At 39.3% G+C, this 72,089-nt stretch overlaps 1 protein-coding gene across 1 annotated transcript; it reads right to left on the minus strand.

Moving 5' to 3' along the window:
* Window positions 1-5,757: 5,757 nt before the first annotated feature.
* Window positions 5,758-22,937, minus strand: LOC143597078 (carotenoid cleavage dioxygenase 7, chloroplastic-like). The gene is made up of 6 exons (XM_077075679.1): window positions 22,100-22,937; window positions 10,316-10,444; window positions 6,910-7,041; window positions 6,502-6,771; window positions 5,991-6,391; window positions 5,758-5,920 (listed from the first exon to the last, which is right to left on the minus strand). The coding sequence occupies exons 1-6, from the start codon at window positions 22,836-22,838 to the stop codon at window positions 5,765-5,767; spliced, it is 1,827 nt and encodes a 608-aa protein (XP_076931794.1). The 5' UTR covers window positions 22,839-22,937; the 3' UTR covers window positions 5,758-5,764.
* Between the last annotated feature and the right edge of the window lie 49,152 nt (window positions 22,938-72,089).

Below are 72,089 nucleotides of genomic sequence, written 5' to 3' on the forward strand. Positions count from 1 at the left end.
AAATGTTTATTGAGTTTATAAAATGTTTGGTTATAAGCAAAATCATGTGCTGCAATCATGAAGTTATTTTGGGGGATATATTTGTTGGACTTGGTATTTCACAGTGTTGTTAAATAGATGATTTTAAAGCGAGTTGATGGTTGTTCGAATGCTATAGACTTTGCATGTTTTGTTATGATATGTATATATGCCTTTTGTATTATAATTAAAGAGATGCCAATTATAATTGTATCAGATGAACTTTATATGGTTGAATGAATTGTATATGGTATGCTCTTGATGTTTTTTTTGGAAATAACATTGTTTGATCCGAACCTATTATGATGACAACTTATTTTCACTTGTATCTATTTTGTGCACAACCCGTTTTGAAGTGTACCTATTTTTGAGCATATGTATGTTTGTTTGTATGTAAGTGTGTATTATGTATTAATTGTAATGTTTCACAAATTTTAGGTCCAAGATGTTTGATTCGAATTACAAAAACTGTGGGATGCTTGAGACAATTTGTCAACCGTTTTAACAAACGTAAAGAAATGGGGAGACGAAAGCGAGAACAAGAACGGTTCGAACGGGATTGAGAGCGGGTCTAACAAGACACAAGAGCAAAAGTTACAAAAACAACTTTAAGAAAATCTGAAAATTAGCATATTAGTTAATTATTAAAATATGCGTTTGGTTGTAAATTGTGATTTATATATTAATACACATTTTTGGTAATTTTTCTGCAATTTTTTCATGCTATTTTTCTGCAAATTTTATTAGTATTTACTTGAATAAATTCAAGTTGTCGGAAAGTTGGCATGTAATATAAAATATAAAATATAAAAATAAAAGTTTCAGAATTGTCGGAAAATTGTTGGTTTTGTAAAAATAAAAAATAAAAGAAAAAATTCAAAATTGTCGGAAAATTGTCAGTGTCATAAAAATAAAAAAATAAATATAAAATACTAATTTATCTAATTTAATAATAATTGAACTTATTATTAATAAATGAAAAAATATATTAATTTATAAAAATACCAGTTCGTAGGAAACTTGTGACAAATTTGTCTGAGCGTGTTAAAAATAATTGTCGAAATATTGTCGGAAATTATCGACAAAAGTTATAGGTCGGTAATTTGTAGGAAAATTGGTGAGTACTTTGTCGGAAACAAGTTTTCCTACGAGGGTTTTTTTCGACAAACAGTTTTTGTCGGAACGTTGTCGCTAATGGCCAGTTCCAACAAATTTCCCACTAAATCTGCTGTCGCAAAATTTTCTGTTTTTTTGGCAGTGACAAGAAGCCTACACACACACAAAACCTACACAAACCACAAGAAGCCTAGACACAAAAAAAAGGCTACACATACCACAAGCACATGCAACAAGCCTACAGAAAAAACAATTTACCCATTACCTAAATAAGCGTACGCAATAACCAAATTGCATACACCAGAAGCTTAGTAAGCCTACATAGTAAACAAATTGCATACACAATAACCACTGTCACTCCTACATAGGAAACAAATTACTTACAAGACATGCTTATTAACCCTCCACAGAAAATGTTAAACACATTAACTACTTAAGCATACATAGTGTCTAGTCAACAACCTACACAAATAATAAACTACATAATAACTAAGTAAGCGTACACCGAATATCCCATATTGTTTATAATTTTATATCCAACACCTAAATATATAATCTCTCCATATATACATTTATTAACTCCTACACTAATATGTTGTTAAATTCAATAACAACAAATGAAGTGACCCTAGACGCAAACAACAATATTATCAAATATATACATCCTTGTATAAACATGACATTATAATTAACAAAGGCCATCAAAGATGCACCCTACACATGCTCCATGTTTTATATATGGCGACTTCCAAAAAAATATATATATTAACATAATAATAGTTCTAAAGTATAATTTACTATCCACAACATTGTGTAGGGTACGCTAGTAATCTACGAAACACTACGAAATAATAGTTCTAAATTGATTGAACTATAAAAAACCTGATTTAAGTTCAACAATTCATACCTTGATGACAAATAAAAACAGAAAATTACGAATGTAGGCATGGAAGTATAATATCAGAGATGATGAGAGGGGTTGATTGAAAAAATAAACCAGAAAGAAAGCAAATAACAGTAACCTCGAAAAAGGCCCAATTAATCTGGACGAGAACTCAAAGATTATCAGCTATGAACGAATCCTTCCATATACCCTAGCTAACTGAATATCTCGTAATGATTGAAGATTTTGTGAATCATTGCTGCTTTGAAGATGATTTTGGCATATGCGATTTGGTGATTTGAATATCTCGTAATATCTCGGTCTTTGCAACGAGCAGCCATCAAACAACCTTTTTCTACTTCCAAATTAAACAAATTATGATGCCCGGATTCGAACCACTAGCTGCTCATTTGCATGTTTTTTATCTATCTATTGTTTTTAATTTTGGTGGGATGTGACATCATATTTATTTAAGATATTTGAATTTAGGTTATTTTTATCTATCTATTGTTTTAATTTTGGTGGGTTGTGGCATCATATTATTTTTTAAAGGTATTTGAATTTAGATTTTTTTTTAAAGTTTTTTTTTAAGTATAATAATAATTTGAGAATTAAGTTTTAATTTTAGTTTTGGTATCATAACCTAAGTGATGCCGCAACGCCTCGTTTTAATAAGAAATGAGAGCTTATAAAATTGGTGCACTAAAAGTATAATGATGATTAAGAGTTTGAAGCCAACGAGTAATCTTCCGTTGAAACTCAACAAAGTGACAAAAGAGCCTCATATTGGCCCTTTGTACCATCTAAAAGAGGAGGAATAATTATTGTTATCAACATTATAAACTGAACAATTGAGACAAAACCTGAATTAAGAAAATAAAATAAAACATTCACATGTTTTTGCAGTCATTTAGTCACTTATTATTTTAAGGGAAATGCTATATTCCGTTTAAATTTAACAAAAAAATAATATATCTAGTGTTTGGATTTGGATGGTTGGTTATCTATTTATATTTGATTTGGATTTTTTTAAAGTCTAAATAAAAAGCCTGGTTACCTGGGTAACTCAATGATAAAAGGTGACTTCATACGTTCGCAATAGCAGACAGTCCTAGATAGCCCAAGCCTACAATCTCCTGTTCGATGGAAAATCTGCTACTCAAAGAATCGCTACGGTAAAACCCGGTTGGGATTGGATTCCAACTTGAATCTTGTGTATCTAGCCCCCCTAATATTTACTTCTCATTCAATAGCTGAACTAAAGCTCGTTGGATTTTATTTTGTAACCTATCTTATTTTGTACTTGAATACATATGATATTTTACTATGTGCTAAAAGTTAGAGGATCCATCCTCGATAAAGAATACAACGATTATGATTAAGGGATCACCAATCTCAAGGCACATGATCAATCAAATAATTTATTAATGCAAGAGAAAGCTGACTCAAAAATCCGTTATAATAATTCTTTATTGATCTCACATCTAAAGCCTATAACCAAACCTTATATTTATAATTTATCCTTAACTTGATGACCAAGACGTTACCATAATAATTATATTACAATTAGGAAACTTGACCAACTTGTCAACTTAGGTCCTTCCATATTCACCAACTTGTGAACACGGTCTGGAATTATAACAATCACCTCCGTAATTTCGGAACCGTAACTGTAACATGATTTTTCTTGTTCTTTAGCCATTGATCGCCTTCGGTTCTTGATCCAGTCCTCCGGGTCACGGTTCAGACCTGATTTCCAGCTTGAAATCGAACTTTGAATCGATTAACCAAGAAAATCAAACAACGGTCTTCTTGTCACTAACTGGGGCAGCAAATATGACTCGGTTTTGGTTCCGCGGTTCCTGGAATTAATAAACAAGATCTGACACGACATCTTGAAGAAATCTGTCGGCGGTCACTAGATCTTCCTCGGCGTCTCTGATCGGTTGACCTTAGATCTCACTCTGTAGATCTCTCCTTGTCAAAAACGATATGCCCTAGATCTCTTCACGATGACGACAAGCTTCCATGTGGCTGCTGGATCTTGATAATAATCCCGGGTACCTCGAGCTTTGGCCACGATTACACCAAGCTCTGATACCACTTAAGGCACATGATCGATCGAATACTTTATTAATGCAAGAGAAAACTGACTCAAAAACTCGTTACAGTAATTCTCTATTGATCTCACATCTAAAGCCTCTAATCAGACTCTATACCTATAACTTAACCCTAACTTGATGACTAAGACATTACCATAATAATCATATTACAATTAGGAAACTAAACCAAATTGACCAACTTGTCAACATAGGTCATTCTATTTTCATCAACTTGTGAACACGATCCAGAATTACCAACAAAAACAAACGTGGCATAGGCACAAAAGGAATGAAGAAAATCCTCGCCGATAAGGGAGGAGAAGTCACTATTGGAACGTTAGAGAGATCCCCATTAGAATATTTCTTTCTTCTAGTATAAATATCCTATGACTTGTATAGAATAGGGGATGAATTGTACTCATTTCGAGATCTTTACTTTCCATAATTAGTCGCCTTTACCATAATATCTATATTCGGCTTGATGAGTTCTGAGGAATTTGTTAGTACCCTATATTTTATATTTGTTCCAAACGTATTAATTTTATATTGATTATTTTGACCATCCACATTACATGCGTTTCAACATGCATGTACGGGTTAGGATTAAGTTCTTTTTTTTTTCAATTATATCCGCTGTTGACCAGTGTTTACAGAATAGGATTAACCGGCAGCTTTACTGATTCATTGATCAAACCTTATTTATGAACCAGCTTATCTATGATATATATAAACGAAAGCTCTAAAATCCTACTTGTCGCACTCTGGTCGCTCCCCACCCTCTATGAAGCCACCAGATTGCATGATTTTTAAATGGTGAATTTAACCCGGTTGTGACCCGATTAGCTTTCACGGGTCATAACACCTCCTTATCCGGTTCCCTTCTCCTCAAACCTGCCATCATCGGCCTTCTTCTCAAACAGACCTAGGGTTAGTTTCTCAAATAAATTCACCATTTTCTTCACAATCCAACGGTTTCACTCACCCAATTCTTCAAATTGTCGCTTGCTGACACCGTATGGACTTAGATCGACATCACAGGAACACGTATGACTACTAGTATCTCTTCAATCTCGATTTATATGTATGTATTGTTTGTTCAATTACTAAATGTGTTTAATCATACATAATATACTACGTTTATGCATTCATATATTATGAGCGCGTATCTCAGCTATTCAGTTTGAACAATTAGGGATTTTATAATATGTGAAACATCTAAATACAATTATTTGTCCTATGAATCTATTGAATCTGTTTCTATTTTTTGTAATGCTTAATAATGGAGAGGATTTCATATGTTATAGCAATGGTTGATCGTCGCGCTTAATTCTGCATGTTTCCCCTTCTCGGTGTTATTCTAGGTGTTGCTTGATGGAGATGAAATAACGATGACAAATGACTAGAGATGAAATAGGAGATAAAGACGTTAAGTTATTTTTTTAATTTAGCTAGATTAAATCAAAACTACGTGATTTAGATAGGTTTTGATATGTAGAATCGTCATTCCAAGTTCCACAAAATAAAATTATATATATATAAATGCAATCTACATTCTATATCGATAATCGATAAGAAGTATAAATATTATTCGGCATGTCTTCAATTATACAAATAAAATATAAATATACAATAGCATTATGTTTTCCTACTTTTTAAATTCCTTTGGAGCCCAAAATCCATGAAATCCAAGAGGAAAATTCAAGTATTTAGGCACTTCCAGTCTTGCCACAACTGCATTTGTCTCCCCAACCTTCTTGGCATCCAATATCACTAGATAACACAATTGTGTTGTAACTGCATACTGCAAACAATTTTCACTAGTTTAGTTTTTCGTTTAAAATAATATTTTCGCAAACAAGTTAATTGCGTACCTCAACCACTAGAAGATATCCATCATCTTCGTCACGCCCCTTTGAGACGAAAATGGGTTCACCAATGAACCGTCGAGTGCCAACCGACCACGTTTGTGTGGAGTTGTTCACGGTGTTGAACTTCACCACTGTATCAAACGGAAAATGTGGCAACTCCTGACGAGAACCTAAAGAAGTTGCTGCGTAAACATACTTGTTGTTTTGTCCACCAAAATCATTATTTATAACTGGGAAATCAGTTGCCTTGTTCCATTGATCGTTAAGAGGATTCACATGACAGTCTTCACAATTTCCGCTTGCATCCAAGTTGATAGAAACTTGGATGAGATGAGGCAACAATTTATCTCCTCCTTTAACATTCATCATCGATGGGTCTAACTTACCACTTTGCCAGTCATATCCTGTTAAACAATTCATTATTGTAAATCATAAAGCTTTTTTTTTTTAAGTTGGTCTTTGGATGTTAATAAATATCATAAAAATTCATGCTTACATCTTAAAAGAAACATACCAAACATCTTTTGAAAATTGAACCACTTATAAGAACAACCGCTAGCTTGTATTTGAATCTTCGTATTCCCATTATGATCGGTTTCTTGGAATGCATTCCCGACATGAAGTACCCACATCTGAGAAGGAGCTTCAATTGGCACTTTCCAATCTCTCCCTCTTTCATGTTCAGGGAAACGAGGCAGTAAATATATAGGAGATGTCGACTTACTAGGATTCACTGACAATGCTGTAATCATCGGAGTAAATCCGCATACTGCTGTCATTGATCCTGCATTAATATTTTCTTTCTTAATTAAAAACCAGATTAACAAATAACAAACAGCTTCTTGTTGACAAATATGTAGTAAACATTTGTATGTGTTTAGTTTTATATATATAAATGAATATATAAGTAAAAGAAAATTACCAGGAATGTCAAGTTTGATTCTATTCCCAAACAATATGTAATGGGAATCTGTAAAAGCCCAATCATGGATCATCAGATGTTCAGGGATTGTGAATTCTTGTTTTTGTAGCATCTTGAAATTATGATCAAATTCTGCAAAATATATAAACTATTTCCTTAAAAGTAGATTAAAACAAAAAAAATATACATATGAAGTATATAAAAGTCTATAATGGAGAATCTAACTGTAGAAACATGTAGTAAAATTTTTTTTAGAGAATTTTAAGTGTTTGTGAGTTGAGTACAGAGAAAATTTAAAGAGATGTTTAAATTTTGAGTAAATTTGAAGGAACACTGTTCATCCTGTATTTATTTTTCAATATATTTAAAAGTGGTTGTGAGTAAAGGAGAAAGAAAAGATAATGCTAAAGATATTAAAAAGTATTATTTAATTATATATGAGAGATAAAATATAGTGTTTTTAATGTAATTATAGAGATAGAGAAGTTGTTAAGGCATGCAACCTAACTTTAACTAATTGTCTAATCACACATGAAATACAAATGAAAATTTGGGTGACAACTTCGCTAACTAAATAATTAGTTATAAAAAAATGTCGACACTAAATTCTAAATAATTAAAAAGACCACCAAATTTAGTTTAACTATAAACCAAAATTTCACATAAATTATCAGTCCAAATATTGCTTAAGCACAAACCAAAATTTAGCCCAAACTTAGAGATAATCAAGTATTCACTTCTAATTTAGCTTAAGCACAAACTCAATTTTCATTCCGATTATAGGGATACCAAAATTTGTTTACAAATTTAGCAAAAGTTGAACTAAATTTAGCTCATTTAAGTTAGACCAAATTTTCATTTATAGTTTAGCTCACGTATAAGCCTAATACTAATCTAGCTAGCTCACGTGAGAACAAATTTTCTACGAATTTAGCTAAGGTGGAATCCTAATTTTCATTCCCAACTTAGCTCAATTTAAGACCAAATTTTCATTTAAAACAGTGTTTTAAAAACCGGCTATCTCGGGCAAGTGGCCGGTATGTTTTAGCCTGTATGTTGGGTGAACAAATTGTAACTTGAACTGTAAATATTGCTGGCAAAACCATTTTATATCACCATACCGGCTTAAGCGCAAGAAAAATTTTATTGTTAAGACTTTAGATCAAAGACTTTTAGTAGCCCATATTTATCTGATATTAAAATTTTTAAACTAGCGGCATTTCCTAAATTGTCGAATCAATTAGCTTTAACCTAGCGGTCTTTCCTATATCATGGAATCATGTACTTTTGCATTATATTTTAAGTTGAAGTTGTATTTTTTATGAAATTATAGGGTTAGCTAGTCATCACAGTTGAACCACTTAGTACAATCGGTTGTACAATTTCTGAACTCGATACTTAAACCTAAGTTTTACTCTAAATTTAGCTCTAGTAAGACTAAGTTTTTTCCAAATATAGCTCAAACATAAATCCAGTTTTCATTCCAAGCTGAGCTTATGTATAAAACAAATTGTCACACCAAATTGAGTTTTAACCAAACTTACACTCTTAATTTATCTTAAGCATAGAAGTCATGGTTAAGGATAATCCAAGTTTCCAAACCAATTTTCACCCAAAATTAGCTCAAGTATCAACCCAATATACTCCAAATTTAGTTCAAGTATAAGCCAAATATAGCTCAGTTGTAAGCCAAATTTTAAATCCAAATTTACTAATATAGCTAAACTATAAGGCTGAGGGTAGTGGGGGGTGGATAGGGGGGGGGGGGGTCCATGTGGCAGCCTAGGTGGCTCGCGCACACCACTACACCACCCAAGTGAACAGGGGCGCGGACGGCCCCCGTGGTCCGGACCACGGGGCTGGTCAAGCTTTTGAGCAAGGGTTGAATCAGTAAATTGGGGGTGGGCAATCAAGCCCCACTACATCCTATGGGGCTTGGTTGAGAGGCTTGATCCAGTGTCATGTCATCGCCTACGTGTCGGGTTTTGATTGGATCATTTGGGGGTCAACTAAGCCCCATTACCCTTAGCCTAAAGGGTGAAGCATGAACCAAAATTTCAATCCAAATGTAGCTTAAAAACCCAAATTTTTACTCCAAATTTAACTTAAGGTTAATAAAAGTTTAACCCTCTATTTAGCTTAAGTTATACCAAATTTTCTCGAAATTTAGTTCTAAGTATAAACCCGATTTTCACTATATATATTTTTTTTGAATAAATGAAATTCACTCTGAATTTTGCTCAAGTATAAACCATTTTTTTACTCTATTTAGTCTAAGGATTAACCAAATTTTTACTTCTAATTTAGCTTAAAAGCATAAATCCAATTTTTATTTGGAGTTTAGCTTAATCATATAAATTTTCATTCTGAATTTTGCTAATGCTAAATTTAAATCAAATTTTCTCTGAACGAAGCTCAAGTACATATAAACACAATTTTCTTACAAAATTACAATTGACTATAAACCAAATTTTCACCCCAAGTTTACTATTTCATTTTCACTTCTAATTTAGGTTAAGTATAATCCAATTTTCACTCTATATCTAGCGAAAGTTGAATCAAATTTTCATTCCAAGTTTTCTAGCAAACAGTTATTGTTGAATATCTAAAACTAGTCTATCATAATTTTATAGATAGTTACATATTTGAAAGATAAAACTCATCATAAAACTTCAATAAATAACAAACATACGCTAATTATCATATCTATAATAATACATATAAACGAAACATTAAAAAACTCTCTGGTTGCTCCCTAGTTTTTCTCAAGCCATTAGATTGCTTTATTTGTAAGTGAAGACTTCTCATACACTTGACCCGAATTCACGGGCATGAGTATCACCAAACCCAGATAGCCTTAAACGGGTTACAACATCTCATTAAATAAAAAATTCATCTCATCAAATATTTGACATGAAAATTCTTTTAAAATAGAGTTATACTAAAAATTAATATCCTATTTTATAAAAAAAAATATTATTCATAATTAAGAAACAATTTTATATTAAAAAAAATAAACGAGTCATGAGTTTCACCAAACCTAGATAGCTTTTAAAACGGGTTATAATATCTAATTTATTTGTGAAAGTCTTTAATCATCAAATCTTAATTACATTATTAACTTGCTTATAATAAATAAAATTAAAAAATCCAAAAGAATCAATATATATATATATATATATATATATATTAGAAACGAATAATGTAAAACAACTTTGTAGTACATGGATAAAAGCTAGTATATATATATATATATATATTCATTTCGGTTAAACTCACTAATTAGAGTTTATTTTAGATAATATATTATGTGTAAAATAATTTTAAAGTATAAAATCGATTCTTTAACAAATATGCGAATTTAAAAATACATATATAGTGGAAATTTAATTACACACAAACATACCGTAGAAGGTGAAATTACTGCGTGGGAGGAGCATATCCTCTGCATTGCATGACATCATAAGAAGTCTATTCCTTGAAGCATCAATCTTATAATGAGACAACAGCCGCTTTGGTGGCATCTTGAAAACCCCTGCGTATAAGCATCCATGACAATATTAAATTGGATTTGATTTGTGAAGAAACACTAAGTGACCCCGGGCAGATTACGGATAATCTGGGGGTTAAGTAATGTTTCCCACGAGGATGAGGTCCAGCAAAGAAAGTTGTTCTTCAGGTGACCTGCAAAACAGACACCGTAAGCTCGTCACTGAGAAGGGGGGGGGGTTCCTCCTTGTGACCACCCTCCGGCGTGAGAATCAGACTAGATTGCTCTGAATATAAGTGTATATTAAGAGATTGCTAGAGAAGATAAGATAATGAGATATCAGATGATGTCCTTACCATTCCAAGGTGTTGGAGTATTTATAGCCGAAGGTAGGTTTCCTAGAAGGTACAGCCGGCTGAATAGTATTCCTGTTCTACCAACAGTGGGCTACGCACAAGCCATGCTGGTTGGTGGATAGGCTGCGGCCGACAGTGACAAGGTCGGCTGTATACTGTTCCTTTACTGCCGGCTATGCACTGTTCCACCAACTGTAGGCTGCGCACGTCCCATACTAAGGGTTGGTGAGTAGGCAGCGGCTAATAGTGACAAACAATACTAGAGGGTGCTCCTCCTCGTACTGTTGTCGGTGAGCTGTCACCCTGTGATTGGTTCATGGGCTGCTCTGGTCAGATCGTCTGTTTTGCCCATACCTTGGTAGGTATAGTACAAAAGATCTTCCAGAAGCATACGGACTGGCTCATTTGGGCGGGAGTATTCCCGCCTTGCTTATTCCTTCAGGTGACTACTGAAGTAGCAAGAGTTAATGCCTTGTGCGTGTAGCCTTGCTATCAGTGCGGGTAGCCTTCCCTGATGGCTTGTATCCGCAACTGCGGGAACAAGTGGGGTACTTCACCATTGGGAGGCTTTCCCTGCGGGTACAGCTGGCGTACTGCGCGTAAGGTCTTATCTGAGCATGGTGGGTCATGCGGAAGCAGTTGGTCGTTGCGCAGACGTCCCTGTTCAAGGTGAGTCTTGCGGGTCCAACTGGGCTCTGCTGGGACCTACCTCTTCAAGTCCCCCCAGTCCAATGTTCTTCTCATGAATTATTAATAAGTGAGGTGAACTTTTGGACTAGCAAGGGGTTTTGAAAAGGGTTTTTAGTTTTAAGGTTTTCCGTGGGGATTCTTCCCGCGATTTTCCTAATGTCACGCAGAAATTCCCGACTTTTCTGCTTGATCTTTGGGTATGAAGCGGGTAGGTCTGTAACCTCCTCGCAAGTCAGGAGCGTTGAGTCCCACTTGTGTGGATTCTCCATGGGGTTTTGGTAGTTTTCAACATAGTGATCAATTATGTTAAAACCACCAATTCCATCTTGGAGTTTCAAACAATATAGTTCTCGACGTTCCCGCCATGCGGGGATGTTATTCCCGTTTCCGCAAGCATGGCCCAGAAGATCCTTCTTGGTTTGAATTCCCTGCGGAGTGCTAAGTATGTGAAGGGTTTTGCCTTGACACTGTACCCGCACTCGTCTTACGGTTACTTTACTTCCAAGGTATTCCTGGCGTCAATTTCCTGCGGGTGCTAAGTATGTGAAGGGTTTTGCCTTAACACTTTACTCGCACCTGTCTTATAGTTACTTGGTTGCCAAGGTAAGGGGTATTTTCCCGCTTTTGAATCTTTTTGAAATTTTGAAATTCGAAGAGTTGATGAAAGGATAAGAACAGTCCAAACTATTGAAACGTCGTCCGACGGTTTCTTCTGACAGTGTCAGGACGTGCAGGAAGTTATGACGACGTGACAGTATATGGTCATTCCAGGCGCTTTTTCAGGCGCGTGGGCGCGAATTTTCGGGCACGTGGCCGCGAAATTACTGGCACGCGTCCTTTCAACAGCTGTTGCCAGCTTGCTTTTTGCCACGTGTCATAGTTTCGTTGCACCTGCGATTTCTCTCTCTTCCGCATTAAATTCATCGCATTAATTGTGATTAGTATATAAAGGGGGAGAGGGTCCTTTGTAATCCACACTTTCACTTTTCTCTTCATCTTCAAAACGATTTCCGGCGAATACTCACCTTTTCAGCCGAGCATTCTCTTGAAATCGTTCTCTTTTTCATACCTGCAAGATGTCTTCTCACGATCTTGAGGCTACAGCCCAGGAGGCTGGGGTGTACGCCGATGACAAGAGTACTGCTGGCGAGTGCCAGTGTGCTCTGCCTGTCGATCTATATCAGTACATCGTCAGGAAGTTCATGCTCGAGTCTCTCGAGCCTGAGTTTCCTGAACCTCATCAGACGGTGTATGATGCCCCCAGAGGCAAGATCACGGTATATGCTGCATTCTTTGTCTATGGGAATCTTAGGTTCCCGTTGATAAAGTTTGTGTACCGTGTCCTAGAGAGGCACGGTGTACACCTGACCGAGGTGCACCCGATGGCGATCGCGAAGATTCGCCACTTCGAGTGGGTGTGCCGGATTCTGGGCGTTGAGCCCTTCGTCGACCGCCTGATGACCTTCTACTCTTGGAGGTGCATCCAGGGGTGGTATACTCTGATAACCCGGATCAAGGGTTTGAAGATTTGCGCAACCGAGCGCAGTCTTCGTTCATGGAAGCGGGAGTTCTTTTTTATCTCCGCTCGCGCCATCCCCCTTGCCATGAAGTTCAAGAATGGGCAAGCACTCCCCAGCCTTCACGCCTCCAACTATCAGGAGGCGGAATGGTTCTCGAAGATATCCCGAGTCCAATCTCCGGTTTACCGCTTTGCGGAGTCCGGGATGGTGATGCTCGGGATGAGCCGGGTGTGGAAGGATGCGGATGCGCAAAAGATCCCGATCGTCCTTGAATACGGTTTGAACTCTGTCCCTTACGGTATGCTCTGTCTTCTTTGTTTATATATGTTTGTCTTCTAACTGTTTTTCTTTTATTTCAGAGGGGAACGACTTGCAGTCGCTCCTGTATCCGCGGGAGGCTGATAGTCCCGCCCGGATGGGTACTCGTGCTCTAGATGAGAATGAGTTGCCCATCCTTGAACAGACGGCGGATCGGTTCGTGGAGGTCTACCCGCCAGGCCACGAGATCCTGAGCGCCAGGCGGCCAGGTAAGGCGTTATTCAACCCTCGACCCCTCAATGCTGAAACCTCTGCTGGAATTCCTCTAATCTTGTGTTCTGATGAGGAATCCGCAGATAGTCCTTCGTTGGTGCGGAAGAAGAAGGCTGCTGGCGGGAAGGGGAAGGCGAAGGTGGCCTCCACTGCCGATCCGGTGCCTCGGTCTGATTCAGAGACCGAGAGCGAGGAGGTGGCGGGGAACCCCGGTGGTGATAAGACCACTGCTCCGGAGGCTGCGACGACTGTCACCTCCGGAGAGCCCAGGATGACAACGGTGAGCGGCGTGAAGAGGCCGGCTCCATCGGGTTCATCCCCGCCTGTCAGCACTTTTAGGCTCAAGAAAACCCGTAAGTACAAACTTTATTTTTAACTTCATAATGTCTTTACGCTTTTCTTTGTAAATAGAAAAGGTTTTGATACTTGTATTTTTTCTTTTTTGTAGGTTGTGCATCGGGTCTTCACGGAAACGTCTTATGACGATGCCATGAGCACAGCCCTCAACGCTTCTCATGAGGATGGGGAAAAGGCCGGCTTCCTGCTTGGTCTAGGGTTTGTTGAGAAAGGCATCCCGCCTTCCAACTTCCCTTTGTATGATGTGGATACTGAAGCTGTTTATGACCAAGCAGTGAATCAGTATGCCGCCTTCCCGCATCCAGTGGTGGAGAAGGTGAACGAAGTCGCTGCTGCTGATGATGGGCTAGCTATCCTTAAAGCTTTCCTTGAACCACCACGCTCTACTGATGGAGCGGGTCCAAGTGGAAGTGGTCCCGAAGCTTGATCCTGAAGATCCCTTTCCACCATTAGCGTAGATTTTTGTTTGTATAGCTTCTTTTGTATGCGGGTATGCAGCCAGCAATCTTTGTAATATTTGAATTTTGATGAAATAAAGATTGTGTTAATTCCTTGCCTTGTTTATTTTACGCATGTTTTGATTTAACTTAGCAATTTCTTTAGTACTTAGATAAGTTAACTTTTTAACGTGGCAAATTATAAGTTCGTTTCGCTTCCTCTTTCATGATTGTGCGGGTATGACCGTCACTTACACTTAGTAGGATGGCTTAACTTTACTTATATCTGACCTGCGTGGAAGTTTTCCTCATCTTTTCCTTTGAAATTTTCTAAGTGTTTAGAATAAGTTAACCTTTGAACGTGGTAGATAATAGGTTGAAGTTTTGCCTCCTTGTTCGTGATTGTGCGGGTAAGACCGTCACTTGCACTTAGGATGGCTAAACTTGGCCTACATCTGACCTGCGTGTAGGTTTTCCTTAAAACTTTTGAAATTTTTACCGTTTTGTGTTTATGCGGGTTTTGCCGCCTTCCACACGTAACAACTTCTTCCCATATTTATGCGGTGAATACCGGCACATCAGTGTGGGAAGTTCATAAGTATAAAGGTAAGGCTATCAACACATTGTGAAAGGAGAATCATTTCCATTAGAAGTGGCTCTAAGACTTTTCTTTACAAGTTTGGAATTGATCTACATATAACATTTGCGTAATTGAGCTCCATTCCATGTTCTTGGGATGGGAGTGCCATCGAGCCTTTCGAGCCGGTATGCGCCCTTTCCAAGAACTTCTTTGATAGTGTATGGCCCTTCCCAGACCGGGGCCAGTTTTCCTGGGCGTTGTTGGTTCGAAGCCTCGTTGTTACGCATATGTAGTCTCCTACATTGAAGTTGCAGAGTTTTACCCGCGTGTTGTAGTACTTTTGCATTTGTCGCTTGTAGTTCTCTTCACGCACTACGGCTAAGTCTCTGCGTTCTTCGGTTAGCATAAGGTCTAACCGTCTTTCCGCATCATTGTCTTCTGGCTGAATCAAGACCCTTGGTGAGGGTAAACCAATTTCGACCGGGACCATGGCTTCAGTGCCATAAGTGAGACTGAACGGGGTTTCTCCCGTACTGGCCTTTTTCAGCGTTCTGTTTGCCCAAAGGACGTGCGGAAGCTCGTCCACCCAGCCGGATCTGTGTTCCAAGAGTCTTTTCTTTATGCCTTCGGCGATGCTCTTATTTGCTCTTTCTACCTCACCATTACCCTGCGGGTGCGCCACTGAGGTAAAAGTGTGGGTGATTTGAAGTTCTTCCAGCCACTTTTGTAGCTTCTTGTCAGCAAAGTTGGTGCCGTTATCGCTCACCAAATTCTGTGGAAGTCCAAAACGACAAATAATAAATTCCCAAATAAAGTTTTTGATATGTTTCGCGGTTGTTTGGGCTAAGGGTTTTGCTTCTATCCACTTGGTGAAGTAGTCGATGGCTACCACTAGGAACTGAACGTTTCCTGCTGCTGTAGGAAATGGGCCTGTCACATCGATGGCCCACTTCTGAAATGGCCATGAAGAGGTGACTGGAACAAGTTCATTCTTCGGGCGGTGCGTGTTGGGTGCGTAGAGCTGACAAGACCTGCATTTTCTGATGTATGCCAGCGCATCCGTATGCATCCCCGGCCAAAAGTATCCCGCGTTGTTTAGCTTAGCTACAACAGCGCGTGGACCTGCGTGTACTCCACAGATGCCTTCGTGTACTTCCCTTAGGAGGTAGTCAGCATCTTGGTTGTCCACACATCTTAAGAGTGGGCCAAGAAAGTTACGTCTGTAAAGGATGTCATCGATGAGTTGATAATTCAGTGCTTTACAGCGTAGTTTTCTTGCCTATGTTTTTTACTCTGGTAGTGTACCTGCCGCAAGGTATTTTATTATTGGTGTCATCCACGTTTCTGTGCCGGTTTGGATGACACAAATTTCCTTGTGTGGGACCGAAGGTGCCTCGAGGAGTTCAATGCGGATGTCCTTTCCCAACTGGGTGAAGGCTAATGATGCAAGCTTGCTTAACGCATCCGCAGATTTGTTTTCACTACGCTTGACGTGTATGACTTTGCAATCGTTAAAATCGCGCATAAGGGTTTTTGCTTGTGCGAGGTACAGGGCCATTGTGTCGTTCACGGCCGTGTACGTCCCGTTGATTTGATTGGCTACTAACATGGAATCCACGTGGGCTTCCAAGTGTTTCACTCCCATCTTACGCGCAATTCTCAGCCCGGCCAAGAATGCTTCATACTCGGCTTCGTTATTCGTACTTGGAAAATCCAGTCGAATAGCGTAAGTGTATTCTTGGCCTGCCGGGTTGGTTAGTTTCAGCCCTGCGCCTGAACCCTCGTTACTGGCTGCTCCATCAGTGTAGAGTCGCCAGACATCATTGATGTCCTGTGCTGGAGAGGGTTGAGCCTCTTCCTGGCACTCTTTTTCCCGCGATGCAGGCACTTCCGCAATAAAGTCGGCCAAAACCTGGCCTTTTATGGCTGGTCTTGGCTTATACTTTATCGCGTATTCCCCCAACTCAATTGCCCATTTGGCTAGGCGTCCCGATAACTCGGGGTTGCGTAGAACGTTTGCAAGTTTGAAGTTGGAGAGAATGGTGATTGGGTGATCCTGGAAATATCGTCTTAACCTGCGTGAAGCGTGTATAAGTGCTAAGACTAATTTTTCGAGGGTAGAGTACCGGGTTTCTACGTCTGTTAGGATACGGCTGACATAATAGATTGGCATCTGGGTGCCTTTCCGTTCAACTAGCAGGACCGCCCCGGTTGCTCTATCTGTTGCGGAAAGGTATAGGATTAACCCCTCCCCCGCTTCTGGTGCCGTGAGCGTTGGGAGTTCGATCAAGCGTGACCGAATCTCCTGAAAAGCTGCTTCCGCTTCTGGTGTCCAGCGGAAGTGCGTTTTCTTTAAACAGTTTCTCAACGTTGACACGAAAGGAAACGACTTATCCGCGTGGTTTGCCAAAAAGCGATTAAGTGCGACTAGTCGTCCATTCAGTGTCTGAGCCTGTTTGATGGTAGTAGGTGATTCCATTTTGATAATGGCTTCGACCTTTTCAGGGTTCGCTCTGAAGCCATCTTTAGTGACGATGACCCCCAAGAACTTCCCTTCTTCCATTCTAAAGGCACACTTGCTCGGGTTGAGCTTCATGTTTATCTTCCTGAGGGTGTTGAAGGTTTCTTCGATGTCTTTCAACATCGCTTCTGCGTCAGGGCTTTTGATGACCAAGTCATCCATGTAGACTTCCAAGTTCCTCCCAATTTGGGCATGAAACTGGTTGTCCATCAGGCGTTGGTATGTGGACCCGGCATTCTTAAGTCCAAATGGCATCATTTGATAACAAAATGTACCATCGGGCGTCCGAAAAGCGGTTTTGTCCTGATCATCAACGGCCATGTGGATTTGATGGTATCCCTTATACGCATCCAGGAAGCATTTAAGGCGAAACGGTGCTAACGAATCCACCTTAAGATCAATTTCGGGTAACGGATAACAATCTTTGGGGCATGCTTTGTTTAAGTCCTTGAAATCTATGCACATGCGCCATTGTTTGTTATTCTTCGATACCATAACGGGATTTCAAACCCATGTTTGATATCTGCTAACGCGTACGATGCCTGCGTCAAGGAGTTCCTTGACTTGGGTTCTACACGCGTTAGTTTGTTCTGGCCCCATTACTCTGCCCTTTTGTACGACTGGCGTAACAGCCGGATCGCATTTGAGCTAATGCTCTGCCTTACTTCGGGGTACACCAGTCATGTCAGCTGGTGTCCACGCGAAGATGTCAGCGTTTTTCTGTAGTAAGCGTTTGAGTAAGGTGCGGTGGGATCAACAACTGTTGGGCCAATGGTAACGGCCTGGTCAGGGTATTTGCCGTTGAAGGCCCATCTTTCCGGTTCGGTGATGGTTGGTTTAGCCATCTTTGGTTTGGGTTTAGATGAGACAGATGCTATGCATACCTGGGGAATGCCGGTGATCATCGCTACACCCTCAGCTGTTGGCCATCCCATCATGCCGTGGACTGAAGATACCACGGCGTTGAATCTTGCCATCCCGTCTCTTCCGAAGAGAATGTCGTATGTGCGGTGTGGCTTCCTCATCACGACAAAATCCACGTCTTCAGTGCGTGAGTGATTCCCGTCCGTAAGAGTGACGGGGAAAGATAGGATACCCAGGGGGTGTTGGTGCTGCCGTCGAACCCTTCCATCGAGGCGTAGATCGTTTCCAGGCGTTCCTTGTCTTCGTCATCTAGCTTGTCGAAGAACTGCCTGTACATCACCGTTGACGAGGCGCCGTTATCAGCAAGAGTGCGGGAAGTGATGTAGTGCCCCAGCTGGCTTTTGATGACAATAGGGCCTTCTTTGCTGGGTCCTCCTGGCACTCGCGGGAAGCGCACCTCAGCTTCCTTCCACGCGCATGGTTCTGTCGCTCGCCTTTTTCTTCCTCTGATGTTGCCATGAACCATGTTGATGCTGATGTCAACGGGCTTTCGTCCGTTGCCCCTGTACCGGTTATCATTCCTTCCTCCCTTCTTGATTGATGCCACAAGGTGTGCAAGTCTTCCATCCTTGACGAATGTTTCAACAATATCCTTCAAGGATGTACACTCCTCCGTACTATGACCTTTTGTCCCGTGGAAATCACAGGATTTGCCTTGATCTGCATTAGGTCGCTGCCGGATCATTGGAGCTTTTGGCCATGGTAGTTTTTCGGTGGCAAATATCTCCGTGACGCTTTTGGTGAGTGGCGTCCACCGGTGTTTTCGGCTTGAAGGGTGTGTGTTATCCCTTCCGCCAACAAGAGAGCGAGAGCTGGATGAGGTGTCAAAGTTTACCCTTGACTGCCAAATACCAAGCTTCCTCTTTTTGTTCTGCCGGGCGATCCGAACATTGTTTTCTCTAGTCCTTTGCGTGTAGAGGTGTGTACTCTGGGGAAGATCCCTTCCCAGTTGCTTCTCCGTCTCGGCAAAGCGCTTGGCCGCCGTCATGATGGCATCCCATGTGGACGGCATGCCGTCCTTACCCGTCAATGTGCGGATAAGCTCTGGGTATTCGGCGCCCTGGATGAAAGCGGCGCGAACAAGATCTTCACTTATGTTGCCCAGACTTAGCTTTTTGGAGTTGAAGCGAGTGATGAAGTCTAGTAAAGATTCATCCTCCTCTCTAACGCAGTTGAGGATCGTCCACTGTTCTTCAGTATATTTCCTCTGTTGGCTGAAGTGTTGGCTGAACTTGTTCTGAAAGTCCGCCCAATCATAGATGTGGTGGGCCGGTAAACGATCGAACCATGCCCTGGCCGCTCCAACCAGAGTCATCTGGAACATATAACACCACGTGGGTTCCGTCCAGTTACTGACGATTGCCCCCGCAATGAATCTGTTCAAGTGGTCGTCTGGGTCGGATAGACCATCATAAGTGCCGATGTTGGACATTTGTTTGGCACTTCTCGGGGCGATTGCTTCCGCAATGTCCCTTGCAAACTTGGACTTTCCCGCATTTGCAGCAGTTGGCCTAAAGGTTTTGGAGAAGTCACGTGGGTTTCTCCCCGCATTCGTTGGTTTAAAGGTTTCTCCAAAATTCCTTGCCGGCTGGAAGTCCGTTTCCTTACGCTTCCCTTTTGCCTTATGGCGAGGGTTTGCGTCGATATCGGATTCTTCCCGCTCATCGTCCGAGTACTCGCACTCACTGTTCATGTTGAGATGTTGGCGAGTACTGCCGAATTCGTCAGCCTGTTGAAGTGAACGCAAGCGTTCATCCAACTCAGCTTGGAACTCTTTCTGACGTGCTTCGGCCCACGCCTTAACTTGATCGAGTGTTTGGCGAGGGACCCTCGTCCGTTTCTCCAACTGGGCATCAGTGAACCCCAGTGAAATATTGTTTACTGCACTTGTCCCGGCTTGGGTAACCGGGGTAGTGTTCGTAAAATTTGTATAACCGCCGGAGTTCCCCCCAGTTGCTGGGGTTGTGGTTACCGGGGTTTCTTGGTCGCTTACTGGCCTTGGGACCGGAGTAACGTTAACCATTTCTTCAGAAATTTTGAAAAAACTAAGAATTAGTTCTAGCTTTTATGCACGGATGGCGCCAATGAAGAAACACTAAGTGACCCCGGGCAGATTACGGATAATCTGGGGTTAAGTAATGTTTCCCACGAGGATGAGGTCCAGCAAAGAAAGTTGTTCTTCAGGTGACCTGCAAAACAGACACCGTAAGCTCGTCACTGAGAAGGGGGGGGGTTCCTCCTTGTGACCACCCTCCGGCGTGAGAATCAGACTAGATTGCTCTGAATATAAGTGTATATTAAGAGATTGCTAGAGAAGATAAGATAATGAGATATCAGATGATGTCCTTACCATTCCAAGGTGTTGGAGTATTTATAGCCGAAGGTAGGTTTCCTAGAAGGTACAGCCGGCTGAATAGTATTCCCGTTCTACCAACAGTGGGCTACGCACAAGCCATGCTGGTTGGTGGATAGGCTGCGGCCGACAGTGACAAGGTCGGTTGTATACTGTTCCTTTACTGCCGGCTATGCATTGTTCCACCAACTGTAGGCTGCGCACGTCCCATAGTAAGGGTTGGTGAGTAGGCAGCGGCTAATAGTGACAAACAATACTAGAGGGTGCTCCTCCTCGTACTGTTGTCGGTGAGCTGTCACCCTGTGATTGGTTCATGGGCTGCTCTGGTCAGATCGTCTGTTTTGCCCATACCTTGGTAGGTATAGTACAAAAGATCTTCCAGAAGCATACGGACTGGCTCATTTGGGCGGGAGTATTCCCGCCTTGCTCATTCCTTTAGGTGACTACTGAAGTAGCAAGAGTTAATGCCTTGTGCGTGTAGCCTTGCTATCAGTGCGGGTAGCCTTCCCTGATGGCTTGTATCCGCAACTGCGGGAACAAGCGGGTTATTTCACCATTGGGAGGCTTTCTCTGCGGGTACAGCTGGCGTACTGCGCGTAAGGTCTTCTCTGAGCATGGTGGGTCCTGCTGAAACAGTTGGTCATTGCGCAGACGTCCCTGTTCAAGGTGAGTCTTGCCGGTCCAACTGGGCTCTGCTGGGACCTACCTCTTCAATTTGAGTTTGAGTTTAGTAAATAATAAAATATTAACATGTTTTTAAAAGCATAGTTAATAAACTTGAAAAGACGCATGAAATGTGTAAATATTTAAACAATTTAATTGATTCCACTAGTAGTACCTTGGCAATTATTTTTGTTGGTCATTTAAAAAAAATAATACATAACAGTTTTAGAATTCACTAAAAATTTTGTTTGGTGTTTTTTTTAACAATAAAATTTTGATGGGTGTTCTAGAAAAGGGTTCGTGAAAGCGTGAATCATCTTTTTTATTATGTGCTAAATAGTTTTACCTTTTTATTAATTAGGTTTTTTTTTCTAAAAGCTCTATTCAGACTAAAATAATAATAATAATAATAATAATAATAATAATAATAATAATAATAATAAACAAATTACTAAAATAACTTATATAAAACATAAAAAAAATTCCACCACTTATGAGTATTGGACCCAAGACCATTGGTTTAATGGACTAACAATCTTTTTATATCGACAATAAGATAATAAGATATTTTGAAAGATTATATTTTAAAACAAAATTATATATAAAATATATTAATTTTCTTTTAAAAACTACGGGATGGAAGACCGGGCCTGGGTTTGTCGTCCACCTTGATTTTTCTTTAAGTCGGCCCTGATGAGTGCACATTATTTTCTTGTCGTAGTTTAAAAGCGGGAAATAGATAAGTGTGTGAAGTATAAATATTCTTACCATAGAGTATTGGCTTCAATATGCTTGCAGCAAGGTCTAATATATCTTCACCACCCACCATTGATGTGGATAATTCATCAACACCATTGATAAAATTAAACTTCCCAATAGTATCCAACGATCTAGAATCAATCTCGTAAGGTTCTCCACCTTCCCACAAGCAAAACAGCCTTCCACCCCATCTTAACACACTAGTATTAGCAACATTTTTCATGACTTTAGTATTCCCAATCTTCTCCCCATTCTTAAGCACCGAAAACGGCCCACGGTGGGTGAACCGCCACTCACCCGTTTCACGGTTATGCTCCTCCACTTGAGCCGCGGTCTCAATGTATTTAGCCATGAACCTGACCTCACCTTTGACCCCATCAATTGTGAATGCTCTAAGGTACCCATGACCATCTAGAGGGTGCACCGTTGATCCGTGATCATCCTTAAATAAGCCCGGTCCGGTTAGATAATATGTTCCTAACGGGAAATCCGACGGTATGGAGCCCTCAACAACACGCAAGGTGATTGGGTTAGTAGTTTCTGAACGTTGGGACACAAACAAAAACTGATAGTCCCAGTAGGCTGCTATTTTTTCTTCTTCAACCGAAGTTGTTACTTGTTGATTTGGTATAGCTATGGATATGTCACGGGCGATATGATCGGGGAAGGAGATTGCACGAGCTGGTGAGAGTTTTATCGCCGGAGACGATAGTATCAAGGGGGAGAAGTTGAATGTTTTGGACTGCATTTTTGTCTAAGGTGGTATTATTAATAGCAAATAGCCAAATAGAAATATAAGTAGCAAGAGTCTTTGATTTATATGTAAGCTGAATTAGTTATACATATAATTTTATTGGTTTTACTTAAAGACATCTATACCCTTCATGGCTTCATTCTTAATTTGATTTAATTACAAATTTCGAAAAAGCTTATTTCGTAGCAACTAGTGAGGGGTTGTTGATTCAAATTAAATATTAGTCTCATAAGAAAACATGTGTATGGATTTATTTTATTGCTTTCTTAATAATAGATGATGGTTTATTTATTTTTTAATAGTCAACGAATTCTTTAAATGTGTTACTGGTTTTATTCATCACACGATACCCTCGTCTTTTGATATGGGAAAAACACTTACTTGAGGTCAACGTCTATATATATATATATATATATATATATATATATATATATATAGGTATTGGATCATTTCAGAAGTTTTTTAACAGCGAGAAGTACGAGAAGTGAAGGTGCAACTCTATTAATCCTTAATTCACTCCCTTTATTATGATGTTACCTACATGTATGTAGGTTGGTTGTATTTATGTCTTAGTTACACACATTCAAACCTACCTATACACATATACATGCTTACCTACACACATTCTATACGTAAAATTGATACATTTTGAAATTCATGTACGAGACATAGGCTAAGAAAAGACGAATTGCTTTGAGCCTAGCCACAGGTGCATAAGTTTCATCATAATCAAGAGCATCACGTTGAGAGAAACCCTGCACAACTAATCTTGCTTGGTTTCTTATAATTATCCCCTTATCATCTTTCTTGTTTCTGAAAACCCATTTGGTCCCAATTGGTCTCTTGTTCGGTGGTATCTTGACCAGTCTCCAAACATGAAGTTTCTTGAACTGTAACAACTCCTCTTACATAGCTTCAATCCACGAGTTTTCTTTCAGGGCTATCTTGTAGTCCTTCAAGGCTCAACCTATGAAATAAAACATGCAAAAAGACATCTTTTAATGGTACCGGATTTACTCCTTGTTTGGATGCCAGCAGATGGAGATCCTATGATGTTCTCTGTGGGATGACGTCGGTGAATGGGTAACTGAGGAATGACTTCAACAATGGTAACAGGATCTGCTTGGAAAGTAACAAAGAGATTCTCAATGGGGTAAAAAATGCGTGAAGCACTTTCAAGAACATCGGCAGTTGATAGAATAGAGTCAGGTTGATCAACTCTATTCTCTTGAGAAATTTGTTCTTCCCAGAGATGTTCACCATATGGAACAATAATGGTATTGATGGGAGTTGTAGTGTGGTCAGAATCACCAACAACATGTTCTTTAACGGTAGCAGCAACTTGAACAATTTCATCTGTAAAGGGAGGTGTGGCAACAGATTCTACTACGCTAGGGGCTGCTTGATAATCTGCTACGGGTTCAGTCTGGTGTTGTTCCACATTGTCGGCAGACTGAAAGGAATCATCTGAATGTGTGTCAGATACACCTTCAACTTCAACTATCTCAGTTGAATCAGCAGTTTGAACAAGATGATTGTCAGCAACTTGATTGTTTTCTTGAGGCGGAGGTGCAATTGCAGGTGGTGCAGGAATGCTGAGTGGTCCAACAGTGAGATCCACCTCAGATAGACTGTTGATTAAAGATTGCATCAACAAGGGTTCTTGTGAAGAAGATGGAACTTGAGTATTTGCAGGTTGTCGAATATACATGTCGCGGAACTGTTTGAACAAATAATCATAATCAAACAGCCAATCAAGTCCCGTGCGAGCATCAATAACATTTAGCTCTTTTTAGTCAATGTTAAAGGATTCCAAAATCAGCTTGGTCTTCTTGTTGTAGACTCGATAAGCGGTTTTGTTGGAAGCGTACCCAATAAAATAACACTCATCAGCCTATTCTGCAAACTTTGGATCAGGCGGAGCAACGTATGGAGGAAGGTGCAGGGACATCCAAAAGTCTTGAAGTAGTTGACGTACGACTTCGTCTTGTAGTAGACTTCGTATGGAGTCTTCTTCAGACGCTTGTTGATGAGTACACGATTTTGAATGAGCAAGCCGCGTTGATGGCTTCACCCAAAAGAAAAGTAGAAGTTTTGAGTCTAATAACGTTCTCGCAGCTTCAATCAGTGTACGGTTTCGGCGTTTAGCAACTCCATTTTGTTGTGGAGTATATGGTGCACTGAAATGACGTTCTATTCCATTTGAACTGCAGAAGCTGTCTACCGTTCTGTTGCAAAATTCAGTTCCGTTGTCGCTTCTTATGCATTTGACCTTCTTATCTGTCTATCTCTCCACCAAAATAATGAACTTGATCAGAAATTGGGCGTTTTCATCCTTGTGCCCTAAAAGGAATGTCCAACTGAAACGGGAAAAGTCATCAGTAATCACATGACAATGGGCTTTTCGGCGTATTTCCATAGGATGGATATGTCCAAACAAATCCATATGTAACAGCTGAAGAATAGAATCTATGGAGTTGACCATCTTGGTTTGTGAGGGAGCTTGTGTTGCTTGCATTTAGAGCATGAAATACATTTTTCGTTGCAAGAGAAAGATTTAACAGGCAATCCCCTCACAAATTTCCCTTTAACCAGTTTGTTTAAGTTTTTGAAATTCACATAGCCAAGACGTCTATGCCATAGAGATGAGTCGTTCTCCGAGGCCTTAGATAACAAACAAGAAGCAATCTTACGTGAATAAGAGTTATTAATGTCTATTATATAAGCATCATTATGCCTCGGATTACGCATCAATATCCATTCTTCAGGGACTTTGAAACCTGATTTGAGAATCAAGCATTCATTTTCAGTGAATAATGTGGAGTACTGTCGGTCGCAGATATGTGAAACACTGAGCAGATTATGATTCAGCTGCTTCACCAGATTGACGTCGTCGAACGTCAGGATCACGTTTGACACTCTCACTGTTTTGTAATGTTCCCTCCCATATCTCCGGCAAAAGAAACGTATCCACCATCAAACGGTTTAATGTCGAATAGAAAAAGTATTTCTTAATTCTTTTTTGAAAAAAAAAATCAATCAAAAAAAATCAACAACAAAGATTCGTCCCCTGTCATGTTTCGGGTACATGCACCGTCCAAATACCAAATACTATTTACAGGACGTCTTGGCTGACCCTACACACATTAACAGCTTAATTAGATACGGGTTCCCGAGACTTAGTTGTCTTGGGAGGGTCAACCACAAGGTTGTCAAAATTAGTTTTCTCAAGATGATTTATTAAGTTTTGGGACATGTCGAAATCAAAATAACAGTCTCTAGGAGTCCATGGACATGCAGGTTTCCTGGTTTTGGAAGATTTTGTAGGCTGTCTTCTCCTTGGTTTTAAAACAGAATCCTCATATTTCTCAATCTTTGGATTTCTTTTCTGAATTCTTTTTGATGAATTCTTAGAAAGGAGGTTTACTGTTTTTCTTATTTCTAGATCTCACGTCCATTTCAATGGGAGAACTATCAGATCGATCATTTCTTGGTCTTGAGCTTGGTTTAGCTCTGGCACGGAATTGATTAAACTGACTGTTCGTTTCCCTTTGCATTTTATGCCAGTTCTTGCAATGTTTTGCAAGGTGAGACGGGTTACCACACATATAACAAAGTCTTTTCCTGTCATCCCTATGGAATCCGTCAGAATTATAATGCATAGGCTGTGATGAATAAGGTGATGCTTGGAACGGAACAACTATTTGTCAGATCTATATCCCCGATCATCAAAAACATTTGAATAAAAAGAGTTGATATAATATTGTGGATAATAACCATAGTAGCTATTATCAAAATTATTATACATTTGAGGTTGATAAGATTGATTAGTTGATTGATAAAAATTGTTTCTATGAGGTGGAACATATTTACTTGAAGTACTTGCCTTTTCCTTTTCAAAACAATTTTTATTTACTTTAATTTCCTCAACCTTACAATCACTTGATGAATAGCTAGATAAGTTTGTATTCATAGATACCTTTTCTTGCGCATTTCTGTTATAAACAATCTCATCAAAAATAGTTTCACAATCACTATCAGAAGTGGAAACATCATTTTCATTCTCAACATTAAGAGAAGTGCCAACATGAACACTATCACAAGTTACATAATTTTTCAAAATGTTTTTAGAGGAATTATTATTATAGATCGGGTTAACAACATATGTTTTTAGATTCACATGCGAATCAAAGGGTGAATTTAAAATCTTTTTATCCCCACAACCCTTGTTTGTTTCCACACGATCACTTTCTGCTACACGACCTACTGAAGAAGATGAACTACCATTAGCACTTACTGAAGGAACAACTGGATCAACTGTCTTGTGAACAGCAGAAACAAATGTCTTTGGTTTTGGCATGTGACCAATACCATAGACCATTTCATCCTTAGGTGGGGAATTAAAGCTAATACGAGGAAGGCTAGTATAGTTATTATCATTAAAATGAGGTGGAACCCTAGTACTATCATAACCTATTCCTGTATTTATATTTAACCCTATTTGTTATCCAATTATTCTATTAAGTTTTTCAGAGGCTAACTCAAAATGGTAATTTTTTTTGGGCTAAATCTAGCTCTAACTTGACAATTTCAGCATTTAGCTCAACTACACGTCTGTCATGATGTTCAACTAATTTTTCAGTTATAAAAACTTTTTCACTAAGTTTAGCCATGTCATTACCATGAGTTTTAATCTTAGTAGGGTAGATCTTTTTAGCTTCATCATTCTGACACTTAATGCTATGGATTTGATCAAAAATTTTAGCATTATGGTTTCTATAGTGTAAGACTTTATCAATACAAGCTTGTGTACAAAGTTTGTGTACCTCGGGAATGATAGAGGTAGGTGTAAGAATTCCATCAGCAGTGCTTGAGGAGGTGCTTGCTTGATCGGTGAAGGCCATTCCAGCAAAGGTCAGAGGATTCTTCAACTCCTCAAATTGATCATCCTCCCAATCCGGCTGAGTTGATTTAGCTATTCTTGTGATCATGGCCTTTTAACTCGACTCAAAGTTTCCCTTGGATCCACATCCTTGACCAATTCTAGGGATTCTTGGCTTCGAGGAGTAATTTGGAACGTGCCTCTTTTCAGTCCTTTTACCACCTTCATTGTCAGACACATCAGTGATCTTTATGTCATTCACATCCATTGGTGGATTTGTACATTCCCTAGAAAAGTGGCCAGGTTTGTTGCAGTTGTAACAACGCATCTTGTCCTTCTCAAACCCAATGTTCACTTCCCATCAGCATCCTTGAAGCTATTCTTCCCATACTTTTTTAAATGTTTGACGCTCTGTGAATAACCATGGCCATATGGTTCTTCATATCCATTTTCTTGAGATCTTTCTTGTTGATCTCGGGAAGATCCACTTGCTCAAAGGAAGGAGGAAGCAATTTTCCTTGCAATAACTCATTGTGGCATGCCATAAAGGCATGAAACAGTGCCATGTTGGAGTCATCAGGTGAGATGGTCTGAGAGGCAGAGTAACCTCGATCGTTTCTTGTACTATCGTGGGCCTAAATTCGGGTAACGAGAAGTGCAGAAACCTCGATCTGTAGTGTCTTCTATCTATCATTGGCCGCTGACAGGCCAATGTGGCGATGCTCATGCTCTCGTCGTTCGCACGAGGTCGCATCTTACAAGGATCCTCGGCACACTTATCTTTAGGGCCATACATTACGAGGATCGCCCAACGACTCGGTGTGTTCGACCGTTATCTAGTTGGATTTTTTACTATCGGGCCAGCTGTAGGGGTTTTTGGATTGGTGGAGGCCCTTCGGGCCGAGATCGTTGACATGTATGATCCAGTGGTATTAGTCCCAGTGAGAGAGGGACTGCAGGTACCGCCGCCTGCAGGATCAGCTGTTGCCGTTTCACTAAAGAGGGGGATCCCGACACATAGGCAGCATGTTCCGATCCCTCATATTATGCGCCCTCAGCAGCAGTATTCGTTGAGGCAGCCATCATCATCATCACAGCCGCCGCCGCAGCAGCTAGTCACGCTAGACATGATTTATCAGCAGCAGTTGGCGATGCAACAGGAGCAGATGGCACAGCGGGCCCACCTGGCCCGTCAGGACGATTATTTTCGATTACTCTTTGTTGCTTTGCAGGTCCTGCTCCCGCAGTCATTGATTATCACAGTGGAGAGGCCTGTGGGCCCGCAGGATGATGCAAATGACGATCCGCCAGCACAGTAGACTTTTGGTTAGCTTTTTTACTTTATTTTGTTTTTATTCTCATGGTCTGCATTATATTAATATTATATTATTGGGAATATTGTATGGGTAACCGGTTAAGTGTCTATGTATATATATCTTTTGAGTTCTGTTGTGTTTGATTTATTTGTATATTATGTTGTAACCGAACTTTATGGGTGTAGTTCACTATAAACCCTCACGAGACCCCACTCGTCCTCTCGGGCTACCGGGAGGTTTAAAGGGCTTGTTGCATACGCTAAATGCAATCGTGATTCCTACAAAAGTGAGTTAGATCTTTTAACGTTTTTCACTTGTTTAAAATTATTTATTATGAAACGACTTAATTCGGCCTGGTAATTGTTTTAATAAAATTAACAGAAAATCGTTTTCATAACTCTTAAAAGACCTATGTCTTACACTTGTGAGAAGCTTGCTTCTACACGTTTTGAGATTTTGCAGGTTCGGTTGTCAGTTTGTACTTGGTTGAGACGAGAGTATATGAGTGTTTATGAGGGTTCGCGAGCCGACTGGTCCTTTTCCAGTCTCATTGATATCAGGTGATTTCAGTTTCATAATTTATTTTGTTTTCTCAGTTTAAATGTTAAGAGTGTAATTGTATAATTGCTAGTAGAACCATCACATTTGAGCCTCGAGTTTTTTTAAAATTGCTTAACAGTCAAAAAGTTAATTTCAACCCAGTCCCTTAAATGTTCATTAATTGTTTAAATATTTTAACATTGGGACAATGTAAACCTCAAGTGTGGGGATGGGGAAAAATTTGAAAATTTTAACCCGATAGTACCTCGAAGAGTGTTCGGAAACCAAAGTTGTTAACTGTTAATTATTTCCATTAATGTCAAGTATAGGTTTCTGGTCATGGTTGGTTTTTCAGCTTGTCGATAGTCTTACTTACAAATGTTTTCATAATGAGAAGTTGAAAATGGGGTCGTTTAGGCAGGGATAACGAGTCATGGGGACAGGTACACATGTTTATATCGACAACCTAATTCCTCCGGTATGTGTGTGAGTTTGACCACATATATATAATACACATATAATATATAGTACACACATGTCATTTGAGTGCTTTCATCGAGAGTGATTTGATTATTACATGGATCGGGATCATAGTTGGCATAAATTCAAAAGTGATAGAGGCAATTAGGTTAAGCCTCGTCTGGATGAGTGAAAGTGTGGGTATTGGGTGTTGGGCCTCATACATTATACATATGAACATGGGTATTGAGAGGGGCGGGGGGTTGGTTCCCTTAGAAAACATTTCTTGGACCTATTCTTTCATTCGATTAACCCCGATATTATATTACGAGACGATCCGGCTTAATAGGTTTCTTTGTATTTGTATTTTTTTATATTTGTATTTGTCCAGTATTGAGCATCATGTTTATTATGCTTATGGTAAAAAAAAGGTGTATGTTTATATTCGGTTATGTAATTTGTAGTTCGTTTATGTTAAAAAAAAGATGAAATCAGTGTTTATGTTAGTATTGTTAGTTAGTTGTTATGTAATAAGTCGGTTCGGATCGTTTGAGCTACTTGAAAAACTCCCTTCCATACTCTTACACCTAGCCCCGTTACAACACTTTTTAAGTCCTCTTGATTTGCATTTGTGTCAAAGCAGTTATATGGATGGACTGTTGTTTGTCAAGAGTGATATTGAGAACAGAGTGATACTAGCACATCTTATGCTAGTCCAGATATTAAACCGAGAGGAGAGATATTAAATTATGAGGGGTATGAGCATGTGTGCCTTAACCGGAAACAAAGTACACTCGTCTGAGCGGCTCTATTGTTTTTATTATAGCACTTATCCTTATTTGTGGGATATCAATCTAGAAAGTGTCAGTCTTGGAAACTGGGTATGACCTTAAGCCTTACTAGCATTAATGGAGATAATTTACATACCTGTGATGGAGGTTGATGTTTGCTTTAGAGTTTGCTTGAGAGCAAGCAAAAGATAAGTGTGGGGATGTGATGGTTGGTTAATTTGTATATGCTTTAGTTCGTTTATTTATCAGTTTTAATCATTTATTGTAGGAACTTCAATACTTCATATATGTATTATTATATTTCAGGTCACAAGCGTTAAAGTACCTAATTTTGACCTGCTGATGCATGCATTGAAGACCCGGGATGTCCAACATGCAAAACGAGAAGACAAATGAAGTTTGTTGGTGACATGCCCCATCGCGGTACGCGATGGGTATGTTTAGAGACCCATTGCGTATCGCAATGGCTGTTTAATGAAGAGTTGACCAAATGGTCCATCGCGATACGGACCAGTGAAGGCCCCATCGCGTATCGTGATGGGGTGTGCAGACGGGCTGTTAGGGTTTATATCAATTTTTTCATCATAAACGGCCCTATCTTCGCTTTTATCAAAAGAGGCGATTTCCAGAGATTGCATACAGTCCAGATTGTATAAAGACCATCTACATGCTCCATATCATCAATATCAAAGATCTCACGATGTCGAGGCTCGGCTAATCTCTCTGATTCGTTCCCGGGATGTAAAGTTTGTATTTAATTCAGTTTTGATTGTAACCAAGAACATACTATTTGTAATTGTTATTGAATGATCTATGAGTATTGATATTTAGTATTGTTGTGCATTCAATCAGTTTAGGTTTATGTTGATCTGAACGATTAGTCTGTCGGTTGCTATAGTAATTTCTCATAGGGTTGTTTAACTAGTTTGAATACAACGATCACACAATTGCCCTTAGTTGAGTCACACTCGCAGGGACCGTTTGATAACCAGTGTTGTGTGTTAGCGATTTTTGGTGCCTAAGGTTAACTCGTTAATAAGTCTTTAGTCAGTCTGTGATAATTAATCTGTTAGGTTGCATGAGAAACTATTTAATTGCATTCTTGAACCCTGGGGATGAGTCTTCTTTGTTAATTGTCTGAATTCGTTGATTTGCTTAATCTTTACTTAAAACCAGTTTATTTTCTTGTGTGATCAGCACTAACATCTGTTACTTCATAATATTATAAATATGTTACATGATTACGTTGACCACATACTCCTGGTGGATACGATAACTTATTTACCTTATATGCTTAGGTTATTGTGGTTTTGGCATGACTAGAACGACGGTCATCAGGTACATGTACTTTCGGGTACGGTACTCACTTTGATACCACTTTGTTCTTTTTTTAAATAAAATTTTCATTAAACTTGGTATCGGTACCGTACAATACCGACAAACAATTATCTATAATACCACAACTAAAACCGTAATAAGACAACCAAAACATAATACTAAAACCAAAACTAAAAATAAAATAAACAATAATATAAAATCCATTCATAATCAAGTAATGATTCCAAAACATACAAAGTCTCCCAATTCTTTTTTATCAAAATGTCAAGAACAAAATTAACTTATGCAAAGAAAGTTAACATATGTTTGCTAGTCATCTTTTCATTTTCTCTTTCCCTTTTCTTTGTTTATTGTTTCTTCAATTTCTATAAAAAAACAAGAGAGAAAGTTAGTACACGTTATTTAGTGATATTCACAATTACACATACATGAAATAAAAATATATGAATATACACATATAGATCGAGAAGGAACTGATTCAACTGATGCATATTAGGTTTTGAAAATCACGCTTAAAAGTTAATCATGAGTGTTTGAAACCTAATAAAAACCCTTACATATTCTAAACGGGTACCAGTACCCATAATACTCGTACCTAAAACTAGTAAAATTGGGGACCCGTACTCGTACCCAATAGACACGTACGGATACAGATACGAGTACCGATATGGGTACTAAATGAGTGCGGGTACGAGTATTCGGGAAAAAAAATTCATCTCTACCTCAAATACCCGGCCATGCACTTATCCCAATTATATTTCTCTTTTACAAACTATTTAAACTTCCGAATACTTTGGGGGAACAACTCCTAGTACCGGTCTGCCTTTTAGTTAGAAGTACCACATAAAACAACAACTAGTTCCGAGACCACATGTCCTAAAAAAATGCTAACTATCCACGCTTCAAATCAAATTTATCCATAAACGGCACCAAGGCAACGTTCGTCTATATTTGAAATAACTTTTAAAATTGAAATACATTGGTGAAGTGTAAAGGCTTTGATTGCTATTTATAGAATGTTCGAACAACTTATTGCCAACGAAGAATGGATAACGATGTGAACCAAAATCTTATCCAATAAATTACCAAACGAAATAAAACAGAATACCGATAGATACCTAGGCCCATAACGACAATTGCATGAAAAGAAGGGGTGAAAATCTTATAAAAAAATCCAATCAACCATCACCAACAAATTACCAATGGATCAATATTGACGACTTTCTAACTATTATTTCCAAAACCAAGGATCTTACAACCTAGAACCATCATAGCATATGAATATGTTAAATATTCTCTTTCAATAATACATGGAATGTTGTATAGAAAGCTTAGATGTCGTGTGGTAGTTGAATACGATTAGGTTCGACACTCCATTGTGATTCTTACATCATAAAGCGTTTTGGTTTTGAAAAATCCTTAGTGGCTTCCTAAATTAGTTATAATAAGAATATTTAAGAATTCAAATGTCTCTTAATGAAGTAAAACATTGGAAACACTGAAGCGATTTAAATGTTGTCATTTGAAAGTGAGTGTGTGGTAGGTCATACTTGCACTTTAATGAAACCAATATAAGACACCAACAAGCAATTTAAATGTTGTCATTTGAAAATGAGTGTGGTAGGTCATACTTTGCACTTTAATGAAACCAATATAAGACACCAACAACCACTTGCTTGCTAATCAGACAACGTACTTATATGACTAATTCTTACAAATTACTAACACAAAAAAACATATATATATATATATATATATATATATATATATATATATATATATATATATAAAGAAAATAATCTTGACACTATTTCTTTATAATTAAGAGTAAAGTTAAAATATAAAAGACAACAAAAATGAGAAGGGTGAGAAGTAATCTAATCCATTAATCTTATATTTGGATGGTGGAGATTAATTCAAGAATAAAAATTGATGAGAAGGGCATGAAGGTAATAACTCATTTATGAAGACTTCTGCTCTCCACATGCAAGGCACATGTCAATTCCCCCATCATTTTAAAACGTTTATAACTTTTTCATACGACTTTTTTTTATAATTTTTTTTACCAAAATAACGAGCGTTTTTTTATCTTTAATATGAATATCATATTGTTATATAAAAATAAAAAAAAGTTGGTGGATTTTTTCTGTATTGTGTTATTTGGTTGGCCATTGTGTTTTTTAATTGGGTTTTTCTATGCATTGTGTTATATATTTTGGTCATTGTGTTTTTCAAATGATACTCATATTAAATATAAAAATTAAAATAAAGATTACGTCACTGTGTCTTTCGTTTGTCACTGTGTCTTTGTGCTCAACATTTGCTTTATGTTGATTGTGTATTACGTTCAAGCCATTGTGTAATATGTAGATTCCATTGTTTTTTACGTTTATGGTCATTGTGTTATATGTATTTACCATTGTGTCTTACGTTTAAGGTCATTGTGTTATATGTATTTACCATTGTGTCATACGTTTCAAGTCATTGTGTTGTATATATTTACCATTATGTCTTACGTTTAAGGTCATTGTATTATATGTATTTACCATTTTGTCTTACGTTTAAGGTCATTGTGTTATATGTATTTACCATTGTGTCTTACATTTAAGGTCATTGTGTTATATGTATTTACCATTGTGTCTTGTGTTTAAAGTCATTGTGTTATATGTATTTTACCATTGTGTCTTACGTTTCAAGCCATTGTGTTATATGTATTTTACCATTGTGTCTTACGTTTCAGGTCATTGTGTTATATGTATCCATTATTGTGTTTTACGTTTTATGTTAATGTGTAATATGTATTCATCATTGTGTTTAGTATAATAGTATTAGATAATTTGTTGGTATTTTTCATTATATTTACATATTAGTATTACACAACGGTGTTATTAGTATTAAAAAAAACACAATGATCAGTTGAAAGACACAATGACGAAAAACACAATAATAAACAGAAAGACACAATGGTAAGCAAAAAGACACAATAACGTAAATTATTTTTTAGTCTTATATAACAAAATTATACTCATATTAAAGGTAAAAAAACCTTGTTATTATGGTGAATTTTATTTTAAAAAAAAATATCATATGAAAAAGTTATAAAAGTTTTAAAATGATGGGGGTATTAACACTTGCCTTGCATGTGGAGAGAGAAAATGTGTACAATTACCTCTATACCATTTTTCCTTCGGTCCCTACTTGACACATATCAATTAATTATGGTTTCTCATCTTTCTCATTTTTATTCCCCTTTGTAAAATAACTTGACCCATTAATTAAACCTAACAATTTTTCCCTCCTAAAATAAGGATCTTATTTGACACTAATATATGTCATAAATATAATCAATAATTTTTCACTTTTCTTTTACACTCTATTTATATAATACTATACATCTTTGTAAAAATAAATATTAACATATTATATTACTACAATTTCAAAATATACTTGGTGAAATTTAAAAATCCACAACCAACCATATTTGTTAAAGATTGAAAAAAATATATTTTCAAATGTTATCGTTAACATATTATGTTATGTATATTGTTGAAAATTGTAAAGAAAACAACACTCGAATATGCTTTCATTTTACAAGGCAATTTTTTTAATCATTAAATTAAAAGTATATATTCAAAAGTAAATTCGTTTTATAAAATCAATCAATTTATCTATTATTATTTTTTTGTAAATTGTCATATAAATTTATAAGTTATAAATGTATGCCTTCAATTAATTCATTTATATATATATATATATATATATATATATATATATATATATATATATATATTATGTTGTTATCACGGCAAAGTCAAGAAGCTCCCTCAAATTTATTAAAATCGTTTTCTATGTGTAGCTCAAAAAATCATCATTCTTGAAGAGCAATACATTTTTCCATATACATTATATATGTAATTATTTGCTTTACTTGTAACTTTATAATTTGGATCACCCATGTATTACACGGGCTCTATAGCTAGTATACATATACATAACCTTATCAAACCAAAAAAAAAAAAAAAAACCTCAAAAACCTAGCCCCCCCCCCCCCTTCTCTGAGAAAAACGTAGAAACCATCGCGACATGATTTTGTATCTACCTTTCAAACACTTTCACTGTTCTTAATATACTGACATGTTTTTTTCGACATGATTTTGGATCTACCTTTCAAACACTTTTGCTATTCTTAATACATCGTCAGGGCATGTTTTTTACGCTGCAATAATTAACTTTAAAATACATTAGCTTCTAGTTTTTTATCAACTAATTAGAGAATGTTTATTTTACATTGCTATGGACTTGTAGATTATAGTATACAATAAATTTTACCAAATGAGTAGTGAAGGAATTTGATTTCAACATTCGCCTTTTTATTATTAACAGTTACTTTTGACTTAATTATACATAATATTAAAACCCATGATTGGCGTCGCGAGTGTTTTTGTTAGTTCACATGTTGTCTTATGATGGTGTCGTGTTGGTTTACGGTCACAACACATGGATTTTTTTTATTATCTTTTTATTACTGTAGATAGCGACCTAATTCGTGTCTGTCTACCATCATGACACAAGGTTTTTTTTGTTTCAAATGTGTTAATTTGTTGTAATTGGTGTTCATGATTTTTTTTTGTTCTGGTTCCGTAACCCGATAAGGACCAAATTCGTGTCGGATCGTTTTATGTTATTTTATGGGGCTTACTATTTTGTGTTTACGATTTAGTGTCGCATCAGTTGATATTGACCTAATTCTATGTTTTCCGATTTAGTGTTAATACCGTCGATACCCACCGAATTTGCGTCGGTTTGTCGCCTCAACCGCGATTTTTCTTTCTTTCTTTTTTTAAATACCATCGATACTGACCAAATTTACTAAGTTTGCCACTGCAATGCTAGGATTCTTTTTGTTTAAAATAAATATGGGCAATTTCATATATACCTTTACAAATATTGAAAATATTATATATACTCATGAAAAAAATAAAATATCAGATATCTCATGCAAAAAATAAATAGGGGCAATTTCATATATACCCTTACAAATATTAAAAGTATCATATATATTCATGCAAAAAATAAAATATCATATATACTCATGCAAAAAATAAAATATCATATATATTCATGCAAAAAAAAAATCATAAATACCCACATATACTCATGCAAAAAAATATACTCATGCAAAAATAAAAATATCATATATGCCATTACAAAGGTATTAATATAGCATATATAACCAATTCATTAAAAAATTTAAAAAATGATCATATTACTCTATTTTCATTAGATGCGATATAAGATTTACAATGTAGAGTATTCGATGCGACAAACCTTCGAATGGTTTGCACTTTTAAATAAGTGATGAGAGACGATTTGGTTATGTTAAAGGTGAGAAACGTCAATTAAAATTAAAATAATAACATAGAGTATAAACACATGGGTAGAGATACTGTACACTAATGCCTTAACGTACGATAGGTACGCGAGATGCTCAAAGGCAATAAACAAAGGAAAAAGTACTAAACGCTCAAAAAACACTCAACCAAACCCTAAAACGTTTAGCCAAAAACCTAAAACGCTCAAAACGGTTTTGTGAAATAGGGTGAAAAATTGATCGATTAACCATCCAAAATTGTTTTTCGGTAAACCAATGATTAATTGGATATATATTGACGATTCCGAGATGTTTGGATGTGCTTTCATAGATTGATTTCGTGAAAATATGGATTCGCATACCTATTGTACGTTAAGGTATTATTGTATTGGATCTTTTTCATAAACACATTATGCAATGGAAAGAGATAGAATGGTCTATTTATTAAAAAAATGGGCATATATGAAAGTTATATGTTTTAAAAATAGCTGTAGCATGGTCAATTAAATTATTATTAATGAATATGAGTATATATGATACTTTAAATGTTTTATAACGGCATATATGACATTTTAGTTACTTTATAAGAGCATATATGGTATTTTAAGTTTTACTTATGTATGCATAAAACTAGAGAAAAGATAGAATACAATAATACCTTAACGTACAATAGGTACACGAATACCTTTTTTTTTTTTCACGAAATCGATCCATGAAATCACATCCCAACATCTCAGAATCGTCAATACATATTCAATTAATCATTGGTTCACCGAAATAAACAGTTTTGGATCATTAATCGATCAATTTTTTACTTTTTTTACAAAAACCATTTTTGAACGATTGAGTTTTCTCTGACCGTTTTAGAATTGTTTGCCTTTGAGCGTTTTTGTTTTTGTCTTTAATCGTCTCGCATACCTATCGTACGTTAACTAATTATTGTACAGTAACCGCCCTCTATAAAATTAATCCTATTTTTTTGTACTATGTGTTGACAATTTTTTTTTCCATATGGTGCTATAACTTGATACCGACCGAATCTATGGTGGTTCACAATCGCAACATATGTTGTGCTATTTTTTATTTTAAATTTGTTAATTTGTTGTATTTGAGATTTGAAAATTTTATTTGTTTATTTATTTTAGTGTCATAACTAAATGTCGACCGAATTCGATTAGACTCGCAACAACACCATTTTATTTTTTTTATATGTTAAGCAATACAAGTGTTAATGCTCTTTCGAGAGTTTACTTTATTTTTGCAATTATCATCGTTACTATAACGAATCTAACACACCAATCCAATTCACATCTTGACATCGTCGCAACAAAAAGGGTTTTGTTGCCTCCTTCTTCTTCTTATTATTATTATTAAAAACGTTTGAGTGGTTAAATTCTATAGGGAAAGCTAAACATTAGTATTATAATAAGAAAAAAACATTGATTATAAAATTGGTGCACTATAAAAAGAATAATGACGATTAAGAGTTTGATACCAAGGGTAATGTTGGTGTTGATGCTATCAAGAAATCGACAAAAGCTCCACTTATTGCCCACTTTGTACCATCTAACAAGGAGGAATCATTATTGAGATCTCAAGTACCAATTGGACAATTGCCAAAAAAAACCTTAATAAAAATTAAATTAAATTAAACTTTCATAAGTTTGGTAATCATTGAATCAATTAGGCTAAAAGGTGGGGATGTCATTTCGCTTCCCATTTTACAGCGTCACGTTAGCGTCACATCATGTATCACTAATAATTAATTTAAAATTTAACATATTACCAACTAATTTAATAAAATATATAAAAAAATATTAATTTATAACATGCTAAAGCCTACGAAGAGAACCAACATGTTTTTGTCCCTCTGGCTTTTAATACCTTTGGCTCCTTTGCACCAAAAGCTATCCGTTTCCTAACCAGGGTCCAACGGGTTGTGCGTAACAATGTGTCGACTCCAAAGGGGCAGGTGTATGTCTTTAGCAGGTTAGGGTTTGCAATTCAGAAAGGGGTGGCGGCGCAGCTTGTTGCCCGCCTACCTGCTATGTTGATGTAATATCTATGTTTCTATATAATGAGAAGTATTGATATAATACTCATTATTTAAAAAAAAATGTATAACTAAAACAATATTTATATAACTAAAGTTTAGCCCACTTGTCTGATACGTTAAAGCCCACTTCTTTTATCAAACCCATTTTTTTTATCTCTAAAAAAACCACATTTTATCATCTTTCTCATTCTCTATTGTATTCAACGAACTAGGTATTCATCCACAATTTGGCCTCACGTAACCATCTCTTCAACCATAATTAATTTTGTGTTTTAAATATATCTAAAATCTTCATGTTCAACGGCATTTTCAACGGTGAAAATTCCACAACAAACTCACCGCTGAGGGGCACAAAGATGGCTGGGGAGGTGTTTGCCGCCGGCACCGCCAGCCATGTCATCTTTTCAGCGACATGTTGAGCTCCACACCGTTTAGTCTTACTGTATATATCATGGCAAATGCCACATTCTTAAATTTAAAAAATAAATATTTTTTAACTGTAGAATTTCAAATACGCTCTCACATTTTAAACAACGTTTAGGGATTTGTCAAACAACTTAAGTTTAGAGTGTGGAATTTGAGTTTGGAGTGACGTAGGAATAGCATAACCATTTTTACAAAACATAAACCATGCAAAATCGAGAGAACACCACATTTACCACTCAAAACATCTGCAAGTGTAGAACCAAAGTTAAGACGTTGTTTTTATCATTTTCATCAAATTGTTAATGTAGGCTCAATTGTTGTTTGACCCAAGTGTAAAGGCCCAACCTAAGAATTAAGAGGGTTTTATTATATTTTGTAATGTCTGGACTAGCAAGTTAGATAAGTCTATAAGAACCGAGTTATGGTTAGACATTATAGATAGTGAAGTTGATGCAACCAAGTTAGGGTTCATCAAGAGTTAAACGAGTTAGGTTTGAAAGATTGTAATCAGTTTTTGACTTATATTTTCTGATTAATATAAACAAGAGTTAGTCGTTTACTTCGTGTTTGATTATCGACCGGGACTTGAGTTAAAAGTCACCCTTTTGTTCTTGAAGATCCTGTCGTTTCTTCTCCACCAAATGATTTACAAAGTCATCATGAATATGATGTGCACGACCCTTTTTTTCTTCTATGGTAGATCTGATTTCTTGGCCCATTCCAAAATTTCATTTACTAAGCCCGGAAGCAACGTTATAGGTAATTAACACTAGACAAGAATTTTGCCACCAAATCAACTTTACAATTGTAGAAGGCACCAACCACTCAACAAGTGATAAATATCTTCCTTTACACTATTTCATATTTCAACAATTAACCTATATATAAAAGGAAATGGACGGCGCCACTATAGCTAATCTACAGTAACATGGTATATTTGTAATTCTTTTGTTTTTTGGTGGCTTTCTTTATGCATGTTTGTACCGGCTCTTATCTCTTCCTCATCAATTGGGTTTTGGACTTCCACTGTTTGAGCACGCGTCGATTTACCTGCGATATCATCTCTAATCTCCTCTCTTCCGAGTGGCGGTGATTGGTGGCGCTGCGATTTGTGCTGTCACGGCTTGGCTGTGTGCCACCTGATGCTTCGACTTCAATTAGAACTCTGATTTTTTATGTTGTTTTCTGCCTTCATTGTAGATGTCGCCATGTCAGTGGCCTCAGTTGTTGATTTGTTGAATTGTTTTTGGTATGTGGATTGATTTTGTTTAGTTATAAACGGAGGTGATTACCGTTTCAGATTGAATCTTTTTCTTTCTAAAGATTAAGCCACGGGTTCATCAATAAGTGTTAGTAAAATAGAGAAATTAATTCCCCATCGTAGCTGATCATCGATTAGTTCACAATTGAACTGCATATACATACACATCCTCCCGTGCAAATTGTTTGATGTGTTCACATGTTAACTAGAATTTTGTTTTGACAAATGAGTAACATAATTGGACATATGGATTACCTTTAGTGAGTTCATATAATTGAATGTTATTAGAAATTTTGCAACTTAATGATCTATTCCAGTTGCCAGTTACTTATATTAGAGTTGCATGTTAACAAACGAAACTGAAAATTATCATAGAATGTTTGTAGCTGTAGCAATGAAAAGTCGCATGCGTTTATTTAAGCTAAAAGTCGAATTTGTATGTTTACAACCTTTTGATTTCTTTCTCACTTTCTGTACATATGTACTCAAAAGTTATTAAGTATTTGTTTGAGTTGTAATTGACAAATTGTGGGAACTAAAAGTCAAAGCTTTCATATTGGTTAACTGGGATTGTTGTTTTTAAGTTATGTGGTTCTTTAACTGAAGCATCTGCAACGTCGGCATGTTTATTCTATTGCATTATTGTTTGGTGATTTGTATTGTTAAGGTGGAAACCACGTATCCAAAAGGGTCATCTGTTTCTTCTATATGGCAATATGAATGTTTGTTCATGATATTGTGAGTTGTCTTATGCGCTCAATGTTACTATTATAGAGGTTATACGCAAACATTAGATGGCTACCGGCGAAAACGCGTCGGGCATCCCCTAGTTTATCATTATGAGAACTTGTTTTAACTAGGCAAATGCCCAATGAGATAATAATAACAAGAAATGTAACAATTCGAGTAGAAACATTGCTATAACAAATAAAGACTAAAAGTGAGCTAAATCTAATAGAATACGCTATGTTTAGAAGACATTTGATCGTTAGAAGAGTCGATGTAGAAAGCAAAAGCACTATCGATATCAACAACTAATTTAGTATGGGTCTTCTTATAGGTACCTGTGAGCGGATTCCAAAAGGCTAATTCATGCGTGTTCTCAACGGCTACACATACCAATCCATCCAAACTTGCTAAAATCACCACATCACCCTTAAACGGACTAGGATGGGTGGTGATTGAATCATGGTTCACGGGTTCACAATCAAGTGTACGAAAAGTTTATGTTCGCTGATCAAGAAGAAGATGTTTATATTTGGTATTATAGCGGAGATGGGCTCGGGCGAAGCCTGGTGAACACAATAAAGACTTCCATGATTTACAAACACACCGGAAACGACCTATGGACTTAGCCGGAAGTCGTGGTAGCACCTCCGACTCTATTATTTCAATAGGAAGCTGTGGAAAGACACAAGCCTTGAATGATGATACAAAGAATTGCCATGAATGAAGGACACAAGCCTTGAATGATGATACAAAGATTTGCCATGAATGAAGGACACAAGCCTTGAATGATGATACAAAGATTTGCCATGAATGAAGGACACAAGCCATGTATTATTTGAAGCGAATTGTTAGATACATTCAAGGCACCGCCGACCATGGACTTACCTTAAGTAAAACCATGGATCTCTCCGTTGTTGCTTATACGGATGCCGATTGGGCCGGGTGTCCGGACACCCGACGTTCTACTTCCGGCTACTGTGTGTATCTTGGTAATAATCTTCTCTCATGGTCTTCTAAGCGCCAATCCACCGTCTCCCGCTCCAGTGCTGAGGCCGAGTATCGCGGGGTGGCCAACATAGTTGCTGAAACATGTTGGTTACGTAATCTCCTTCTTGAGCTTCGCCGCCCCCTGTCACGTGCTACTCTTGTCTATTGCGACAATGTTAGCACGATCTATCTTTCTGGTAACCCGGTTCAACATCAACGCTCTAAGCATATTGAACTCGACATTCACTTTGTTCGCGAGCAGGTCCAACGGGGTTGCGTTCGGATTCTTTGTATGCCTACACGCTGCCAAATCGCGGACATCTTCACGAAAGGTTTACCTCGGGCTCTCTTGAAGACTTTCGGTCCAGTCTTAACATTCGGTCACCTCCTGCTTCGACTGCGGGGGTGTAACAGAATAAGCTATGTTTAGAAGACATTTGATCGTATATTGTATTAGTTATAATTTATATTCCTTCCATAGATAGTCACAGTGTTGTAAATGTTGGGTTTCAACGGTGGTTCGAAACGAAAACGGTCAAGTTATTTTTACCCGTTTTAGTTAATAATTTTCGTTTCAATAAATATTAATCAATATTAATATATATGTTTAAAACGAACAATAAAACGCAGCAGAAAGATAAACGATTAAACGAACCAAAACCGAAACCCAAAACCCGGATCCGATTACAACTAAGTACGAGCACGAATAATAAATAATAAACAACCATAGATCTAGTTTGTCGATATACCTCGGTTATCGAAACCGGGAAGACACCGAGGGTTTAACGAATGAACTAGAAGATACGACACAACAATAACCAATTGATCCGGTGGATGCTGGTGGCGTACGGCGGGGCTGCTGCAGCAGATCTGGCGACACGACAACAGCAACTGTGGAGCTCCGGTGAACAGCAGCAGCTCAACAGTAGCAGTACAACACAACATCAACGAGCGACACAGCAGGAGCGGCGGCGGCAGTGCACTGACGGTGGCGACGGCGCTCAGGTGGTGGCTGTGTAAGTGATGGTCGGCTGCGGTGGTAGTGTGGAACAACTATAGTAGCAAAGTAATGAAGGTACAACAGTGGTGGATGCCGGAAAGCTTCAAATGGCCGGAAATGTCCTCGCAGGAAAACCGATTTGCCGAAAATCGGCGCCGGAGGCGGCGGCTGGTGAGGTGATGATGATTAGGGTTTTGTTTTTGTAAGGTCTTTTTGATAATATTAACATATACTATATATAGTAATATTATTAGGGTTTAAGCAAGTTAAACCAATTGGGCTTGAGCCCAATTAACTAAACAAATCCTTTAACCATCATCCGGTCCATCTAATAGATTGTGTCGGGCCCAATAAACATTTTAGTGGGTTTATAATTCGTTAACCCCCGGTGTAACTCATACCGGGTTACATTCGGGTCGGTCGCGTTGACTTGACCCAAACCGACCATTAAATCCAACAATCTCCCACTTAGACAGATTTGGGTCAAGTATCACAACGCTAACAGCCAGAGGCGTTCTAGCTACACATAGCTGTCCCCAACCAAATATGAAATTTTTAAATCCATAACCAAAGTATCTTGGAATACCTTATTGCAAGATAATGAATTTATAGTAATCGTTGTCATCTATCCTTTCTGTATAAGACATTAATAGAACAATGAGACATGGATCAAATCAATCTTATATAATGTTCAATTATTGTAGTTCTCGATATAGAGTCAAAGTGATCCAATCAAACACACAGTAAGTTTGGGTGAGGCCTCACACTTTACCAGTTTGAATCAACGAGGGCGCCAATATGTCTAACTGTTACATTTTAATGTAAGAGTACAGAATCCCATCTTGACTACATACAGCTCCCACTGAACTCTAGAACATTCCCAATCAATGCCTTTATGGCTGGCAGTTACGCAACAGCAGTTGACATGATCAAAGAATATTCCTCTGTAAACGAAAGTTCTAATATGTATCTCAGGTCTAAGGATACTAAATGAGCATACTATTATCAAAACATCTTATGATCAAGATCCATGAAGATGATTTGATGCGAGTTACATCCAACGTCATTCATAATGATGTCTGTGAGTTTGTAAGTCAACTGCTTGAGTCCAAAGTCAGAGTAGTCTCAATTCAGAATCGTTCCCACGAGTCTGACTGACTACGGATAATTTAGAATACAATATTCATGGATTAAACGTAATAAAATGAACACAGTTGTATTATTCAACGTTTTCATTTAACCATTAAATCAAAAGTGAACAGAGAAGTACAACTGATTAAACGTTCATACATCCAAATACTAAATCAAAATAAGTCACTAGCAAGTCTAAGCCCGATAGCATCTCTATGCTGATCATGCTTGTCCTGAGTCATCGGCTTAGTGAACGGGTCAGCTAGATTTTGACCTGTGTCTACTTTGCTTATCACAATGTCACCTCGTTCCAATATTTCCCGAATAAGATGGAACTTCCTTAGAATATGCTTGGTTCTGTGATGAGACCTTGGCTCTTTGGCTTGAGCAATAGCACCTGTGTTATCACAGAATATCTCGATTGGTTTGTTAATACTCGGAACCACATCGAGATCGGTGATGAACTTCTTCATCCAAGCAGCCTCTTTAGCAGCATCTGATGCAGCTATATATTCGGATTCAGTGGTAGAATCCGCCACTACACTCTGCTTGGAGCTCTTCCAATAAATAGCTCCTCCATTGAGAGTGAAAACGAAACCTGACTGTGAGCGAGAATCATCTCGGTCAGTCTAGAAGCTAGCATCAGTGTAACACTTTACAGTGAGCTCCTCTTCCACTCCCCTAAACACCAAGAACATGTCTTTGGTCCTATTCAAGTACCTTAGAATGTTCTTCACAACAATCCAATGGGCAATGCCAGGACTCTGTTGAAAACGACTGGTCATGCTCAAGGCATACGAGACGTCAGGTCTAGTACACAACATAGCATACATGATAGAGCCAAGTGCAAAAGCATATGGATTTGCTTGCATATGTTTAGATTCAATGTCCGTTGCCGGAGATTGCGATTTGCTCAACACGGTTCCCTTAGTCATTGGAACAGATCCTTTCTTGGAGTTTTCCATTGAGAAGCGTGCCATTACTTTGTCTATGTACGTACTTTGACTTAACCCTAGAATCCGTCTAGATCCATCTCTATAGATCTTTATTCCCAGAATATATGTGGCTTCTCCAAGATCTTTCATTGCAAAACAAGATTCCAACCAGTGCTTAACTTCCTTAAGCATAGGAATGTTGTTCCCAATGATCAGTATATCATCCACATACAGGATGAGGAATGATATAGTGCTCCCACTAGCCTTTCTGTAAACACAAGGCTCATCTTCATTTTTGACGAAACCAAACTCTTTGATTATCTCGTCAAAGTGAAGATTCCAGCTTCGAGATGCCTGCTTAAGTCCATAAATGGACTTGTTCAATTTGCAAACCCTATTAGGATATTTTGGATCGACAAAACCTTCAGGCTGAACCATATACATCTTTAGAAAGATGTCCATTAAGGAAAGCGGTTTTGACATCCATTTTCCATATATCATAGTCATAGTATGCAGCAATGGCAAGCAATATCCTAATTGATCAGACTCTCCAACTTCCTCAGCGGTTGGTTGTGGTTCTTGAATTTCTTCAAGATCGACAATGTTATCTCCAGTTCCTCGATTGAGAAATTTATTCTCAAGGAAGTGGCCTTTCCTCCTAACAGAAATCGTATTTGTATCAGGATGAAAGAAGTAATAACCGCTTTTGTAATAGTATCCGACGAAAATAACTTTTTCGCCGCGGGGATCAAGTTTGTCATCAGACTCACTTGTGATATAAGCATCACATCTCCATACTCTAAGATAAGACAATTTGGGCTTCTTTCCCTTATGCCATATCTCATATGGAGTTTTGTCTATCTTCTTAGTTGGAGCTAGATTGACAATGCGGGCGGCGGTCATAAGGGCGTAACCCCAAAAGGAGTGAGGCAAGTTAGTTCTACACATCATTAATCGAACCATGTTTAGCAAAGTTCGATTTCTCCTCTCGCTCACGCCATTAAGTTGGGGTGTGCCAGGTGGACTGAGCTGTGAAACAATTCCATGCTCTTTTAGATGAGTAATGAAGTCTGAGCTGAGATACTCTCCACCTCGATCTGATCGAAGTATCTTAATGGTTTTATCAAGTTGTTTTTCCACTTTGCTTTGAAACTCTTTGAACTTTTCAAAAGTTTCGTGCTTGTGTTTCATAAGATACACATCAGCGTATCGACTATAATCGTCGATAAAAGAAATGAAGTATCTTTCATGGTTTCTAGTCATGGTTCTGAAAGGTCCACATACATCAGTATGCATGAGTCCTAACAGATCACTTGCTCGTTCACTTTTATTAGTGAAGGAGTCTTTGGCGAGTTTGCCAGCTAAGCAAGATTCACAATCGTCAAAAGAGTCCGGTCCTGTGGATTCAATAATCCCTTCGGATTGGAGTCTTTTAACTCTTGACTTGCTTATGTGGCCAAGTCGGCAATGCCATAGAAAAGTATCATTGATGCTAGTCTTGATACATTTTGAAAGATGATATACGTTATTGTCAGGTTGAACATCAATCTCATAAATACCATTTCGAGGTTTAGCCTCAAAATAAAAGATATCATTTAAGTAAGCAGAAATAGCCATGCCATTAAGAACACACTTAAATCCTTGTTCAAACAACAACGAAACTGAAATGATGTTTCTGGTCAAGACAGGAGCATACAAACAATTATTTAAAGGAAAAACTAGGCCAGATGGACAAGTAAAATGAAATACTCCAGTTGCCAGAACTGGTACTCTCTTCCCATATCCAACGATGAGTTCCATGTTGCCTTTATTTAGTTTACTCCACTTCTCAGGCTCCTGCAAGACATTAACGATGTGGTAACCACATCCGGTATCAAATACCCATGTGTTGCTAGAGACAGTGAAAAGTTCAATAACGTATATGGAAATACCTCCAGAAGAGCCTTCACCATTGGATCTCTTCTTCTTGATCTCAACAAGGTATTCGGGGCAATTTCTCATCCAGTGCCCCATTTGGTTGCATTTGTAGCACTTGCGCTCCTCAAAGGGCGGCCGCTTTGGCTTTGTAACTATCTTGTTAGTGTTGGTGGCAACCTTGGCAGCAACAATAACTTTCTTCTTGCCTTTTCCCTTAAAACCCTGATTCTTTGGTTTTGGCTTCTTGACACCAGCAGATCGAATCATCAGAACTTGATTGGTCCTAGAAGGAATGTTCATCTCAGCCGTTTTAAGCATGTTATGAAGCTCCGGTACTGTCTTCACCCAACCATTCATGTTGAAATTCATTACGAACTGGTCGTATGAGTTGGGGAGAGAGTTTAATGTGCTAAAAGTAGTCTAATTATTATTAACTAAAAATAAGCTAATCTAGACACTAAGTAATAATTCTAGACTATTAATTTAACTAAAACACTAACCGGCAAGTGAACCAATCGACTCTAGTACAGCTAAGTAAGTCCGGATATCGAACCCACGAGACTCTTTTAATTACGTAAACTAGCTAAATTAGACTTCACTACAGACAAGACTATTTATTTTATATTTATTAAGGGGGGTTTTATTAATAACTATATTTAACTAATTAAAACTAATTAAATAAAACTAAAAACGACTTAAATCCAGACTTAATTCAAAGGATGACGAACAACCACCTAGGCTAGAATCTCTAATGCATCAATTATCAAATGGTTGGAAAAAGCTAAGTTATGAAACCGGGATCTTAAATTATTAACTTATTGGGAACCGAACAGGACCCTTGACCCTTCTAAAAAAGACACCTATGGAATCTTAATAAGCTATTAAAATTACTGGTTTTAATTAGACTCCCTTACGGTCGCTAATTTATTTTATGTCAAGTACCTCTATAAGAAATCCTACCTTACAGCGCGGAAATCAAAGGTAGTTTAAAGAATTCACTCAACTAGATAAACAAAGCTGATAAATCAAACCTAGACGGACTCCTTACGAAGAACTAAATCTAGCAATTTAAACAACCAAGAGTTATCATATAATATATCACCTTACAGCTATTTAGATTAGCAGCACACTTAAATCTACGTGATTAATATTATTATTGTTCCCATGGTATTATTGCAAATCAACCATAAACTAGTCAAAAACACACAGTATGTGACATAACAAAATCCTATTATATGACAGACAATCACCAAGGACACTGTGAAACAATAAAATTCATCAAACAATTCTAAGCACACATATGCATCGAATGAAATTCAAGAAACCTTTTACTTAATCATAAACCATAGATGAAAACAAAATCCAAACCAAAATCCAAAATCAACAAAAGTTCATCAAAATCCTAGGCGGTCTAAGGGTTTTAGCCAACAACCATACTCAAGAACAAAACTAAATAATTAAGTTCAAAAACTGAATTCATAAAGAAAACAATAAAATCAAACCGAATAATAATAATGTTTTGGTAGAGTAGGTGTTAAACCCAGACGCTCTCTCCTCGAACCAACGGATTCCTCTCTTTCTCTATTATCTGTCTTGATGTCAAACCCCTCTGTTTTGTCCTTCTTTCGTCCGGGGTCCTCTCTCCTCCCCCTTGATAATTTTATGTCGACTTGTTTTTATAATATTTCACCTAGACCCTATCGTGCTCTCCAAGAATACTTGTATATAAGCGAACCTGTTTCTTCGTAATTATAATGGGCCAAAACCAATTAACAATCAAGTAGCATAAATTCTCATGTTGGAGCCCACCAGCGATTCAACTTCTTTTCAAATTTCCTCCTGTATTGTAATACAAACCAAACAATTAATTATTTTCTTTTATGACCCATGGCTCATACTCAATCATCGTAGTACACCGCTACCAAACATGACAAGATTCATGTAATTCTCAATCATTAACTTAACTTAACATTCATATTAGAGTATTTTTATTTTAGAAACATGTGACATCATATTACGTTTAAAGTAGATAGTGAATTTATATTATCAAATTTGAGTGAAAAATGGATAATCTTAATAAATAAATGTTATCACTTGGCCGTGTCAAATTCAGTAAAAGTACTCAATTTTAGCTCATTGTCTTTTAGAATCTTAAAAAGCTACATATGGGCCAACTAAGAATAATATCATTAAAACCCAGCTCAAAAATACTTAAAAGTGTAGGAAATAATTATAAAATAATATGTATAATTTAGACCACATCAGAGTTGAGAATGAAATCAGATGTCATCTCATCAGGCATGGGAATCAAGTTTCTTGAGCTGATCGATGTGCCCCTTCATCTTAAGAACATGCGCACTGACGGGAGACCCTTCTGCCATTTTGCAACTGATGAGTTGTTTCATGGTGTCGAAACGTTCTTGACGGGCTTGTTTCTGGAACATGCCCTTGAGTTGCTCAAGCATCTCATAGGTACCAAAGTCTTCCAAGCCTATAGCAAGTTCAGAAGTCATGGTGGCTAGCATAATACAGGAGACCTTAGCCGAGTCATCCTTATGCTTGTCAAGAACTTTTCGTGCAGCGGCTGTGTTGTTTTCAGGCTCGGTTGGAATAGGTCCATCGAGAACATACAGGCGCTTTGCCATGGTAAGAACAAGTCTTAAGTTGCGGTGCCATTCGATGAAGTTGGTACCGTTCAGTTTATCCTTCTCAAGGATAGTCTTAAGGGCGTAGGGTGAGTTTTCGTTTGACGACATCTGATTAATTAAGCAAAAGTAAATTTAATTAGTATTTTCGACACTGTAGTCCTATTATTAATGACCCAATAACATTAATTAATTAGGAGTATGAGAATCCGACTTCCAGTTATTAAAGGCAGCTGTAGCACACAACATTAATAAGTGGTTAGGCAGACTGACAACGATTGCCAATTGTGAATAGAGCACAAATCTCGGTTATGAGGCCCATAGAGACAACGATTGTCTGTATAGATACGTTTAGCCTCATCTTTACCCACTTTAAGTCTCCAGACAGCTTTAGCACGTAACAGGAGAGTAAAGTAATAGTTGTCCTAGTACCATGACTTGTGAAAGGGCCGGATGTGTCAACGAAACGCTTTCACCTTGATGGGATAGGCTAGAAAACAAGTGCGATGCTGTAGCTCCAAACACTCGAAATTTCGCAGTATGCCTCAAGTGTGATTTGTAGTAGGATTGACATAAACTATTGGTTTTAAATTGGAATTAATTTTAAATTTACCAAATAGAGTAAAAGTCAAATTTTACTGTATTTATTATTGGGACGAATAGATGAACCCTTTCATCTCTCAGGACACTTAGTTTTAAATAACCTATTAAAAACTAAGTTTGTCGCGATATGACTAACCAATTTTAAGTTAATAGAAAATCTATTAAGTTATTAGTTTTGGAAATCAAAACGCTTTTAATTTGCAAAACATAAATGGTTAATTAAAAAATGTTTATTTTCCAATTTATTTCGTATTAGGTCGGTGATATTATAATCCTATTATAAACAATCCAAGCAACCACAATTGAAAATAATAATATGTAAATCCATATGGCCAAAAGGTGATCGGTCCCGCTAGAGCCAATTAGGGAGACCGATCGGGTCAAGGGGTTCACAACACAAAAAAACAACAAGGATGGACTTCTTCGTGCATCCCGTCATCTTGCCCGAACTCCCACTAACTCCAAGAAATCCTTGAGCTCGTCCTCGGTTATCTTCGCGTATTCTTTATTACAAATTTATAAACTAACAACAATTTGCCCTATTACAAATTTGAACCATCTTTATGGCCAAAAGAAAACCGAAAAAATAAATAATAACCGTTTACAACTTTTGAACCAACCATATGGCCAAAACAAGCTCAACAACCAAACACAACCAAACAAACATAGGTCGGGGCCGGATTTACATATTCAATAAATAAAATTTCGGGTCGTTTTGACTTGTTCAAATAAAATAAACAAAATTTTGACCAAATCAAAATCACCCGAAAATAAATCTAGATCTATAAACTTTAAACGATTTAAAGTTTAAGATGTAGATCTGGTTTTAAACGAACCGAAATCGACTCGTACGTTGTAACCGCGGCTCTGATACCATTGTTGGGTTTCAACGGTGGTTCGGAACGAAAACGGTCAAGTTATTTTAACCCGTTTTAGTTAATAATTTTTGTTTCAATAAATATTAATCAATACTAATATATATGTTTAAAACGAACAATAAAACGCAGCGAAAAGATAAACGATTGAACGAACCAAAACCGAAACCCAAAACCCGGATCCGATTACAACTAAGTACAAGCACGAATAATAAATAATAAACAACTATAGATCTAGTTTGTCGATATACCTCGGTTATCGAAACCGGGAAGACACCGAGGGTTTAACGAATGAACTAGAAGATACGACACAACAATAAACAAATGATCCGGTGGCTGCTGGTGGCGGACGGCGGGGCTGCAGCACCATATCCGGCGACACGGCAGCAGCAGCTGTGGAGCTCCGGTGAACAGCAGCAGCTCAACAGTAGCAGTACAACACAACATCAACGAGCGACACAGCTGGAGCGGCGGCGGCGGTGCACTGACAGTGGCGACGGCGCTTAGGTGGTGGCTGTGTAAGTGATGGTGGACTACGGTGGTAGTGTGGAACAAATGTAGTAGCAAAGTAATGAAGGTACAACAGTGGTGGATGCCGGAAAGCTTCAGATGGCCGGAAATGTCCTCGCCGGAAAACCGATTTGCCGGAAATCGGCGCCGGAGGCGGCGGCTGGGGAGGTGATGATGATTAGGGTTTTGTTTTTGTAAGGTCTTTTTGATAATATTAACATATACTATATATAGTAATATTATTAGGGTTTAAGCAAGTTAAACTAATTGGGTTTGAGCCCAATTAACTAAACAAATCCTTTAACCATCATCCGGTCCATCTAATAGATTGTGTCAGGCCCAATAAACATTTTAGTGAGTTTATAATTCGTTAACCCCCGGTGTAACTCATACCGGGTCACATTCGGGTCGGTCGCGTTGACTTGATCCGAACCGACCATTAAATTCAACAGTAAATATATATTTGATGATGAATGAGAATGAAGCAAGGATCCTATATGATTAGTATCTCTTACAAAATCATATCAATTACTGGAGTCAGAAATATGATTTCAGAATATTCATGTTCACACAACCGAGTAAGTAAAATAGCAGTCACGTCAGTTGACACATGATGGCATACACCTCAGCCATACATTTATAAATCTCAAATAAAATCCTATGATCTAACTATACGTCTCCCAAAAAATATTCATAATATGGCTACGTACTGTACTTCCATAGCACTAAAGGAGATCATCGGCCCCTATGAAGGGTATGTGGTCATTCTCACAGAAAAAGGGCATGCCCACGCAAATTATATAGAATCTTTTTATATAAACTATAAAGAGAGTCTGAAGGATAACCCAACTACCAAATCGTATAACTGAATTCCAAGGGGCTGCTAGCTTTCCTACCTATAACTCATATTCAAATTACTTATGGAGTGCATGGAATAATGAGTACAAGTTTACAAGAGATCTATTGCTGCTAGTATTGCATAGTAACGACATCGGAAGATAAACAATAGGCTCATTTGACATATACATTATTGGATATTAATTGTTTAAACTTTCACCTTAACTTACCACACATAAAATACATCAAGCTATCTAAGTAAACAGTTCAACTCATGGCTTTTATGAATTTATGTGTATTATTCTTATAAAATCGTAATTATTATAAATCCAATTAGTTATGTTGATAAAATAATAGAAAAATAAGATTTCAATATATAAGAATTTTGAAGAAACACGGATCTGATCCCCTTAACGGGTCCTAGATTCAAATGATTCCACAAGGTAGGATACGGATAACAACCAATACGATACGAGCGCAATTCCCCAAAGTCCAGTGACCGCAACCTGCAAAACAGACACCGTGAGCTCGTTACGGGAAGGACAAGAGGGGGGGTGGTCTTCCCATAACCACCCTCCGGCGTGAGAATAAGTGCAGCTCTGATGTAGAGAAAGTATTTGAATATTGAGAGTAGATAGTTGGGAGTGAATGAATACCTCATGGAGATTGAGAGGGTATTTATAGCCGAGGAGTGTGGGAATATGATTGGGCCAGCTGTCAATTTGCTCTCGTAACCATCTGGACACGTGTCCCCATATGATAGGTTGAGCTATACGTTGCATGTGTATGGGTATAACAACTTGGACACGTGTTGATCTGTGATAGGACGAATTAATCCCCAGCCATGTGCACGGTTATAACGACCTAGCCAGGTGTCCTTCGTTCATTGGTCGACGAGTCACGTATTCTCCAAGTAACGATCGTGGTAATTCTTCTAGAAATTATCTTGTTAATTGCAGCTATCCTGTTGGCATTGTCTCCTAGTCATTTAGATGGGGTAGATGTGCTACTATGCGGATGGCGTATGAGGGTGCCTGGATGCTTCCGCATGATATGAGAATGTTCTTCCTTTATAGGTTTATGCGGGTTGATCCATATGTCCCGCGGGTCACTTGAAGGAGGCTTCCTGTTGACCCGCGGGTGATACTTAAGGGTATGCGGGTCTTTTTGGTACCCTATCTCTATAAGTCCCCCCAGTCCAGTGTTTCTTCTGCGTGAATTTTTTATGGGGGTGTAATTTGGACTTAAGACATTTGTTTTTTTTTTAAATTTTGCAAGTTGGTAAAATATCTTCTATTGGAACTGTGGATAATCCTGAAAAAGGACAAGTTGACCACTCGCAGGCGCGTGTGCAGGTGATGGGACGTTTATGCCGGCTGTCACTGTACCCAACTGTGTACCATTTCCTCTTTTTCGAATTTCCCGCGTGACGTGGCGTCTGCTAAATGGACGATGAGTTTCTCTCTCCACTGTTCGTATCCCATCGCATTAATTGCAATGGGTATAAATAGTGGAGGTTAACTTCGTTTTGAAGTTTTATCACTCTTGATTTCCAAATATCTTTCCTTTTCTCCCTTAAGCTTTCGATTAACCATTCGCTTGCTTTTTCAAAATTGCTCGTTGTTTCCCGTTTTTTACTGGTTCGATGGCTAATCAATCATTGATTCAAAATATTGACGGAGTAGAGGTTGGATGGGATCAAGCCGAATACGAAGAGTTGCTTCATACTTATGGCATTCCACCGGAGTAGGGACCTGAGTACCCTGCTGCCGGATCTGTTGCCGGTCTGCCTCCGATTGGAAAGATGGCAGTGTATGCTGACTTTTTCATGAAGGTGTTGAGTGTTTATGGGATCCATTTATCTCAGTTACATCCTCTCACCGTTATGCATATTCGACACTTCGAGTTTGTATGTACGGCTAAAGGAATGTTGCCGCGGATTGATCGATTCCTCGCGTTCTATCAGATGACCAACCGTGGTGGGTGGTTTAAGTGCAATCAAATAGCGGACATAATTATTGGCATTGAGGCAGAGGTATTCTCCAAAAACTGGTGCAACAAGTTTTTTTTGGATTTCGGAGGATGTTGTTCCGGACGTCATGGTCCGTCGCCCGGCCAACGAGAATCTTCCGAACGTTGTTACGGCTGCGCACGAGGGCAAGGAATGGTTCCGCACCTTAGTGTCGGAACCATCTCCAATGCGGGCTTTGCAAGAGGAAGCCCTAGTATGGGCAGGTATGAGCCGCCTGTGGCCTTATCTTGATATGGAGCCTGTCTTCATGGGCGTGAATGAACGTACGTTACATTCCCACGTTTCTTTTTTCGAATTATATATGTAACTGTTGTCTAACTTCTTCATGGATTTTCCAGGTGAAGGGCCCATGCTGAATGCCCTTTTCAAAAGTGGGGATCCACGGGAAAACGTATCCGTGACGCCAAGGAAGTGCCTATCCTTGAGAGGACCAAGAAGCTCTTTCTTTTTCCCACTAGGGTACGCGCTGAACCAATGGCTTCGGAAACCATTTTCCTTACATGTGCGTACATCCTTAACCCTCCCCCGCTCAACGTTCTTAATTCTGACAGGGTGATCGTCATTCTTTCTTCGAGTGACGAATCTTCCTCCAAAGAAGAAGATGTTTACGATGATGCTTCTGAAATTTCTTCTGTCTCAAATCTGCTGGCAGATTTGGAGCGAAAGAGGAATTTTTGGTCCTCATTGGCAAGTGACGCGGGTGTAAGCCACTCGAATGCCACTGAAGGAGGGTCAGTGACGAAGAAGCGTTGGACACAAAGACCGATGAAACAGAAAATCAGCCTTGCTGAACGTATGAAGGGAATGGCTGGTAAGTTATAAAAACGCCTTTTGTTAAATGTTTGAGTTTTAACTAATACTTAAATAATTTGATTGTGCAGATTCATCCGTAGTTGTTGGTGGAAGTGAGAAATTACCATCTCCCGCTCCTGAAAGCGAAAATTTACCATCACCTCCTCCAGAGAAGGAGGCTAGGCCACCAAATCCTTCGCTTGAGGGAAACCAAGAGGCCCAAGTTCCTCCACCGGAAGCTGAGGATCCACTAGATTACATATTTAGAACTGGAGATGCTTCAAGTTCAAATGGGAAGGGACTGGATAAGGAGGGACCCAAGGCACCCGAGTTTTCTCCTCAATCTCCTCCACATTTTTCTTTCTCATCCTCACCCTTTCCTATGGGTGAAGAGGAGGGTTCTCAATTCCAGCGCCCTTTACCAAACGTCGAGGGGGGGGGGGGAACACAAGACGCTCCGCATCAGTCCTCCTCCATCCCTGTTCGTTCCCAGAAAAGAAGTTCAGACTATTATGGGGAACAAAATCGGGGGAGGATTATCACATGTTTATCCCTCATTGGGATATTGTGAATGGGTCCCGCTTTACAGACCCGGACGTATGTGCGACATTCATTAATCAATGCGTGCCGCCTGCGGAACGAATCCATCAGCGCGGTCGCTCTCGCCATGATATTCATATGGATTTTTCCTCATCCTTAGCCAATACTTTGGCTTGTGGACAGGAAATTTTGCGTGAATGGCGGACGATGGGCGGGAAATTGGGAGAGATGACCCGGTCTGTCGAGGAGGCCAAGAAGGAGACCGAAGAGCATCGTGTGGTGGCCAACACAACCAAATGGAAATTAACCGATGCCGAAATTGCTCTCAGAAATAAGAAAGATAGGCATACGGCTGCCGCACGATGCTGGGAGGAAGCTTGCAAAAATAAAAACTACATTCTCCAAGCTGCCAGCGATGATGCTTAAAGAAAGAAGGAAGACTTGGCCAGGGAACTTGTCACACCCCGATCGTGATGGCGGAATAATCGAGGCGCGGCGACTAAGTCGTGATTGTTGAGCACAATAGTATAAAAGTCTAAATGCATAAACATAACCAAAATGTCAAATATTACACCATCCAGGTAACATGAAACAAATTGTTTTAATACAAAATATCAAGTTTCCAAACAACTCCTAGACTAGCCTTCATCTCTCTAAGGCCTCTAAACTTGCTAGGGATTTCTTGCTGCATTATTTCCTGAAAACATGTAACAAACTGTCAACTACATAAAGTAGATGAGTGAATTCATAGGTTTAAAGAAAAAGAGTTTATACACAAACATACTAGTATAGGTTGTAGGGGTTTATATATAGGGTGTACCTGCGGCTAACCCACCACTCCTACAACTTATACTACTATGTTTGGATATAATACCCGGTTTTAAGATGGTTTGTAAGAAAAGGTCTCTTGGTTTTCCCAAAGAGGTTTTTGTAGTAAGTAAAACATGAAATGTTCTCCTGGACTCTCAGCGGGCTTATTATTCTCCCATTAGAGTCGTTTGTGATAAGATTACTCAAAGATTTGTGGTCTCCCAACGGTACATGTAGCACATAGCAGTTAAGCATAAATAAGGACATATAGATTTGAGCATGCTAAGTTTACTAGATAAACCAACACCAAGATCCCACTGTTTACTAGTATCCAAGATGATGGTGAATAAATGATGATGATGATGAATGATGATGAAACTCAATGATCACACAAGACTTGATTGATCCCACGCAAGACTTAAACCAAGACTACCTCGTTCTTGTCATCCAGGACTCAGCTAGGTTCTACCGAGAGTAGGATAGACTCCCCAAAGAATCCTGGGTTCCCTTGGTCCCTACCGAGACTAGTATAGGTCCTCAAGAGTTATGGATTTCACCTAGACTAGTATGAAATCCCAAGAGTTACGAGTGCCACCGAGAATAGAATGCCACTCATGGTCGCGAGTTCTACCGAGAGTAGAATAGACTCTCGCGTCCAATTCAACTCATGATGCTTTGATCTCTAGATTTCCATGCTGACACAATGACTATGATGATATGAATATGATTCCCATTCCCATGATGTCAATGTTCATAGAATTTCCCATACTCATTGATTTCCAATGTTCTTAGATCTCCATAAGTTGATGGGTTTTCCCCATGTTCATAGATTTCCAAAGTTTATAGATTCTTAAAAAGCTTGTGGATTTCCGCACGTGTGTAGAAATCCAAAAGTTTATAGTTTAAAGAGTGTTTGCATAAATGATTTTATCCAAACGTGTAAAGTTACCATGTTTCCACCCCATAGTTTTGAAAAGCTTAAATAGGGGCTATGAACTCACCTTGATCTCGGGTTAGGATGGTGCTACAATAGATCTCCTTAGCCTAGAGTTGAACATATATATAAGGTTAACAACGTGCTATAAGTCTAAGAAAACGAGCTTACGCGGCCTCGAGCAAAAACTGGGTTTTAAAGACGGAAACAGCTTGGTTCTGGCTTGATTCGATCGAATAGGAACACGTTCGATCGAATAGACACACATTCGGTCGAATCTGAGGCACACTCGATCGAACTAGAAACACATTTGGTCGAACCAGTTGGAAAAACTCGTTCGGTCGAACATGGAACTTGTTCGATCGAATAGACACTCGTTCGATCGAATACGAAACTCATTCGGTCGAATGAGTTGGAGACCATTCGGTTGCTTTCCTATTCGATCGACTGGACTGATTCGATCGACTGGTTCGATCGAATGAGTCTGATTCGACTCCTTCAAGCTGGGCGACGGAGAAACCTACGGGTTTTTCAGATTTTCCAGATTTTTGACCCAAAATCGAAGTTTTTGACATGGAAATGCTCGGGATTGAAAGGGCTATCGATTCCTAGTGATTTTAAACACAAAAGCCTGCATTTTGACACCAAAACAAGACGGTTTTTGACCCGAAAACTCTAGAAACGAAAATGGGTGTTTTTGCTCGATTTGAGGCCGAAAATGGTTATGAAAATGGATGATTTTCAAGAAGATCTTACCAAGAATAACAACAAACAGATTTGTGGACTCGGATTTGAAGTTTGAAGACTTTCTCTCTCTAGTTTCTCTCTCTAGAATGAGAGTGTTTGGGTGGGAAGTGTTGGTGGAAATGAAAGAGATGGTGTAAGAATACTTGATTTTCCGCTTAAATACTCGGGTGACTCGGGTTCGGGTTTAGGCTACCGACGGGTCAAGACTAGTCGAGTTCATAAGTTTTTAAACAAACTAAAACTTTTTCAGCAAAACTTTTATAAAACCATTTTCCGAATAATTATTTGAAATCTTTTTAAATAAGAACATTTAATTTTTCGAAAGCATAAAAATTAATATTTTTCAGGCGTAAATGTCGTTTTATAAAATAAACATTTTAAATGATAAAAGCAGATTTTTCCAATGATATGGGTTCCGAACTTATCGTCCAGAATCCCAAAGTCTATAGTTTCCGATGATTTCACGATCCTAGTTTACCAATCGAATTTCAGGGCGTTACATCCTCCCCAATTTAGAGGAATTTCGTCCCGAAATTTAGAACTTAGTATAGTTGATGCAATGATGTTTTAGATCAAATGATCCCATGATGACCACTATGCGCCACTACCCCTAATTTTCGTCTTGGATACCACCCAAATCAAGTTGAAGGGGTTTATATATAGGGTGTACCAGCGGCTAACCCACCACTCCCTCAACTCCACTTGGGTGTTTCTTTCGACTCCTATTAGTTCAATGACACACAGGACGACACACTATTTTCCACTACAAGGCATCACCTTCAAGCTTTACATCAGACATATTCATTTCGGATTGAAGGGGTTTATATATAGGGTGTACCAGCGGCTAACCCACCACTCCTTCAATCTCCAATGAATAATTCCCTCAATAACTCTTGAATTTAACGCCTCACAGCTGCCACGCTAACTATGAGTCCCTAATTCCAAGTCTCGCTTCAGACATAATCAACTTGTGCCGAAGGGGTTTATGTATAGGGTGTACCAGCGGCTAACCCACCACTCCTTCAACATTCATTGATTAATTCCCTACACGAAGCTTGAGTTCACGACTCATAGTTACACAATAGCATATTGTTTATACACGTATACACCTGTGAACTTGATGTAATTATATTCCGGACTATAATTACGAGTTCACCTTGTATCAATGTATAAACTCCATTGTGTGCGGCTAGAAAAATCGACACGACACCACACACACACACACAACCATGCTTCATGAATGCTAGAATGATGACAAATTTTGGCTCAATGATACATAGTTTACCCCAATGTTTACATGATTAAGTATGCACAACTTGTGTTTTCCAGCACGAGTCATGGGTAGCCAAACTTGGTGTTATGCAAATAAGAGAATATTTATAAGCAAATAGGAACAACATGATACTTCATTGATTGATATTGGTCCCTGATTACATGATTACGATTACATAGACTCCAAGATTTCTAGAATTACAAAGATGATGACTATGCGAACAGATGAGGGTATTCCTCCTTCATCTTATCCTCTTGCTCCCATGTGAACTCGGGTCCACGATGGTTGTTCCAACGTACCTTGACTATGGGTATCCGGCTTCGCTTAGTCCTTTTGACTTCTCGATCTAGGATCTCGACAGGTTCCTCAACAAAGTGTAGTTTGTCGTCGATGCGAACCGTGTCGATCGGGATTTGAGCGGTCTCGTCAACGAGGCACTTTTTGAGTTGCGACACATGAAAAACGTTGTGAACACGGCTGAGTTCTGGAGGCAATTCCAAGCGATAGGCTACGGGTCCGACCTTTTCGATGATCTTGAAAGGTCCTACGTACCTTGGAGCAAACTTTCCCTTTTTCCCGAAGCGAACAATGCCCTTCCAGGGGGAAACTTTGAGCATTACGCGATCGCCTATTTGGAACTCCAGAGGTTTGCGGCGTTTGTCAGCGTAATACTTGTGTCGACAACGGGCGTCCTTAAGTCTTTGCTGGATGATGGCGATACTGTCAGTGGTTTCCTGTATCAGTTCCGGGCCGAGGATTTGAGAATCTCCGGTCTCGGACCAACACAGTGGAGAACGACATTTCCTGCCATAGAGTGCCTCGAATGGTGCGCATTTGATGGTAGCATGATAACTGTTATTGTATGAGAACTCTGCAAGAGGAAGGTGAGTCTCCCAGCTACTACCGAATTCAAGGATACAGGCTCTGAGCATATCCTCCAGGGTTTGTATGGTCCTTTCGCTCTGTCCGTCCGTTTCAGGATGATAGGCAGAGCTAAGTTTCACACTTGTCCCAAAGGCTTTCTGAAATGACTTCCAGAACCTTGACGCAAAAGAGGGGTCACGGTCAGACGTGATGCCCTTAGGCACACCGTGACGGGTTACGATCTCACGAATGTAAATCCGCGCCAGCTTCTCCGTAGTGTAGTCCTCGCGGACAGGGAGAAAGTGGGTAGACTTGGTCAAGTAATCCACGATAACCCAAATCGTGTCATAACCGCTGGGTGTCCGCGGGAGTTTGGTAATGAAGTCCATAGCGACTTCGTCCCACTTCCACTGCGGTATGATCGGTTTTTGTAACAGGCCAGATGGTCTCTGATGTTCAGTCTTGATCCGCGAGCATGTTAGGCACCTACCGACGTACAAAGCTATGACTTTCTTCATACCCGGCCACCAGAAGTGAGACTTGAGATTCTGATACATTTTATCACTGCCCGGGTGAATAGAGTATCTGGATTTGTGCGCTTCGTTCAGGATAAGTTCTCGAAGTGGTTCAGAGTTTGGAATCCACATGCGATTTAAGTAGTAAAGTATACCATCATACTTGGTTTCAAACTTCCGTTCGGCACCGCAAGATAGCATATTTTTGAGATCACCACCAGCAATCGCTTGCTTTTGAGCTTCAAGAACCAAGGAGGGAAGATTGGACTGAATACGGATCGCATGCAACTGGGTCCTTTCCTTGCGACTTAACGCGTCAGCCACTACGTTAGCCTTTCCAGGGTGGTAGCGGATTTCGCAGTCGTAGTCACTTAGGAGTTCAACCCATCGACGTTGTCGCATGTTTAGCTCCCTTTGGTTGAGGATGTGTTGTAGGCTCTTGTGGTCGGTGAAGATGACACATTTCGTACCGTATAGGTAGTGTCTCCATATTTTTAAGGCAAAGACCACAGCACCCAATTCCAAGTCGTGGGTGACATAAATCCTCTCATGACTCTTGAGTTGGCGCGAGGCATAAGCGATGACCTTACCGCGTTGCATTAAGACGCAGCCTAGACCTTGGCTCGAGGCGTCGCAATAAACAACAAAATCATCGTTACCCTCAGGAAGTGACAGGATTGGTGCATGACAGAGTTTATGTTTCAATGTTTGGAAAGCCTCTTCTTGCTCTTGGTTCCAAATGAATGGTTCCCCTTTTTGAGTTAACATTGTGAGAGGCAATACGATCTTTGAAAAGTTCGAGATGAATCGACGGTAGTACCCAGCTAAACCAAGAAATGAACGAATTTCGGTTGGCGTTGTAGGCGCTCCCCAATTTTTGATGGCTTCAATCTTGGCAGGGTCGACATGAATGCCTTCCTTGTTAATGATGTGACCTAAGAATTGAACTTCCCTTAGCCAGAATTCGCATTTGGAGAATTTGGCGTAGAGTTGCTCTTTCCTCAGCAGATCCAAGGTAAGCCTGAGATGAAGCTCATGGTCGGCTTTAGAGCGGGAATAAACGAGAATATCGTCAATGAAGACGATAACAAACTGGTCCCGGTATGGACGACAAACGCGATTCATGAGATCCATGAACACCGCAGGGGCATTCGTCAAACCAAAAGGCATGACTAGGAACTCGTAGTGTCCATAACGAGTTCTGAAAGCGGTTTTCGCGATGTCGTCCTCCATGACGCGTACTTGGTGATAACCTGAGCGTAGGTCAATCTTGGAAAAGTAAGTGGCTCCTTGCAGCTGGTCGAAAAGATCGTCAATCCTTGGTAATGGATACCGATTCTTGACCGTGAGTTTGTTAAGCTCACGATAGTCTATGCACATCCGGAAAGATCCGTCCTTCTTCTTGACGAAGAGGACTGGAGCTCCCCATGGAGATGAACTAGGGCGAATAAAACCCTTGTCTAGTAGTTCCTGTAGCTGGCTCGATAATTCCTGCATTTCTGACGGAGCCAAACGATACGGAGATTTTGCCACGGGGGTTGCACCGGGAACTAATTCGATGTGGAATTCGACTTGTCGGCTAGGAGGTAGTCCGGGTAAGTCTTTAGGAAAAACGTCTGGAAATTCACGCACAACGGGGACATCAGAGAGCTTCTTCCCCAAAGATTTCTTGATGGAGACATGAGCTAGGAAGGCGAGACACTTCTTTCGAAGGCATCGCCGAGCTTTAAAGCAGGAGATTAATTTCAGACATCTGCCTGATCTTTCTCCTTGAATAATTATGGACTCGCCAGAAGAACAAGGAACGCGAATGAGCTTCTCAGCACACACCACTTCCGCGTGGTTGATGGACAACCAATGCATCCCAACAATTACATCGAAACTTCCTAATTGCATAGGGATGAGGTCAATGTTAAGAGACGTCTGATCAAACGTAAGCGTGCAATTGCGAACGATTTTGTTCACTTGGGTAGACTCTCCATTTGCCATTTCGACAGAGAAAGCGGGGTCTAAGACAGAGGTTCCTAGATTAAGCAATGGGACCAACTCGCTAGAAATAAAACTCCTATCTGCACCCGTGTCAAATAGAATAGAAACCCAGAGATTGTTAAGGATGAACGTACCAGTAATGACGTCAGGATTTTGGCGAGCTTCAGCAGCGCCAATAGTAAAGGCTCGGCCTCGGGCCGGAGGAAGATTTGCAAGACGAGGACACCTGCTCCTGAAATGGTCCGTGGCTCCACACTCGAAACAGCTTCGAGTGTTGCTGGGTTGGGAACTGCTGCTCTGTATTGCCAGTTGATTACCTTGAAATCTGCAGCGTTCCGCTAGGTGCCCCAAACGTCCACAGTTCGTGCATTTCCAGCACGGGGTTCCGGCAGGGTGATGAAATTGGCAAGTGCCGCACTTGGGGTGAACCCCAGTGTACTCCCTCTTTGGCCTTCCAGAAGGGGTGGGAGCAGGAGCGACAGAGCTGATTGGGGTTGCGGGAGTAACCATCGCGTAACTGCTAGCCTTACGCTTTTTGATGCGGTTGATCTTTTTGGATGAGCCCTCAGCGGCCTTGCCCGTACCTTTGGCTAGGACCCCAGTCTTAACCTGGTCCTGGGTCAGTCGGGCAGCTAGTTCAATGGCCGCTTGTAGGGTTGATGGGTCAGCCCCGATAACGATTCCACGGACAGTGTCAGGTAGGCCATTGATGTAAAGCTCAATAGCCCGGGAGGGAGGGGTGACCAAGTGTGGTACGAGAAGGGAGAGCTCGTGAAAACGCTCCGTGTACCCTTGGTGATCAGCGCCCTTCATTTTGTGCACCCAAAACTCAGCTTCAAGTTTCTGCACCTCACTGCGAGGTACGAACTCGCGGGTAACCAAAGCTACAAATTCCGACCAGGTCATGGCCAAGGCAGCCTCACGCCCGCGGGTTCTTATCTCGTTGTTCCACCAGGTCAGCGCGCGTTTAGACAACATGCTTGCCGCGTGCGTGACTTTCAGTGTCTCAGGGCACGAGCTAATAACAAAGGCAGCCTCCATCTTTTCGATCCACTGGAGGAGACCAACGGCGCCTTCTGAACCGCTGAAGCTGGTGGGTTTGGTAGCCATGAAGTCCTTGTATGGCTTATTTGCTGGTTCATTTGCGTTCTGAGCTGGAATTTGGTTGGCCCCAGAGGTTCCTTCTTGCCTCAGCCCCTGGCTGATGGCTGTTACCATGCCTGGTAACACAGCCGCGATCTGCTGGGCTATAAGGTTGGCTAGATCAGCGGAGTCCAAGGGGGCGGGTGCACGTCTGGGAGGCATTCTTGACAAAACGAAAAAAAACGAGCGTTAGATAGAATCGATGACACGCCAAAGATTAAGAATAGAGGACATAGATTATACCAAGAACACAGAATGACATGGCTCAAGAGATTAACAGTTAATATACAACACATAAGCACGCAGCACGTATATAAGTGTAGACATGTGATTGTGATGCATGAGCTATCTAGAGTCAAGGATCCTAGGTTATAGTCTAGGTCGGTTTCCTAATTCCCTATAACCACTGGCTCTGATACCAATCTGTCACACCCCGATCGTGATGGCGGAATAATCGAGGCGCGGCGACTAAGTCGTGATTGTTGAGCACAATAGTATAAAAGTCTAAATGCATAAACATAACCAAAATGTCAAATATTACACCATCCAGGTAACATGAAACAAATTGTTTTAATACAAAATATCAAGTTTCCAAACAACTCCTAGACTAGCCTTCATCTCTCTAAGGCCTCTAAACTTGCTAGGGATTTCTTGCTGCATTATTTCCTGAAAACATGTAACAAACTGTCAACTACATAAAGTAGATGAGTGAATTCATAGGTTTAAAGAAAAAGAGTTTATACACAAACATACTAGTATAGGTTGTAGGGGTTTATATATAGGGTGTACCTGCGGCTAACCCACCACTCCTACAACTTATACTACTATGTTTGGATATAATACCCGGTTTTAAGATGGTTTGTAAGAAAAGGTCTCTTGGTTTTCCCAAAGAGGTTTTTGTAGTAAGTAAAACATGAAATGTTCTCCTGGACTCTCAGCGGGCTTATTATTCTCCCATTAGAGTCGTTTGTGATAAGATTACTCAAAGATTTGTGGTCTCCCAACGGTCCATGTAGCACATAGCAGTTAAGCATAAATAAGGACATATAGATTTGAGCATGCTAAGTTTACTAGATAAACCAACACCAAGATCCCACTGTTTACTAGTATCCAAGATGATGGTGAATAAATGATGATGATGATGAATGATGATGAAACTCAATGATCACACAAGACTTGATTGATCCCACGCAAGACTTAAACCAAGACTACCTCGTTCTTGTCATCCAGGACTCAGCTAGGTTCTACCGAGAGTAGGATAGACTCCCCAAAGAATCCTGGGTTCCCTTGGTCCCTACCGAGACTAGTATAGGTCCTCAAGAGTTATGGATTTCACCGAGACTAGTATGAAATCCCAAGAGTTACGAGTGCCACCGAGAATAGAATGCCACTCATGGTCGCGAGTTCTACCGAGAGTAGAATAGACTCTCGCGTCCAATTCAACTCATGATGCTTTGATCTCTAGATTTCCATGCTGACACAATGACTATGATGATATGAATATGATTCCCATTCCCATGATGTCAATGTTCATAGAATTTCCCATACTCATTGATTTCCAATGTTCTTAGATCTCCATAAGTTGATGGGTTTTCCCCATGTTCATAGATTTCCAAAGTTTATAGATTCTTAAAAAGCTTGTGGATTTCCGCACGTGTGTAGAAATCCAAAAGTTTATAGTTTAAAGAGTGTTTGCATAAATGATTTTATCCAAACGTGTAAAGTTACCATGTTTCCACCCCATAGTTTTGAAAAGCTTAAATAGGGGCTATGAACTCACCTTGATCTCGGGTTAGGATGGTGCTACAATAGATCTCCTTAGCCTAGAGTTGAACATATATATAAGGTTAACAACGTGCTATAAGTCTAAGAAAACGAGCTTACGCGGCCTCGAGCAAAAACTGGGTTTTAAAGACGGAAACAGCTTGGTTCTGGCTTGATTCGATCGAATAGGAACACGTTCGATCGAATAGACACACATTCGGTCGAATCTGAGGCACACTCGATCGAACTAGAAACACATTTGGTCGAACCAGTTGGAAAAACTCGTTCGGTCGAACATGGAACTTGTTCGATCGAATAGACACTCGTTCGATCGAATACGAAACTCATTCGGTCGAATGAGTTGGAGACCATTCGGTTGCTTTCCTATTCGATCGACTGGACTGATTCGATCGACTGGTTCGATCGAATGAGTCTGATTCGACTCCTTCAAGCTGGGCGACGGAGAAACCTACGGGTTTTTCAGATTTTCCAGATTTTTGACCCAAAATCGAAGTTTTTGACATGGAAATGCTCGGGATTGAAAGGGCTATCGATTCCTAGTGATTTTAAACACAAAAGCCTGCATTTTGACACCAAAACAAGACGGTTTTTGACCCGAAAACTCTAGAAACGAAAATGGGTGTTTTTGCTCGATTTGAGGCCGAAAATGGTTATGAAAATGGATGATTTTCAAGAAGATCTTACCAAGAATAACAACAAACAGATTTGTGGACTCGGATTTGAAGTTTGAAGACTTTCTCTCTCTAGTTTCTCTCTCTAGAATGAGAGTGTTTGGGTGGGAAGTGTTGGTGGAAATGAAAGAGATGGTGTAAGAATACTTGATTTTCCGCTTAAATACTCGGGTGACTCGGGTTCGGGTTTAGGCTACCGACGGGTCAAGACTAGTCGAGTTCATAAGTTTTTAAACAAACTAAAACTTTTTCAGCAAAACTTTTATAAAACCATTTTCCGAATAATTATTTGAAATCTTTTTAAATAAGAACATTTAATTTTTCGAAAGCATAAAAATTAATATTTTTCAGGCGTAAATGTCGTTTTATAAAATAAACATTTTAAATGATAAAAGCAGATTTTTCCAATGATATGGGTTCCGAACTTATCGTCCAGAATCCCAAAGTCTATAGTTTCCGATGATTTCACGATCCTAGTTTACCAATCGAATTTCAGGGCGTTACAGAACTTGATGCTAATTCTGCTTTGGAAACTCAAGTGGCCCACCAAGGTACACAAATTCAAGAGTTTGAGGCGGAGCTGAAGCTGCAGAAGGAGCGAGCTGATCTTAAAGATAAGAATGTTGCTGAAATGCAAGCTGCCGATGACTCTCTTTTGCAGGCACGCGATGAAGCGGAAGCCCGTGCAGCTGATTATTTGAATAACAAAGAAAAAATAGCTGACGGGTTCCGTGAACTTCGGGAGCGAGCGAAGGTGGCAGAAAGGGAACGACGATGGATGCTGGGCCAAGGTCTTAATGCGGTACATTCTCCCAATCTTCCGTTTGTTAGATTAATTTTTTCTGTCAATTGTTTAATAAGTTTTTCTTTTTGTGACAGGTGATTAAACATATCAAGGAGGGGCCTGAACTGACAGATAGTTTTGCCTTTTTACTTAAGGCTTCCTCCCAATCCGGCCGTGTAACAGGCTTTTAACGAAGGGATGATGTATGCCCAAACCAATCGCTCTTTTGAGGATCATCCGCTTCACGGGCTTGACATTACTCAGGAATATGAAATGCGTATCAACGAATACGATAATCTATCATTTCCTTTGTAGGAGAAGCTTTCGGAGTTTGCTACGGCAAGTGACGGTGTTCAACAGTTAAAAGAGTACCTGGAAGAGGACTCAGAAGATACCTCGCCTACACCTCGAGAAGATACTTCTGCTCAGGAACCTTAGATTAGGCTCTAGGCTCTGTAATTTACTTCCATATCTTGTAATTATTTAATCATCAATGAAATGAAATCTTTTTTACTTTCTTTGAATCTTATGAAATCCTTGGATGTTATCTCATAAGATATTTTTGTGTTATCCAATTTTGAATTTCTGCAAGTGGTATTAAAGCAATGACGTGGCGGAAAGAGAAACGTCGCAATACAACTGACAGGACGTGTATGACGTCCTTTGACAGGCTACTTTTGCTTTTTCGTTTTTCCCGCCTAACGTGTCAGTCTTTAATTGGATCACATTTTCTCTCTCCAGTGGCGTCCAATCGGTCGCATTAATTGCGACACGTATAAATAGACCATATCCACTTCAATTCATTCTTATCCTTCCCTGATTTCTCTTCTTTTTCTCTCTTCAATAGCATATCTGAGCTTTCTTTGTTTAATCTTTCAATCTTCATATCCAAGTTCTTTAGCAGAATCTAGTATATTGTTCTATCTAGATGGCGGGAGATAAAAAGAGTGCTCCTGCTATTCATGAGGTTGTCGTTAACCTCAAGGAGAAGGACTTTAACGACGTTGTAAATGTTTACGGCTTGGCCTCGAAGTGGGAGCCTGAATTACCGGTGGACGGTCGATTGCCACTAGCCTGCCGGCCACCAAGATGGCCTTATACGCGGACCATTTTACTACTGGGAACTTCAGGTTTCCTGTAACGAGGTTCATCCAATCAGTCTTGACAACATACGGAGTTCATTTATCGCAGATCCATCCTTTTGGGATGTTAAGAGTTCGACGCCTCAAATTATGTTGTCAAGCTCGCGATCTGGAACCGTCCGTCGGTATGTTCGCCGTCTTTTACCAGATGACCTACCACGGCGGAGGGATAGCTGGTCCAAAACCGGAAAGGAGGTTATTGGCACTGAACGTATACGCAGTCTGCATGAATGGAAACCCAAATTTTTCTGGATCCGAGACGACGTCATCCCTTTCGCCATGACCTATCGCAAGTCGGAAGACGGGATGCCGGTAGTTCCCACCTCCACACATGTGAACTCTCCCTGGTTTACAACGCTGACCAACACACCAACTCCCATGCGCGCGATTCATGAGGGCGCGATGGTGAGTGCTAGGATGAGCCGTCTATGGCCGTTTCCAGATTTGGAGCCATATTTTGAGAAGCCTAACAAGAGTAAGTTTGTTATTACGTTTTGTTTTTAAGATTCCCCTTGGGTTCTGACTTCTATTTTTGTTTACACAGGTGAGGGCTCCGTTTTTATTACGCTTCTAGACCGCGAGGAGGGTCTTATGGTGCGTCGTCCTATTGATCTGAAGGACGCGCCAATACCCGAGCGTACCCGCAATAACTTTTTATTCCCCACTACACTTCGTCCGGAACCTATAGTTTCTGAGGCGATGTATGCAAAAGGTGAGGAATTTGTTTTAAAAGGTGAGGGAATTCTACAACCCTGACCAATTATTGCTGCCACTTCTAGCGGGGTGATAGTACTTCTTTCTTGTAGCGAGGAGTCGTCTCTCAGCAAAGGAGGGTTATCAATTGATGCTACTAATACCCTGCCCTCGACTGTAGGCTGACCCGTAAGTGGGATCATAATCCGACGACCAACAAGGTGACAGATGTTGAAGGCGTTGATGCCACCGTCGAAGGCGAACATCAAGTCAACGATGATGTCGTCGTTGAAGGTGAGCATTCAGCTGTTGACGCGGGTATTTCCAAGGTGGCTGGGAAACGCAAAATGCCATCCTCCAAAGCCGCCCCGTCTAAGAAACACAAAAGGACGAAGTTGGGAGCTCGTCTTCAACAGCTTGCCTACAAAGAAACTTCTTTAGGTAATTCCATTGCTTTATTGATCAGTGTTTAACATATAAGGCACAATTGTGATGACCAAGTACTGTTTTGCGGAGTTTTTGGAGAACTCCGTAGAAGACCTTTCTGGTAAAAGAGGATCAACTCCGCCTCCTTCTCCACCACCATCTCCACCCAATACTTTCCAAGACCCGGTTGTTATTATGGATACTTCTCCCCTCAAGGAAAAGAAGGACGGTGATTCTGAAGACCCTGTCGTCTCAGCACCCCTTTACAACCTTCATCATTTTAAAGATCAGGGGGGTTAGCACCTTTGCATATGGGCGGCAGGAATCTCCGTCTCCTCGTGAGGAGGGAATTCTAGTGCATCTTTCGCGTTGGAGTTTACGTCAGGATACAACATTCGATGATGCGGACGTATGCTTGGAGTATTTGCAAGAGAGCCTTCCTCCCGCGGAGAGGGAGCGTCAACGCAACCGCATTCTCCAAGAGTTACTGAACTCTTATTCTTACTGCTTGGAGAATGTTGTCTCCACCAGCCAAGAGATATGTCGAGATTGATTGGGTATGAATGAGACGTGGGATGAGCTGGAAGCCAAGACAGCCCAGGCAGAAAAGGAAGCTGTTGAGGCAAAGAAAGAAGCTGAAGGCAACCGCCTGGCTTCTGAAAACGCTGAACTTCAATTGAGGGAAGTCAAGACGGCTCTAGAAGCAGAAATGGCTCGTCGATCTACTGCTGAGGAAGCCAAAATTGCTCTCCAGCAACAATTGGATGAGCGTAACGAGCTGATAAAAACTCTGAAGGCTGGATCAGCAGCCAAAGACGAACGCCTTGTTACCCTTGCTACCAAGAGCCGGAGCAAGCCTTGGAATGTGCTGGGCACAAGATGGAGCTTGTCCGGGGCAAGGAGGATAAGAAATGGCTATTGGCAGAAGGAGTTCCCAAGGTATTTCTCTTATTTAAGATAAATAACCATATTATCAACAATTATTCACATTTGTTTGTTCTAACAGGTTATTGCCCACGTTCGGGAAGGAGATGAGCTTGGGGACTGTCTTGCCGCTCTTTTGGTCACATCTTCTCAAGATGGCCGTCAAGCGGGTTTTCAGGAAGGGTTTAAATTTGCAGAAGATGTTCGGCTTCCTGAAGAATTCGTCTTGCACGGTCAAGATACTGCTACAGCTCTTACTGATAAAACGAAGATTTTTGATAATTTAAAATTCTCTATTGAAGTTCAAATATCAGAGCTTGTTGATAAAGAGAATGGCATACACCAATTGAAAGTTCTTCTTGGTCTCGACGAGGAAGATGATGAAAATCAAGACGATGCGGAAGGTGAAAACGCGGAAAATGAAGACGCGGCATCATAGATATAGATTCTTCTCCTCTGTAATTGTCATCTTTTTGTAATCCCATTTGATAAATAATAAGGAGTTTGCCTTTGTCCGGTACACTTTGTCTTATGCTTCATAATATAAGTGTTTATTGGATCTTCTTTGTTGT

Source organism: Bidens hawaiensis, unplaced genomic scaffold (assembly GCF_021521415.1).
Source record: "Bidens hawaiensis isolate Kalapana, Puna unplaced genomic scaffold, B.hawaiensis_p1.1 tig00047550_1, whole genome shotgun sequence".
Classification (NCBI taxonomy): domain Eukaryota; kingdom Viridiplantae; phylum Streptophyta; class Magnoliopsida; order Asterales; family Asteraceae; genus Bidens; species Bidens hawaiensis.

Coding starts and splice junctions, on each gene's coding strand:
- LOC143597078 (XM_077075679.1), bottom strand. CDS start 22,838: ATGCAGTCCAAAACATTCAACTTCTCCCCCTTGATACTATCGTCTCCG. Junction 10,445..22,099: donor ATTGAAGCCAATACTCTATG/GTAAGAATATTT, acceptor GCTTATACGCAG/GGGTTTTCAAGATGCCACCA. Junction 6,772..6,909: donor AATCAAACTTGACATTCCTG/GTAATTTTCTTT, acceptor ATATTAATGCAG/GATCAATGACAGCAGTATGC.